At 53.7% G+C, this 68,678-nt stretch overlaps 4 protein-coding genes and 1 long non-coding RNA gene across 8 annotated transcripts; 1 reads left to right on the plus strand and 4 right to left on the minus strand.

Moving 5' to 3' along the window:
- Positions 1-1,968: 1,968 nt before the first annotated feature.
- LOC142825960 (uncharacterized) lies at positions 1,969-22,641 on the minus strand. 3 transcript variants are annotated; one of them, XM_075918284.2, is made up of 2 exons: positions 21,867-22,641; positions 1,969-6,550 (listed from the first exon to the last, which is right to left on the minus strand). In XM_075918284.2, the coding sequence occupies exon 2, from the start codon at positions 6,321-6,323 to the stop codon at positions 2,478-2,480; it is 3,846 nt and encodes a 1,281-aa protein (XP_075774399.2). In that variant the 5' UTR covers positions 6,324-6,550; positions 21,867-22,641; the 3' UTR covers positions 1,969-2,477. The 3 variants fall into 3 exon arrangements, with proteins under 3 accessions (XP_075774399.2, XP_089627831.1, XP_075774400.2); XM_089771705.1 differs by lacking the exon at positions 21,867-22,641 and adding an exon at positions 8,369-8,524; XM_075918285.2 differs by lacking the exon at positions 21,867-22,641 and adding an exon at positions 8,401-8,506.
- Positions 22,642-23,227: 586 nt separating this feature from the next.
- LOC112544940 (uncharacterized) lies at positions 23,228-33,732 on the minus strand. Of its 2 annotated transcripts, XM_075918288.2 has the most exons (3): positions 30,726-33,731; positions 29,045-29,243; positions 23,228-28,336 (listed from the first exon to the last, which is right to left on the minus strand). In XM_075918288.2, exons 2-3 carry the CDS (start codon positions 29,064-29,066, stop codon positions 26,973-26,975), a joined length of 1,386 nt encoding a protein of 461 aa, XP_075774403.2. In that variant the 5' UTR covers positions 29,067-29,243; positions 30,726-33,731; the 3' UTR covers positions 23,228-26,972. The 2 variants fall into 2 exon arrangements, with proteins under 2 accessions (XP_075774403.2, XP_075774402.2); XM_075918287.2 differs by lacking the exon at positions 29,045-29,243 and having other exon boundaries at positions 30,726-33,732.
- A 5,722-nt stretch (positions 33,733-39,454) lies between these two features.
- Positions 39,455-50,509, minus strand: LOC102451853 (butyrophilin subfamily 1 member A1-like). Its single transcript, XM_089771704.1, has 9 exons — positions 50,000-50,509; positions 49,276-49,381; positions 47,662-48,009; positions 45,748-46,032; positions 44,512-44,616; positions 43,125-43,145; positions 42,462-42,482; positions 41,964-41,990; positions 39,455-40,131 (listed from the first exon to the last, which is right to left on the minus strand). The coding sequence occupies exons 2-9, from the start codon at positions 49,373-49,375 to the stop codon at positions 39,617-39,619; spliced, it is 1,422 nt and encodes a 473-aa protein (XP_089627830.1). The 5' UTR covers positions 49,376-49,381; positions 50,000-50,509; the 3' UTR covers positions 39,455-39,616.
- Positions 50,510-52,003: 1,494 nt separating this feature from the next.
- On the plus strand, positions 52,004-61,355 carry LOC149522040 (uncharacterized). Its single transcript, XM_089771439.1, has 3 exons — positions 52,004-52,458; positions 54,004-57,029; positions 61,247-61,355. The coding sequence occupies exons 2-3, from the start codon at positions 55,369-55,371 to the stop codon at positions 61,353-61,355; spliced, it is 1,770 nt and encodes a 589-aa protein (XP_089627565.1). The 5' UTR covers positions 52,004-52,458; positions 54,004-55,368.
- A 652-nt stretch (positions 61,356-62,007) lies between these two features.
- LOC149522041 (uncharacterized) lies at positions 62,008-65,597 on the minus strand. The gene is made up of 2 exons (XR_016347430.1): positions 65,251-65,597; positions 62,008-62,768 (listed from the first exon to the last, which is right to left on the minus strand). It is a non-coding gene; the product is annotated as an uncharacterized LOC149522041 (long non-coding RNA).
- Between the last annotated feature and the right edge of the window lie 3,081 nt (positions 65,598-68,678).

A 68,678-nucleotide genomic window follows, 5' to 3' on the forward strand; every position in this document is an offset into this window, starting at 1 on the left:
AGCTATCATGAGACCTGCAATCCAAGAATGAGAGATGGCAACACCACAATGTCACCGCAGCTCTGTCCTGGCATCTCAGGTGTGTGGTGGTTTAGAGATGTCACCCCAGCCGGACACCGACTCTGCCTCTGCAGCATGGGGGGCGTAGGTCAGGGGTTGGCTGAAACCTCCATCCAATTTGCTCTGCTTTTTCTGCACCCTCCGCCCTTCTAAGGAGCGAGTCTCAGCTCCTTGTGGGGCAGAGGCACCTTGGGGACAAAATTTTACCTTCCACTATGGTCTGTCCCCACTAAATTCACACAGGGCCCCTGTTAGCCCATCTCAGCACTGGGGCAGAGGGGAGTCAAGTGCTGGCCTAGTACCACAACCTCATTGCAGGAGGAATACCAGCGAATTCGAGGTGGGGCTTTAAATCGGAATCGCCTTTTCCAGCTCTCCATTAGCCGGCTCCACTCCACACAGTCAAGTCGCCTTTTCCAGCTCTCCATTAGCTGGCTCCACTCCACCCCGTCAAGTCGCCTTTTCCAGCTCTCCATTAGCCGGCTCCACTCCACCCTGTCAAGTCGCCTTTTCCAGCTCTCCATTAGCCGGCTCCACTCCACCCTGTCAAGTCGCCTTTTCCAGCTCTCCATTAGCCGGCTCCACTCCACCCAGTCAAGTCGCCTTTTCCAGCTCTCCATTAGCCGGCTCCACTCCACCCCGTCAAGTCGCCTTTTCCAGCTCTCCATTAGCCGGCTCCACTCCACCCCGTCAAGTCGCCTTTTCCAACTCTCCATTAGCCGGCTCCACTCCACCCCGTCAAGTCGCCTTTTCCAGCTCTCCATTAGCCGGCTCCACTCCACCCAGTCAAGTCGCCTTTTCCAGCTCTCCATTAGCCGGCTCCACTCCACCCAGTCAAGTCGCCTTTTCCAACTCTCCATTAGCCGGCTCCACTCCACCCCGTCAAGTCGCCTTTTCCAGCTCTCCATTAGCCGGCTCCACTCCACCCCGTCAAGTCGCCTTTTCCAACTCTCCATTAGCCAGCTCCACTCCACCCAGTCAAGTCGCCTTTTCCAACTCTCCATTAGCCGGCTCCACTCCACCCTGTCAAGTCGCCTTTTCCAGCTCTCCATTAGCCGGCTCCACTCCACCCTGTCAAGTCGCCTTTTCCAGCTCTCCATTAGCCGGCTCCACTCCACCCTGTCAAGTCGCCTTTTCCAGCTCTCCATTAGCCGGCTCCACTCCACCCTGTCAAGTCGCCTTTTCCAGCTCTCCATTAGCCGGCTCCACACCACTCTGTCAATTTGCCTTTTCAACTCTCTCCCACCAGGCCTCACCTTGTACCTTGTACCCCGGGAACTTGAGAACACGGAGAAGGAAAATGTAGTGGATAAGTACTGTTACACCAAGCTGACAAGGATAACAACCGGGGATAAATGTCTCTGGTTTCCCTACCCAACACTAGCATCAAGTTCTTACAGCACAATGGCCTCCGTTACTTGCCTCAATTAGCTGAGGGGCAAGATCAGGGCGTGGATGGCATGACCTAGTGGTTGGAGCAGGAATCAAGAATGGGTCAGACACCAGGGTGTTTGAATCTGAGTCAGGACCAATCTGGAGGGATTCCAGGAGCAGATATTGCAGGGGAAACCAGTCAACAGCAGAAAGAAATAACTTCTTGTACCTTTGCTTGAGTTAAATAGACTTTGGGACCTGTCAGGACCCCTAGGTTTCCACCAATGAGAGGTCTGGACTGGAGTCCCCCTGTAGTGTTCATCTTCTAGTCTAGCTTCATTAGGACACTGAGTGGCCAGGTTATGGGCTATCCCCTCAGTGTGCGGTGGGCCAACCTTTGAGATCCAGGGGTCTAGATAGAGAGGGAAGGAAGAATCCAGGTGGGCCAGATTTGTCAAAGGTATTTATCCTGTACATCTCTGGTGCCGGGAGCTTTCTTAGCAGACGAGCAAACAGAGGAGCCAGTACAAACACTTCAGGTAAACTCTTGCTAACTTTATTGTGCACAGAATAGTAAAGGAAAGCAAGGCAAAGTAACACAGATCTATTTCAAAGCACAGGATAGTTAGCACAGACAATAATATAACACCGCCACCTAGGACAAGACACCAGATACTTCATTTTAAGGATGCAGCTATACATGCATAAATCTATAAATCGCACACTGCTCCACCGCTAATACCCTTACGATTGTCAGACCGGAGGCCGTGGTCTCGTTTCCCCATGTGCAGAGAAGTCCACCAAACATTGGTCCCCGCCACCCAAAAAGCTTCCCCAGCCCTGCTTTTACAGATTTATAGAACCCCTCTTTTCCCACCCCAGAAATACAGATTTCAAGTGACAGAACCCTCCTTCTCCCCCCAGAGAGAACCTGCAAATAACCCGCAGCCCCGTGTCTCACCGGGACCACGAGGGTCAGCCGGGGCGTAGCTTTCCGGCGGAGGCTGCCCACGTGCCCTCGGGGGAGGTATTGCCACTGCGCCCTAGTGCAGCCGAGGGAGCAGCCCCCCGTCAGCCCGTTGCGCTGTGTACTGGATCACCCCCTCCTCGTCCTCCCGCACTGTGATTCTGTTCTCCCCTTCCCCTGAGACGAACACCAGCTCCTCGTCGCCATCCCAGATGGCCAGCCTGGCGTTGCCCTGCACCCAACCGGGTTCCAGATTGAAACCCCTCAGGGCCTCATCGAAACAGGCCACCAGCGCCTTCTGCTGGCCATCCCTCGAGTTCAGTTTGCAGCGCACAAGCCACAGGGTGTCGGCGCTCAGTGGCGGTGGGTGGGAACGTAACCGGGCCCGGAACATGGGAGCTGGGAGCATCGTCACGTTGTACTGGGCTCTGCCATCGCGGTAGGACACGGAGATCTCACACACGCATTCACCCGAGAAGAAATTCAGGTGGCCCCCGTCCCAGGTCAGCCGCAGCTGGGCGTTCTCCTGCACGCAGGGGGGCTCCCGGCTGAACTGGGCGATGGCCTCCTCAAAGCAGCGGCCCAGCTCCTCACCCAGCACGCCCCAGCACCCCAGCCGGTCCCGCACCCTGGCCAGCTCAGCCACACTCAGTTGCTCAGAGCCGCCGTCGGACCACGGCACCGGCCTGTCCGCTCCCAGCGCCGTGATACAATACTGGGGCTCCCCGTCAGCGTGGAGCACCGAGATCTCACACAGCCCCTGGCCGGAGACGAACTCCAGCTCCTCCCCGCCCCAGCGGATCCGCAGCCGGGCGTTGGCCTGCACCCACCGGGGCTCCTGGCGGAAACCCTCCCAGGCACAGTCCAAGCAGGCCGTGAGGGCCGCCGTGTCCCCGACACAGGCCCGCAGCTTGTCCCGCATCCCCTCCAGGCTGTGCACGGAGAGGTATTCGGGGTCCGAGCGTAGGTGAGCCAGGTAGATGCCCAGGGGGAGCTGGAGGTGGTACTGGGGCTTGGGATCTCCCTCCCGCACCGTGAGCTCACATTCCCCGGCCCCGGAGGTGAACTCCAGCTCCCCCCTGGCCCAGTGGATGCGCAGCCGGGCGCTCGCCTGCACGCCCTGCGGCTCCCTGCTCAGGTAACTAGAGGCCCAACTAACGCAGACGCTCAGGGCTTTGGTGTCGCCTTGGCATACGTACAACTTGTCCCGCATGGCTGTCAGCATGGTGGGGCTCAGGGGTTCCCGGCGGGTGCGTATCTGCGCCAGGTACATGTCCAGGGGCAGCTTGGTTTCCAGCCACAGCGGGGTCCCTTGGAGAGACACCACGCTGACCTCGCACGCCCCGTCCCCCGAGAGGAACGCCAGGCTGCCCCTGTCCCAACTCAGCCGCAGCCGGGTGTTCTCCTGCAGGCAGGGGGGCTCCCGGCTGAACCGGGCCACGGCCTCCTCGAAGCAGCTGCTCAGCGCCTGGCCCAGAGCCCCCCAGTGCCCCAGCCGGTCCCGCACCCTCACCAGGTCAGCCACGCTCAGCGGCTCAGGGCCGCCGTCAGACCAAGGCACCTGAGTGTCTGCTCCCAGCTCTGTGACGTGATACTGGGGCTCCCCGTCGGCAAGGAGCACTGAGATCTCGCACAGCCCCTGGCCGGAGACGAACTCCAGCTCCTCCCCGCCGCAGCGGATCTGCAGCCGGGCGTTGGCCTGCACCCACCGGGGCTCCTGGCAGAATCCCTCCCAGGCACAGAGAAAACAGGCCCTTGCGGCATCTCTGTCGCCTTTACAAGACTCCAACTCCTGCCACACTCTCTGCAGGGCCTCGGGGCTCAGGGGCTGCGGGCGGGGGCGGAACCGTGCCAGGTACATGCCCACGGGCAGCTCCTCCACCTTGTAGCAGGGGCTCCCGTCCTCACAGCGCACGGAGATTTCACACGCGCCTGCCCCCGAGAGGAACACCAGGCTGCTCCCGTCCCCGCACAGCCGGAGCCGGGCGTTCGCCTGCAGGCAGAGGGGCTCCCGGCTGAACCGGTCGATGGCCTCCTCGAAGCAGCTGCTCAGCTCCTCGCGCACCACCCCCCAGCACTTCAGCCTGTCCCGCACCCTCGCTAGATTGGCCACGCTCAGCGGCTCCGGGTCGGCATCAGACCACGTCACTGGAGTCTCCCCTCCCAGAGTCGTGATGCGATACTGGGGGTCCCCGTCGGTGTGGAGCACCAAGATCCCGTACAGCCCCTGGCCGGAGACAAACTCCTGCCAAAAATCCCAGTTGAGCTGCAGCCGGGCGTGGGCCTGCACACACCGGGGCTCCTGGCGCAAACCCTGCCAGGCCCAGTCCAGACAGATTCTTAGTTTCTCCACCTCCCACTTGTAGGGGTCCAGCCTGTGCAGCACCCTCAGGAGCGTGTCGGGGCTCAGCGGCGGTGGGCGGGCACGTAACTGCTCCAGGTAGGTATAGAGGGGGAGCTGCTCCACCTGGTAGTGGGCGCTGCCGTCCCGATAGCACACGGAGAGCTCACATGCCCCCTCCAGCCCGGACTGGAAATGCAGCTCCCCCCCGCCCCAGCGGATCCGCAGCCGGGCGTCGTTCTGCAGAGTCGAGAGCTCCTGGCTGAACTCCTGCCGGGCCAGATCCAAGCAGCTGCTCAGCTCCTCGCCCAGCACCCCCCAGCACCCCAGCCGGTCCCGCACCCTGGCCAGGTCGGCCACGCTCAGCGGCTCCGGGCCGCCATCGGACCACGGCACCGGCATGTCCGCTCCCAGCGCCGTGATGCCATACTGGGGTCGCCCGTCGGCATGGAGCACCGAGATCTCGCACAGCCCCTGGCCGGAGACGAACTCCAGCTCCTCCCCGCCGCAGTGGATCCGCAGCCGGGCGTTGGCCTGCACCCACCGGGGCTCCCGGGAGAACCCGTTCAACGCGCACTGCAGACATGGCCTCAGGGGGCGATTTGGCTCTGTGTAGGACCAGCTTCTGCTCAGCAGCCTCGACAGAGATTCAGTGCTCAGGGGCTCTGTGCGGGCGCGTATCCGAGCAAGGTCCACATCCAGGGGGAGCTTCTTAACCTCGTAGGAGGGCCCCCTGTACCCAGAGCACACGGAGATCTCACACTGCCCCTGCCCCGCCAGGAAGGCCAGGTTCTGCCCACTCCAGCAGATCTGCAGCCGGGCGTTCGTCTGCACGCAGGGGAGCTCCCTGCTGAACTGGGCGATGGCCTCCTCAAAGCAGCTGCTCAGCTCCTTGCCCAGGGCCCCCCAGCGCCCCAGCCGGTCCCGCACTCTGGCCAGGGCGGCCACGCTCAGCGGCTCCGGGTGGGAGCGCAGTAAAGCCAGATACGCAGCCCTGGCTGGCTCTGTGATGTGATACCGGGGCTGCCCGTCGGCGTGGAGCACCAAGATCTTGCACTGCCCCTGGCCGGAGACGAACTCCAGCTCCTCCCCGCCCCAGCGGAGCCGCAGCCGGGTGTTCTCCTGCACACACCGGGGCTCCTGGCTGAACTCCTGCAGGGCGAGGGCAAAGCAGCTCCCCAGCTCCTCCTTCAGCACCCCCCAGCGCCGCAGCCGGTCCCGCACCCTGGCCAGCCCGGCCACGCTCAGCGGCTCCGGGTGGGAGCGCAGCCAAGCCAGATACACGGTCCCCGTCCCCCCCGCGACAGTGTACTGGGGCTCCCCGTCCCGGCAGGACACGCTGAGCTCACACTGGCCCTGCCCGGAGACGAACTCCAGCGCCCCGGCCTCCCACTGCACCCGCAGCCGGGCGTTCTCCTGCACGCACTGGGGCTCCTGGCAGAACCGCTCCAGGGCGAGGTCCAGGCAGGCGCCCAGCTCCATGCCAAGCTCCCCGCTTCGCTCCAGCCCGGCCCGCACGCCCTGCAGGGTCCCCAGGCTCAGCGGCAGGGGGTGGGCGCGTAAGCTGGCCAGATCCTCCATGGGCTCAGTGACGTGGCACCGGCACGCCCGCTCTGCTCCGATCTCCCACCAAAGGACTCCTGGCGGGAACAGACCCTCCGCTCCTCAGCTGGGTCCCCTGCAGGATCTAGCTTGCCCCCAGGCTCCTGGCGTGGGGCACCTCCCAGTCAGAAGGTCCCGGCCGCACGTTTCCGCTGGATGTTCCTGTGACCGCCCGTCTCTGCTCCGCTGCCCTGGACTCTCAGGACCTGGGAAACAACCAAGAGATACTCACTTGAAGAGAGGAGACTAAGGGGGGATAGGACAGAGCTCTATGAAATCGTGACGGGGGTGGAGAAAGTGACTAAGGAAAAGTTATTTCCTTGGTCCCATAACACAAGACCTAGACATCACCCAATGATATGAAGAGGTAGCAGGTTTAAAACCAAAGGAACAGCACAGTTAACCTGTGGAACTCCTTGCCAGAGGATGTGGTGAAGACCAGGTTCAGCAAAGAACTAGATACATTCATGTAGGTTAGATCTATCCTCAGTGGATTAGTTGCCTCATTAGCTCAGAGGCCAATTAAAAGGGGAAATGCAGGGGCAGGCTAGCTGAGCCCAGAGGAGTTAAAATCGATCTAGGGAGGCTAACGAGGGTGACCAAAATTGCAAATGAAGCGCAGGATTTAAATATCCCGGGCTTGATTTGCATGCTCCCGGCCGGTCACCATTTTAGAAATTGACTAGCCCGAAGGAAGTGCCCGCGTCTACACGTGGCAGTGAAACGGGAGTCCGAAATAAAGCCCGAACTCGAATTAGCTGGTAAACCTCATTGCAGGAGGAATACCAGCGAATTCGAGGTGGGGCTTTAAATCGGAATCCCGTTTCACTGCCGCGTCTCCACCTCCTGCCATCCCCGTGCAAGGCCGGGCCGGCTGAGCCCCCGCCCCCAGCCCATGTCTGGCCCCGCCCGGCCCCGTGGCGGCCTCCGAGCCGCGCCCCCACCTGGAATATTTCTGGCAACTGTGGCTCAGTGGCACGCAGTGTGGAGGGGCGGCAGCCCCGGGCAGGTCTCAGGGGCCCCGTGAGGATCGCCCCCCAAAGCCAATAAGTGGGTGATGGGCTCCTACCCCTCGGCCCCTCCCCTGATGGGAAAAGGCCAAGTCTGCCCCCCTGAAATCCAAAGGGGAGAGCCCCCTGGATTTCCCCCTCCCCCAGCCCAGCGAGATGGGGGGGCGGCGCTGGCTTTAGGGGAGGGGGGCGATCCGGGGGATGTGGCTGATTTTCCATATTAAACGCTTCCCCCCAGGATGTGGGGTGAGTCTCCGAGCCCGCGGGGCCCCTTATATTCCACCATCCCCCGTTCCTACTGGGCTCCCATTGCCGGCTCCCTCCTCTCCCTGCTCTAAACTCCAGGGTCTGCCTCCCCCATTTCTGTCCTCCCCTGCCCCTCGTGTTTGTACCCCCCCTTCTGCCCTTCCCAACCACAGCCTCCTGCCAACTCCCCCCCCCCCCGCTGTGCATATGCATCGTGGGGACCGACTGGCGTGTAAAAGGCTTTGGGAGAAGAGGGGGGATTTCAGGCTTTACATGAGTCAGCCGAGGCAGTTGGAGGGGGACAGGGATGGTTGGCGGAGGGGTTGCCCTGGGGAGGGGTGGGGAGGGGCAGAGTTAAGGCTGTTTGGGGGCAAATCGTTGGGGTTGCCACCTGAGCTCATGACGCCTGTAGCTGGGGGAGCGTTTTTCACGGGGGAGCGGGGATTCGCCTGGCCGCAGCCAGCGCTGTGGGTTGGGCAGCTTCCCACGTAACCACCAACCCCAGCCGTGCTCCAGGATCTCTGCCGGGAGGGGCGGGGCCGGGTGTCTCAGCCTCAGTGTTCCCAGCCCCGGATCCCAGGAGGAATTTCCCTTCTCCCCGTCCCGGGGGTCGCTCCCGCTCCGTCTGGCACCGGAAAGGCCGGGCTGTGCCGATCCCTCCGCCGCGTCTGCTCTGGGATGCCGGGGACAGACAGATCCCCTCCCCGGCCCGCCCAGATCGACCCCAGTGCGCGGCTGCATCTCAGCTCTGCCTCATTCGCTCCCCACCTGGCCGCCCTGCTCCAAACCGGCCTCCCCACCTCGCCGGGGGCCGGGCGCTCCTGGTCCAGCCCGGCAGCACCGCAGGAGGAGTCCGGCCGGCTCAGACGGGGCAGGAGGGAGGCACGGAGGCGGCAGCAGCGTCTGTGCCGGGCGGGAGGAGTTGTCGTTGCTGGACTTTGTCCTACCCACAGTGCACAGCAGGGCTCCCCTGGGCAGGGCCAGGGCCGTGGGGTGAGAATGCAGGGCTGGGCTGGGAGAGGCGGTTTCGGGGGCCCCTGCCACGGAGGCCAAGGGGGAGAGATTTGCCAGGCCCCCGGGCAAGCTGGGAGGGGGGCAGAGCCTGGAACCCCCTCATCCCACCACTCCTCAGCACTGCCCGGGGTGCGCCCTGCCTCTCCCCTGAGGCCGAGAGCTCTGGGGACCCCAGACTGCCCCCCCAAGCAGCCCCAATGTTCTCCCATTGAAACGGGCGTCTCCTGTTCTGTTCCCAGGCCCCGGGAGGAGCCGGCCGGGGGAGAAGCTGCGCCGAGGCCAGGGAGCGGGACTCCCCAGAAGGGCCAAGCTGCAGTGCCCTGGGAAGCTGGTGGCAGCTGCACCCCCGGGGATCTGCGGGCCGAGCCGGGAGCCCGTCTCCACCCTGCCCTGCAGGACTCCGACCCGGAGCCCCACAAGGTGCTGCACAAAGCCCAGCAGTGCCCGGCTCCGGAGCCCGGCCCAGCGTCTGGGAACAGGAGGCAGCCGCCCCGTGCCGGGGGAGCTGCTGGGAGTGTGCCCAGGGGGCCCTTGTGTGGGCTGGGCAGCGCCAGGATGGCTGACGGCTGTGGGGGAGAGGAGTGGCCGCGTCCCTCAGGGGGTGACACCGACGGGGGCCCCATCCCCGAGCCCCCAGGGGATGTGTCCGCCCCCCAGGTGCTGAGCGCGGAGGCCCTGCAGGGCGTGCGGGCTGAGCTGGCGCAACGAGGGGAGCCGGACGCCGAGCTGGAAGCCTGCCTGGCCCTGGCCCTGGAGCAGTTCTGCCGGGAGCCTCCCTGCGTGCAAGAGGACGCCCGGCTGGAGATCTGCTGGGGCGGAGGCAGCCTGGCCTTCCTGGCAGGGGCGGGCGCGTGCGAGCTCTCTGTGCGCTGCAGGGACGGGCGCCCCTGCTACGAGGTGGGGGAGCTGCCCCTGGCTGCGGAGCTGGCTCGGGTCTGCGCCGGCCTGGTGCCGCTGAGCGCCGACACGCTGCTGACGCTGCTGGAGAATCTGTGGGACAGCGAGCTGAGCGAGGACCCCCTCACGCTCTGCGTGTGCCACGCCTGGAACGAGTTCGCCCTGGAGCCCGAGTGCGTGTGGGCCAACGCCCGGCTGCGGATCCAGTGCGGCCCGGAGCTGCTGGAGTTCGTCTCCGGCCAGGGGCTGTACGAGGTCTCGGTGCCCATGGGCGAGGAGGCGCCGGATTATTGCATCACGGAGCTGGGCCCGGACCGGCCCGTGACCTGGTCCCACACCTGCCCGGAGCCGCTGAGCGTGGACCACCTGGAGATCGTGCGCTTCCGGCTGGGGCGCTGGGGGGTGGTGTGCGAGGAGCTGAGCGGCTGCTTCGAGGAGGCCATCGCCCGGTTCAGCCGGGAGCCCGTATGCCTGCAGGAGAACGCCCGGCTGCGGATGTGCGGGGACGGGAGCACCCTGGAGTTCCTCTCAGGGGAGGGGGCGTGTGAGATCAACGTGTCCTACAAGGAGGGGAGACCCCACTATGAGGTCGGGGAGCTGCCCCTGCATCTGTGCTTGGCTCAGTTGCACCCCTCGACAGATCCACCCAGCACCGGGCCCCGTGATGCTGTGTGATCAGAATAGGGCCATGTAGCGGGATTGTCCATAGACCCAGTGTTTCTTAAACTGTGCGGAGAACAACAGAATTCAAAATGGCCGTCCTTAAAGGGGCAAGCAACCTTTTTAATCTCAGTAACTTCTCCCCAACCCTTTTTTTTTTTTTTGTGCTCAACAAAAAGTCCTTGGTGTTCCTCGTAAAAAAAATTACTGTTTGATGTTCCTCAGTCTTAAAAAGTTTAAGAAACACCGCCATAGACCGAACAGCCCCCCCAATCTTTCTTTAGTGTCGTGGCTGCGGGGGGAGGAAATTTGTGCTCTGGAGTCTGGACCTTGACTAAATTGGTGATCCTGGCCGTTCCATTGCACCGAAACGTGCCCGCTGCCGTCGGGCAGGACATGGGCTTCCTGTTTCTACGCAGGTACCTGCTTTGTGCTTGACTCTGCCGGGGGGACACCCACAGGGCAAAGTGGAGACTGGAGCCAGCCTGGCCCACCGTGAATGGGGCCTTCGAGTTCATGGCCTAGTCCGGGGTGGCCAAACCATGCTGGGCAAAGAGCCAAGATAGCAGAGGTTCCAGGGCAAAGCTATTGAGCAAAAAAGAAAAGAAAATAGGACGGACCCTTTAAAAGGAGCCACTGGTTACATTTGGTTTAAAAAAAAAAAAAAGCTCTGCCCCTTTAAGAACCCGCAGTTAAGCACGTTCTGAGGCTTTTTGGCCACAGTACGCGCCCGCCGCCTGCTGCCATCTTTATTTCTGCAGCTTTCATGGCTGCGCCGGACAGCTCCCCTGCCCAGGTCTGCACAGGGAGCCGGGCGGAGAGGGCCGTTTTTGGAAGCATGGGGGTGGCTTTCGAGCCATGGTGGGGGGCTTCGTGAGCCACACCCGGGAAGGGGAAGAGCCACATTCGGCTTGCGAGCCTCAGAGTGGCCACCCCTGGCCTAGTCCAAGAGAATTCAACTCGCAATAGGCCGTGGAAAAAGTTCATCCGCACCCGATCGGCCTTCCTGTGGGCTCCTCGGTTACAGTGTGGGTAACAGTGACTTTGGACTCCATCTTGGGCCTGTCATTTTCCACATGCTAACCCAGCAGTAGCTCCGTGTAGGAGAACGTATAATCCCTCCATCCCCGAGAGGTTCTGAGTTTGGCCTTTTTCCTTCTCTGATCCCTGGGCTTGCACTCAGAAGTGCAGAAGGGCTTTTTTGGGTGTTACCTGAGACCCCGACTGTGAGACAATTGACTCTAAAACAGAGCGAACCAAACACCCAAACCTGTGGAACTCCTGGCCTCAAGATTTCACTGTGAGCAGTCGTTTAGCAGGATCTGAAACAGGCCGGGATATTTCTCTGGAGAAGCAGAACAGCCAATGTTAGAACAGTGAAGGTTCAAAATACAGAGATTCTGGTGCTAAAATCGTCTTGGTGTATATCGATAGCTGGCGATTTGGAAGCAATTTCCACCCATGGGGAAGCTGTCCCCAAACTGCCCACTAGGTGGCCTCTTCGACCAGCCAAAGTTGGCATCTAAATGAAACTCCCTTTGCATCTGGGATACATGAACAGGAGTGTTGTGAGCAAGACACGAGGAGTCGTTCTTCCGCTCTACTCTGCGCTGGTTAGGCCTCAGTTGGAGGATTGTGTCCAGTTCTGGGCACCGCATTTCAAGAAAGATGTGGAGAAATTGGAGAGGGTCCAGAGAAGAGCAACAAGAATGATGAAAGGTCGAGAGAACAGGAGCTAGGAGGGAAGGCTGAAGGAATTGGGTTTGTTTAGTTTGGAAAAGAGAAGATTGAGGGGGGACGTGAGAGCAGTTTTCAGGTATCTAAAAGGGTGTCACAAGGAGGAGGGAGAAAACTTGTTCTCCTTGGCCTCTGGGGATAGAACAAGAAGCAATGGGCTTAAACTGCAGCAAGGGAGGTTTAGGTTGGACATTAGGAAAAAGTTCCTCACTGTCAGGGTGGTCAAACACTGGAATAAATTGCCCAGGGAGGTTGTGGAATCCCCATCTCTGGAGATATTGAAGAGCAGGTTGGATAAATGTCTATCAGGGACGCTCTAGACAGTGCTGGGTCCTGCCATGAGGGCAGGGGACTGGACTCGATGACCTCTCGAGGTCCCTTCCAGTCCTAGTGTTCTGTGATTCTATGATCTCCACCCAACAAACCAGGGTCCTGTACGCTGAGGGTTTTCTCGCGGGTTCCCTTCCCTCTGTCACAATCTACCCAGCGTTCTGTCTGTTTTCGGGCAGGAAGCCTTTGTTCTAAGGTCCCTGCGAGAAGACGCACACCGGGAGACGTTGGTAGCACGCAAGAAGTTGATTTATTGGCCCTACAAGGCCCAGGCACCCAGCGAAAGTGCCAGTAAAGGCTGTGAACCTGGACAGACATCGCTCGTTTCCGGATCACACCCGTAGCTGCGTTGTTCCCCTGCCGTGACGCCACCCAGCCCAGTTCTTTGACCCCAGTAGACATAGAATTTTAAACCCGCCCTCTTCTCTGCCCCACCGCGACCCATCTGAGTTGTGGCCGTCCGTCAGTTGTGTTTTGGTCTCCTTAAATGCCGCTGGATCTCATTCCAGTCCTTGGAGTAACAGACGTTTCCATCTTTGAGCTGGAAGACGTGGATGGGGGTGTCCCCTTTCCCGGAGACGAACACCAGCATCAGCCTGTTGCTCCTCACCAGCATCCTGGCGTTGTTCTGGATGCGCCGGGGCTCTTTGGAGAACCTCTCCTTCGCCTTCTCCAAGCAGGATTTCAGCCCGTCGGTCCGTCCCTTCCAGGGGAACAACTTGGCCTTCACTTTGTCCAGGTTTTCCAGACTCAGCGCCAGCTTCCCGCTGGGCGACTTCTTGACGGAGCTGTCGAAAATGGGGAGCAGCACCTGGCGCCAGGGCAGCTCCTGGATGTAGGAGACCTCATTGGTGCTTTTCTGCTGGCCAGAGACGGGCTCTAGGTGCTGTTCCTCGCAGCAGATCACCAGCCGGGACTTCTCCTGGAGCCAGCCGGCCTCCTGGCTGCACCTCAGCAGCGCGCGGTCCAGACACTCCTCCGAGGGGCGACAGAGCCCGCCCAGGGACGCCAGCTCGCTCTGCACCTTGGCGATGCTCTCCATGCTCTGCGCCTCCGGGCGGGCGGGAGGGAATCCGGCCCTGGGGATCAGGCCGAGGTGCCACTGCACAACGGGGGCAGACGGAGACACGGTCACAAACTCAGCTCTGGGAGGGGGAGAGGAAACCAATCAAAAAGACAAGGCGGAGGGAGGCCGGAGGTTGTCCGGTCTCCCTTGCAGGCCTCGTGGGCTCTGATTTTACTCTCGCACCGGAGGACGTGACCTGGCTTCAGGATTTACACCGGGAACATCTGGCCCCGACCTTCATCCCTAGGTTCTGTCCCCACTCTGGGTAGGCAGTGAGGGCTAGTGGTTAGGGCCGGGAGCCAGGACTCCTGGGTCCTGTCTCTAGCTCTGGGGAGGTGCCCCTTCCCTTGGACTGGAGCCAATTCAGCTTTAGGGGCGACCGAGGGAGGCGGATTGGGGGGGATAGGCTGGGGCTCAGCTGCTCACTGCTGCAGGGCTGGATTAAGGGGGGGGCTAGCCAGGGAGCTGCCCGGGGCACCAACCTATGGGGGGCACCTGATTGAAGTGGTAAGGGGTGCTGTCCCCCACAAAGCCGCCCTCTCCCCCCCAGGTCACATAGCTGAGGGGCGGGGCAATGCGGGTGGGAGGGGGCGGAGCCGGGAGGAGAAGAGGCGGGACAGGGGCGGGGCCTGGGACAGGGGCGTCTGTCTCTCTGGTGGGAGGGGCCAGACTGGACCATTAACAAGCAGGGTCTCCTCTAGACCCGCTAAATCAAACCCTGCACGATGGATTGCAGCAGCCTCGATCTCCCTTTAGGGCGTAGATAAGGCTCACAGGGACGAGGCAGTACGAGTCCTCCGATCTTGGCGGGGGAAACTTCTCCAGGGTCCTGCCTGACTCACTCTCTCCTCCCACCCACGAGGTCCTGCCCCCCACGGCGTCCCCCCTAAAGCAAAGGACACGCCCCAGACATCCCAACCTTCAACACAGCGGCCATACAAATAGCTAAGCAATCCCTCTATTGAAACCCCCCAAAACTGCAGGTCAGAAGGCCGGCAGCCACAACCGTTACGTAATCGGCCAACACCAAACCTCCACCCAGACAAAACGCCCGACCGAGCAAACCCTCGGTAGCCTCTTACCGCGTCCTCTGCTCCCCAGCCCAAAGACGACGTATTCCCGGCTTACGCTAAGCCAGCAATGCAGCACCCAAGCACACCTTTTCTGAGAGGTGCGATGCACCTTGGACGGGACAAACAGCTGACTGGATGGGGAAAGAGGGGGGAGGGGACCCAGGAACCTTGTACGGAGTGTCAAGGTCTCCTCCCGGCAGATACGGACAGCTGTTGTCTCATTCCATTGCCCACGCCCCTGGCTCTCTGATTGGTCCGTTCGTTAGGGCTCGGCCTTTTTGATTGGCCCAAAGAGGGCGTGTCCCAGCTGTCTCGAGCCCACGGGTAAGGCCTGTGTGGTCAGCTGGGACGGGCGGTGGGGTAGGAGCACCGCTGGGGGGCAGCTATGGGACATGGGATTGTCAGTCCGGCTTGAGGGGTGTCCCAGGTGTGGTGTGTTTGAGGGGGAGGGGGTCACATCCGTCTCAACTTCCTCCCCCCCCTCGGGCTGGATCAGAGCTGGTGCCCCTAGAAGTGTCCCAGTCTGTACCCTGCCCCCTTGGAGGAAGACCCCAGCTGGGGCAGAGGGGCGGTTTAGTGGGGGCGTCTTTGTGTTGCTGGATTCTCTGATTTGGGTCGGTCTCCCCTGCCTGGGAGGGACTGCTCTGGGGTTTGCTCATTTATCAGGGTTACTCCTATGGGGCTGGGGAGAGGTTCATAATTTTGTCCTTGTGCTACTTGTGTTCCCCTATGGAGCTGGATTTTCCCTGCGGCCAATTCCCCCTCCCACTGGAGCTCTCCTGCAGGAACTGGGATCCTCAGGACAGGTTCTTCCCATCTCAGCAACACACGGACACTCACCCCCACCACCAGAGCGCGTCTGAGGGGACTGGGTCATCCGCACCCACACGCCGACCCCTCCTATGTCCCTGGACTCAGCAGGCTGGTTTAACAGCAATGCCACACTGCACCCTCGTGTGCCTTTGGGCGCCGTGGGCTGGATTTCACAGCACTTTAAGCTGCCTTCCTCCTATGCCCCCAAGTTCAGCACCTCCCTATCCCCACTCACCCCACAAGCATTCGCTGGTAAACCCCACGATGAGCAAACCCCATGGGATTTTGGGGCACCACAGGGATCTTTAGCGTGGGGACAGGAGGCGTTGGTGCAGAGCGAATGGGGAAGCCAAAACCACCCCCCTGAGGAAGAGTGAGCGAAGAGAAAGAAAAAAAGCGAGAAGCAACCAGCTTAACGATCAAAGTGATTTATTTCTGGGTAGTGACAATATATATATAGGGGGCCAAACACACAAAGCAGTTACAATATTAAATCCAACAGTCTAAAACTGATTGGCTGTGTCTAGACTGGCAAGCTTTTCCGCAAAATCATCTGCTTTTGCGGAAAAACTTGCCAGCTGTCTACACTGGCCGCTTGAATTTCCGCAAAAGCACTGACGATCTCATGTAAGATCATCAGTGCTTTTCTGGAAATACTATGTTGCTCCCGTTCGGGCAAAAGTCTTTTTCCGAAAAACTTTTGCGCAAAGGGCCAGTGCTGCTTTTTTCCGACTCGGGGCTTTGCCGGAGAAAAGCGCCAGTCTAGACGGGATCTTGCGGAAAAGAAACCCTTTTCCGGAAGATCTCTTATTCCTACATTTTACAGCAAAAACCTGAGCTGGAAAAAAGCGGCAGCCATGTTCATGCAAATGCCGCGGGGGATATTTAAATCCCCCGCGGATTTGCAATTCCGAAGTGTCTCATTAGCATCCCTTTTCCAGAAAAGGGTGCCAATGTAGACACGGCCGAGATGAAGACGTCTCAATGGAACTGATGCAGTTTAAATGCAGGTATCAGAACAGTGTTTCTTGGGCAAGGGGAGGAGTTTTTGTAGGGACAGGACACTAGTTGGAGGAGACACTGGATTTGTTTCTGGGTAAACAGAGGCGAGGCAACAGAGACTGATCACTCCTGGCTATGGGGGATGTTCTTTGAAGGAGTTTACAATGCAACTAGGCAGTTTCAGTATCTGGATATCAAAAGGCTCCATTACTAGAATTGGTCTGATAGAGATTTCCCATCAGGCCGTGCTTCTCTGCTTTCGGTATCCCATAGGTCAGTGCGGTTCCTGCCTAGGAAGAGCTGGTCTCCATGCTGTGTGCTAATGGAAAGGTCTTTTTGTTCTATCTTCAATGCAGCTGAGGCTGGGGTGTGTCCTTTACCTGTGTCTGGAGGGGTGTAGGTGGGTCTCCCCCGGCCTTTTCCTTGCTTTGTCCGTGATTCTAGCAGAGGCCTGGGAAGGGGGTTTGTTTTCCATGAGTATCACTCTCTGGGTTCTCAAAAACACAGGCCTGGCAAGTGGCCACGCTCTGGTTCCCCAAGAACACAGGGCTGGTAGGTGACACTACGGCCCAATGACCCAGCTGGGATCTGCCCCATTGGCTCCCCAATCCTGTCATTTTGATTCCGGTGGCTGCATTACTGGCACAAGTCAATTTGGGCAGGTTAGACAGACATCACTCCGGAATGGTCTAGACAGTACGGGGTCCTGCCGTGAGGTCAGGGGACTGGACTCGATGACTCTCGAGGTCCCTTCCAGTTCTCGTGTTCTATGATTCTATTATTTGAAAACCAGGCAACCCCACAACCCTGCACACTTGTAAATTCACGGATATTTCAGATTATGCCAGAGGGCAGACTTGGTCCCTTTCGGTTTGGTAGTTGCAGTTTCTGTTGGGAACTGTGCGCGAGACAGCTGTGGGGAGGGAGTCTCTGGAAATCCCCCTCCAGGAGTGACTCATTGTAACGAGGAACTTACAGAGTACAGCTTCCTGCAAGTATTAAAGTGCACCTCATGAGTGCAGCTTACCAGACGGTGTTTCTTTGTGAAACTTATAAATACGGTCACCTGGTAATATCAGACCTTTGTGCAGGAAGATTGCAATGAATTAACTGTGGTAACGGTCCATTAGTCTGCAGAAGAGAAGAGTGAGGGGGGATTTGAGAGCAGCCTTCAACTCCCTGAAGAGAGAGTCCAGAGAGGATGGAGAGAGGCTGTTTTCAGTGGGGGTAGATGCAGAACAAGGAGTAATGGTCTCCAGTTGCAGTGGGGGAGATCTAGGATGGAGATGAGTGTGAGGAGGGTCTGAATCACTGCTTCCATTGCAGCCAGGTGGAATGGGAAAGAAATCCTGCATGTGGTTCTGTAAATACAGTTCACTCTATTTACTCAGGCCTGCTAGCTATTCAATTCTTAGATGGTACGTTGCCCATTGTAACCAATTTGGCTGTTGTGGGGTCACAAACTGCATGAACCCTAAATGCAGAAATTGAAAGATAAAACCACCAGTGCGTGCAACTATTGTGCTGCGAGTGCGAGTCAGTCAGAGGTGTGCTGTGGAGAACAACAGAGTTCAAAATGGCTGCCCTTAAAGGGCCAGATGACTTTTTTTTTTTTTGCTCAATAACTTTTCTCCTTCTCCCTCACCCCGCTTTTTTTTTTTTTTTTTTGCTTGATGACAAAAAATTCTTGGTGTTCCTCATAAAAAAAATTATTGTTTGGTGTTTTTCAATATTAAAAAGTTTAAGAAACACTGTCCTAGATGGACAGTGCCCACGAGAGCGTTCACACTGCAATATAACACAAGCCATAACAAATATCATCTCACGCACTGCAGCCTGCCCCTATGTTCTAATTAGACGCAGCACGCCATAACAGCAGAAGAAATGTGTGAAAGGGCCATAGACAGAGGTCATGATTAAATTAAGGAGAGAAACATTTAAGAAAATTTCTCAATGGCTTAAATGACTGCTTCTTGGAGCAGCTGGTGCAGGAACCCACAAGGGGAGAGGCAATACTCGATTTAGTCCTGAGCAGAGCGAAGGATCAGGTCCAGGAAATAACCGTTACAGGACCGCTTGGGAATAGTGACCATAATATAATAACATTCAACATTCCTGTGGTGGGAAGAACACCTCAGCAGTCCAGCACCCTGGCATTTAATTTCAAAAAGGGGAATTACACAAAAATGAGGAGGTTAGTTAAACAGAAATTAAAAGGCACAGTGACTAGAGCCAAATCCCTGTAAGCTGCATGGAAACTTTTTAAAGACACCATAATAGAGGCCCAACTTAAATGTATACCCCAAATCAAAAAACATAGCAAGAGACCTAAAAAAGAGTCACCGTGGTTTAACCAGCATGTAAAAGAAACAGTGAGGGACAAAAAGGTATCTTTTAAAAAGTGGAAGTCCAATCCTAGTGAGATAAATAGAAAGGAACATAAACACTGTCAAATCAAGTATAAAAATGTAATTAGAAAAGCAAAAAAAGATTTTGAGGAACAGCTAGCCAAAAACTCAAACAGAAATAACAAAATGTTTTTTAAGTACATTAGAAGCAGGAAGCCTGCTAAAAACCAGTGGGTCCCCAAGATGATCGAGCTATAAAATGAGCAATCAAGGACGATAAAGCCATTGCGGAGAAACTAAATGATTTCTTTGCTTCAGTCTTCAAGGCTGAGAACGTTGGGGAGATTCCCAAATCTGCACCGTCCTTTGTGGGTGATGAATCTGAAGAACTGTCCCGGATTGAAGTGTCATTAGAGGAGGTTTTGGAACAAATAGAAAAACTTAATGTTAACAAATCTCCGGGAGCGGATGGCATTCATCCAAGGGTTCTAAAAGAACTCAAATGGGAAATTGCTGAGCTATTCTCTGTGGTTTGTAACCTATCCCTTAAATCGGCTTCCGTACCTAATGACTGGAAGGTAGCCAACGTGACACCAATATTTAAAAAGGGCTCTAGAGGCGATCCTGGCAATTACAGACCGGTAAGTCTAATTTCAGTACTGGGCAAATTAGTCGAAACAAGAGTAAAGAATAAAATTGTGAAGCATGTAGAAGAACATAATTTGTTGGACAAAAGTCAACATGGTTTCTGTAAAGGGAAATCATGTCTTACTAATCTATTAGGGTATGTCTACACTACAAAGTTAATTAGAACTAACAGACGTTAGTTCAAATTAATTTTAATAGGCGCTACACATACAAACCGCTAGTTTGAACTTAATTCAAACTAGGTAAACCTCATTCTACGAGGACTAACGCCTAGTTCGAATTAAGTAGTTTGAATTAAGGGCAGTGTAGCCACTTAATTCGAACTAGTGGGAGGCTAGCCCTCCCCAGCTTGCCCTGGTGGCCACTCTGGGCACCACCAGGGAAACTCTTCTGCCCCCCTCCTGGCCCCGGAGCCCTTAAAGGGGCACAGGCTGGCTATGGTGCCTGTGCCAGGTGCAAGCCTGCCAGCACCCTGCCAGCAGACCCTGCACCTGGTACGGCATGAGCCAGCAGACGAGTTTCCCTGGTGGTGCCCAGAATGGCCACCAGGGCAAGCTGGGGAGGGCTAGCCTCCCACTAGTTCAAATTAAGTGGCTACACAGCCCTTAATTCGAACTACTTAATTTGAACTAGGCGTTAGTCCTCGTAGAATGAGGTTTATCTGGTTTGAATTAAGCGCTCCGCTAGTTCGAATTAAGTTCGAACTAGCGGTTTGCCTGTGTAGCGCCTATCAAAGTTAATTCGAACTAACGGCTGTTCATTCGAATTAACTTTGTAGTGTAGACATACCTAGATCTCTGGGCTCGGCTCACAGTGTGGCTCCGATTCTGTCCTTTGGGACCTGAAGAGGACATACGGCAAAAAGGTCTCTGTTTGGGGCTGTCGGATATTACAGGTGATACTATGGCAGATTCAGGGGAGGGGGCCCAGCCTCAGTTTACCCTGCTCTGGCTGTCAAACGTCAGCCCCTTCCCAACATCTGTGGAAATTTCTGTCTCCATGAGAACATACAAAAGAACATAAGACCGGCCAGACTGGGTCAGACCAAAGGCCCGTCCAGCCCAATGTCCTGTCTGCCGACAGCAGCCAATACCAGGTGCCCCAGAGGGAGGGAACAGAATGCAGAATCAAGTGGTTCTCCTCTGTCATCCATTTCCAGCCCCTGACAAACAGAGGCAAGGGACACCAGCCCTACCCATCCTGGCTAATAGCCATTGATAGACCTACCCTCCATGAATTTTTCTGGCTCTCTTTTGAAACCTGTCTTCACCACATCCTCTGGCAAGGAGTTCCACAAGTTGATTGTGAGTTGTGAGAAGAAAAACTTCCTTTGGTTTGTTTTACACCTGCGACCATCCTTCCTTCCTTTCTCTATAAAAGAGACACTGCCCCAGCTAGCTGGCTGCTTCACATGAATGGCATTCTGGGATATGAGTTTGGGGCAATTTTCTTTTCCCGTGGTCTTTCCACGGGACTGAGAGACCTGGGTTCTTGTGCTAAGTCTGCTTTGCTACATGACCTCTTTGTGCAGGGTGGGGGTCCTAACCTCCTTTGTCAAGTGCATTCATGAAAATGGCTAGCTGGTGTTATTGTTCGTTAGTTGGATTTCTATCAATATTTACCCATTGAACTAATATTAATATTGTGGAATAAGTTAAAGGGTGTAATAATTGGGGGGTTTAAAAAAAATGTAATTTGAGGCCCTTGTTCAAATGTGCATGGTGATTCTCCATAACAAAGGTTGCCTCTGCAACAAAAAAATTAACTCTGTTTTGTATAAATGAAAAATGTGTTAAAAAATATCTCTAACTCCTCCATGAACCAACAAAAAACGCCAAAAATTACTGCATCAAAAAAAGCAAATTAATAACGCCAAACACTAAAAAAGCAAGCATTTACCTATTAAAATATTCATAATCCAAGCCAGTTTATCGTAGGGAAAAAAAATCACAAAAAACCACAACCAAAGCCAAACATTTGTCAAAAAACAATCTCGCCATGCAAAACTTTCTAATTCCAATTAAAGACTACCATAAAAACCTGCTTTGCTATCATTTTTAGAACATCCTGCCAAAACAAAAGCATTGGTCCCTTCTCTGCTCATAATCCCAATCTGGTTGACCACAAACTATAACCTAATAAATAGAACTTTGATTGGTACAATTGTAGCTATGTGTGTGTGTTGTGGAGGGGGAGCTATGTAGGCAGATGCTAAGTGCTTTGCTACTGTATTCTCAATAACTGGAGGATCTTGCCTTTCCCCCCTATAAAACTCAGGGGTGCTTCTGAGAGGATAGCACCTCACCTTGCTGTAGCCAGGACTCTGGGGGCGAGAACCGCTGAGCACTCTATCAGGAAAACATCTGGCCCATTACATCCTAAACCAAGAAGGTCCGTTGGCACCCTTAGCACCCCTCACAGCACCCTTGAGAGGTAAACATGGGGCCCTGCAGGCGGATAGAAAAGTTCATTGACTCTGCTCCAACCTGTTTAAAGGCGCATCCCACAGCCAGGCTGCATGCCAGGAGCCCTGGGGGTGGGTGTTACTAGACCTCAGCCCTGAAGAGACGTTCAGCAGAAGGGTCCCTTGCGGGTTCAATACCTGTGCGGCCCTGGGATAGCAGGGAACCAGCGCGAGGGCAAGGACAGAGAAATCTGAAAAACCGTCGGCAACTTACTGGGGGGTGGACAGGAGCGAAACTCCCCTGGTCTTCTATTTCACCCCGGCACACAGCTGACCGCGGGAAATCGGACACAGCTCAGAAGAGACACTGTTCTCTTTTACTTTCTGCACTGTTCACAGCTGATACTTGCAGAAGCTGGAGAAAAGCATAAATACACTTGCTGGAAGGATGCAGCATCATTGCCTGTTTTTATCACTGAACATTCACAGTTTCCTCTGGTTTTTTGGCGTTGTTCCCAGGAGTAGAGATTGAGGCTGACCCAGAATCAGAGCTAGCGATTGCAGCTCTCATGTCGCCACCATTCAAAAAAAAAATGGGTCAGGATCAGTGTCTCCAGATTGCAGGTGGGGAAACCGAGGCAGGCACACCCAGGCTGTCCCACGAGGTGCAGGCAGGAAGGGAACCATGTTCACCCGGGCTCAGCCCAGTGCTCTAGGTGCTCAGACGTGATAACCGCCCCCACCCCGTCTCCCGCTGGGACGGGATGTTTGTGTTCATTGTTGGAGACCAGCCCAGGGCGGGATACTTAGCTCAGAGCCCCAGTGGGAATCTCTGTTGGGAACTGTGTGAGAGACAGCTGTGGGGAGGGAGTCTCTGGAAATCCCCCTCCAGAAGTGACTCATCGTAACGAGGAACTTACAGAGTACAGCTTCCTGCAAGTATTAAAGTGCACCTCATGAGTGCAGCTTACCAGACGGTGTTTCTTTGTGAAACTTATAAATACGGTCACCTGGTAATATCAGACCTTTGTGCAGGAAGATTGCAATGAATGAACTGTGGTAACGGTCCATTAGTCTGCAGAAGAGAAGAGGGAGGGGGGATTTGAGAGCAGCCTTCAACTCCCTGAAGGGGGGTTCCAAAGAGGATGGAGAGAGGCTGTTTTCAGTGGGGGCAGATGCAGAACAGGGAGCAATGGGCTCAAGTTGCAGTGGGGGAGATCTAGGATGGAGATGAGTGTAAGGAGGGTCTGAATCACTGCTTCCAGTGCAGCCAGGTGGAATGGGAAAGAAATCCTGCATGTGGTTCTGTAAATACAGTTCACTCTATTTACTCAGGCCTGCTAGCTATTCAGCTCTTAGATGGTACGTTGCCCATTGTAACCAATTTGGCTGTTGTGGGGTCACAAACTGCATGAACCCTAAATGCAGAAATTGAAAGATAGGACCACCAGTGTGTGCAACTATTGTGCTGCGAGTGCGAGGCAGTCAGAGGTGTGCTGTGGAGAACAACAGAGTTCAAAATGGCCACCCTTAAAGGGCCAGGTGACTTTTTTTTTTTTTTTTTGCTCAATAACTTTTCTCCTTCCCCCCACCCCCGCCTTTTTTTTTTTTTTCTTTTGCTTGACAACAAAAAATTCTTGGTGTTCCTCATAAAAAAATTATTGTTTGGTGTTCCTCAATCTTAAAAAGTTTAAAAAACAGCGTCCTAGATGGAACCCAGCCCTGCCCTGTGAATGGGTTACAATGAAATCCTTACTCAGTGTTATATTTTTACTGTTTTCATTCTTTGCCCGTGTTTTCTTTGGTCTTGTCCACACATCTCAATTTAATTCCCAAACCGCTTTTTTTAGCAACAAGCCCCCGAGAGCGTTCACACTGCAATACAACACAAGCCATGACAAATATCATCTCATGCACTGCAGCCTGCCCCTATGTTCTAATTAGACGCAGCACGCCATAAGGGCAGAAGAAATGTGTGGAAAGGTCATAGACAGAGGTCACGATGAAAAATTAAGGAGAGAAACATTTAAGAAAATTTCTCAGTGGCTTAAATGACTGCTTCTTGGAGCAGCTGGTGCAGGAACCCACAAGGGGAGAGGCAATTCTCGATTTAGTCCTGAGTGGAGCGCAGGATCAGGTCCAGGATATAACCGTTACAGGACCGCTTGGGAATAGTGACCATAATATAATAACATTCAACATTCCTGTGGTGGGAAGAACACCTCAGCAGTCCAGCACCCTGGCATTTAATTTCAAAAAGGGGAATTACACAAAAATGAGGAGGTTAGTTAAACAGAAATTAAAAGGCACAGTGACTAGAGCCAAATCCCTGCAAGCTGCATGGAAAATTTTAAAGACACCATAATAGAGGCCCAACTTAAATGTATACCCCAAATTAAAAAACATAGCAAGAGACCTAAAAAAGAGTCACCGTGGCTTCACCACCATGTAAAAGAAGCAGTGAGGGACAAAAAGGCATCTTTTAAGAAGTGGAAGTCCAATCCTAGTGAGATAAATAAAAAGGAACATAAAAACTGTCAAATCAAGTGTAAACATGTAATAAGAAAAGCAAAAGAAGATTTTGAGGAACAGCTAGCCAAAAACTCAAAAAGAAATAACAAAATGTTTTTTAAGTACATTAGAAGCAGGAAGCCTGCTAAAAAGCCTGTGGGTCCCCTAGATGATCGAGATATAAAAGGAGCAATCAAGGACGATAAAGCCATTGCGGAGAAACTAAATGATTTCTTTGCTTCAGTCTTCACGGCTGAGGACATTGGGGAGATTCCCAAATCTCTAATGTCCTTTGTGGGTGATGAATCTGAGGAACTGTCCCGGATTGAAGTGTCATTAGAGGAGGTTTTGGAACAAATAGAAAAACTTAATGTTAACAAATCTCCAGGACCGGATGGCATTCATCCAAGGGTTCTAAAAGAACTCAAATGGGAAATTGCTGAGCTATTCTCTTTGGTTTGTAACCTATCCCTTAAATCGGCTTCCGTACCTAATGACTGGAAGGTAGCCAACGTGACACCGATATTTAGAAAGGGCTCTAGAGGCGATCCCGGCAATTACAGACCGGTAAGTCTAACTTCAGTACCGGGCAAATTAGTCGAAACAATAGTAAAGAATAAAATTGTGAAGCATGTAGAAGAACATAATTTGTTGGACAAAAGTCATCATGGTTTCTGTAAAGGGAAATCATGTCTTACTAATCTGTTAGAGTTCTTTGAAGGGGTTAACAAACATGCGGACAAGGGGGATCCAGTAGATATAGTATACTTGGATTTTCAGAAAGCCTTTGACAAGGTCCCTCACCAAAAACTCTTGTGTAAATTACATGGCCATGGGATAAGAGGGAAGCTGGACCTCCAGCTCTGCCCTCCACTCTTTGAGCTAGAGGAGAGATGTGGTCATTGCTAGCAGTAGTAGGTTGTTATCCTCCCACGGATGAGTCATGATGAGTTTTATTGGAGCTTTATCCACCACTGAAGTAAACTCCAAACAATTCCACCAGCAGATCCCAGCAGGAAACAGGTGAGATGGGGCAGGCGGGTATCTGAGGTGGATACCTCCAGCCTCATCCTGTAATCTCCTTCTCTGCTCAGAGATGGGAGAAAAGCCCATGGGACCTTTCCAAACCCCTGTGCAGACATATGGACAACTTAGAGCTGCCCTAGTTCTGTTCCCTCCAGACCACACCTGGGTTCCTGGATGATCCAGACAAAAGAACCCAACAACCTGGATTTGTTTTCCCAGTTTTCCATCCTCAAACCTCCTTTGGAGGGTAATCCCGTTTCAGGAGACGGATTCCCCCCCACCTCGTTTCTCCTCCTGAGAGAGATCTCCATTCTCAGAGCCTCTCCCTCTCATTCTCATCAGAGGTCTCTTAATCCCTGCCAGCCTCCGTAATCCCAAACCCCACCAGCACTCAGCGAGACCTCGCCGGCTGTGCAGCAGAGGCCAGAAACATCCCAAGGACTCAACGGCTGCAGTTTTCAGCAGCTTGCAGGTCTCCTGTGGCTTCCCCACACAGTGGAGAAGGGGGATGAATTTCTGAAGGACGTCCATCAGCTCATGACTCCATACCCAGGTGTTTGAAGCAGCATGAAAAGGAGCTCACAAAACGAGGTGATTGGGCATCAAAATGGCAGATGAATTTTAATGTTGAGAAATGCAAAGTTATGCTCATTGGAAAAAATAATCCCAACTATACATATAATATGATGGGGACTAAATAAACTACAACTACTCAAGAGAGATCTTGGCGCTTTTGTGGATCGTTCTCTGCAAACACCCACTCAGTGCGCAGTGGCAGTCAAAAAAGCAAACAGAATGTTAGGAACCATTAAAAAGGGATAGAGAATAAGACAGAGAATATTTTATTGCCTCTACATAAAACCATGGGACACCTGCATCTTGAATACTGTGTACAGATGTGGTCGCCTCATCTCCAAAAGGATATACTGGCATTGGGAAAGGTTCAGGAAAGAGGTTACTTTACCTCTGGATTTGGCCCTGGTGTGACCACTGGACCCAAAATCCAAGGAGGGTGTTAATGAACTGGAGAGGGGACAGAGAGGAGCCTCCAGGCCAATTACAACACTACATAATGCAGGGAGCAGAGATGGGGTTTGTTGGTACTGCTGTACAGCTGACAGGTGGAACCAAACTTGGGACCTCTGCAGCTTAGTGAATGGTTCTCCACCGCTTGAGCTAAGTAAGTGGTTTAAAGTGTGTTACAACCATGTGTGTTACACCGGGATCAATACAGAATTCAGGACCCTGGCCAGCGGCTTGGAAACTGGAAACTCCAACTACTGGTGATGGGGAGACCCAGCTCAGAGGGCACAGCCGGTTCTGGCCAATGGACTGCAGAGACAAGATGGGCAAACCAGGCCCTGTGACACTCAGCGGAATAATGGCAGAACATCCCTTTGGCTTGCTGGGGACTCTGGCTCAGCAAAGGCTGGACTCCCAGGCCAGGTCCAAGAGGCACCTCTGTACAGTTCCAGCTCCATCGGGAAGTCCAATGGGCGATGGCAACAGTAAATGATATTCAGTCTGTGCACAAAATTCTAGAAGCTACATCTCACTACGTGCAGAGGGAAAAAAACAAAACAAAAAACCACCGGCTTGTTTGAGGAGATTCCCACAGACCGGCTTGTTTCCCTTGGAGCTTATCTCAACTATGTGGTGAGCGCAGCCATGCCGGGCATGGCCTATCTCTCTAATGAGCGAGATTTCAGCTGGGAATTTTCCTTGCTACCAGCAGGCCGAAGCCTGTTTTCTAGTTGGCAGACATGAGAACTGGGCAGATTCACTAACTCCTTGAAATACAACAGTCTTCTGGTTTTCCAACCACAACACAGACTCAATGTGTTCATCTGGAGTGATTTCCTAGAGCTAAGAGATTGCTGTGTGGCTGCCTAGTTATCCGAAAGGGCACAATATTCAAAATGATAACTAAGAGTACCATGAAGCCTATAATCAGTATATTCCTGATGATCCAGGTCACCCATCCCGGCACTATCACCACGTACTGAAGGAGCCCCCAGTTGTCATGATAAACGTTGATTTCATTTTCCCCCCACCCAGAGACAAAGACCAGCTCCGTTCCCGCAGCACTGATCACCAGTCGGGTGTTATGCTGCAGGCACGACGGCTCCTTGGGAAATTTCTCCAGGGTGAGTTCGAAGCATCGTCTCAAAATCTCCGTCATCTTCCCCCCGGACTCCAGTTTGGCCTGGACTCTCAGCAGGTTCTCGACGCTCAGCTGCTCTGGGTGGGAGTGGAGCCGGGCCAGATACACCTCCACGGTTAGCTCTTTTACGTGATACTGGAGCTCCCTGTTTTGGTAGAACACGGAAATCTCGCACTCGCCTGTCCCGGAGAGGAACTCCAGGATTCTTCCGCTGCCGTGGATCAGCATCTTCGCGTTCTGCTGGACGTAGACAGGCTCCTGTTGGAACTTCTCCTGGGCATGGATGAAGCAGTCTCTCAACTCATTGGTCATCTTCCCCCAGGCCTCCAGTTTGGTCTGGACTCTCAGCAGGTTCTCAACACTCAGCTGCTCTGGATGGGAGCGCATCCGGGCCAGATACACCTCCATGGTCGGCTCTTTCATGTCATACTGGGGCTCCCCATTGTGGTAATGCACGTAGATCTCATTCTCCCCATCCCCGGATTTGAATTCCAGCATTGTCCCTTGGCACTGGATCAACATCTGGGCATTGTCCTGGACGCTTGGGGGTTCTCGCATGAATTCCTGCAGGGCGAGATCCATGCAGGCTCTCAGCTCATAGGTCATTTTCTCCTGAGCTTCCAATTGGCCCTGCACTCTCAGCAGGTCGGCAACGCTTAACGGTTCTGGGGCCTCCCCTTCCAATGTCACTAATCTATTGCAAAAAAAAAAGACCATCACCCCTACGGCTGTGATTCCTGCTGACACAGATAGCAGTGGGAGCCACGACCCCTGACAGAGCCGGCTCACACATGATCTGAAAACCCTCTTGACTCGATCTTGCAGAACCCAGGGGAGGGACAGGAACGTTCGCTGAAATTGGGAGTAAATCTGGATACAGAACATGAGTTCGTTCCACACTGCCCCCACGAGAGCAGCCATCAGCCCGTTGGCTTTCACCACCCAAAAGTTCATTCTGCTTTTCGTCGGAGAGGAGCAGAATTCCCCGGTCCTAGATTTCCGGGCTTGGCTCACAGTGCGGCTCCGATTCTTTCCTTCAGGACCTGAAGAGGATAAATGGCAAAAAGGTCTCAATTTGGGTAAGGCTGTTGAATATTACAGGTGATACTATGGCAGGTTCAGGGGAGGAGGCCCAGCCTCAGTTTACCCTGCGCTGGCTGTTAAACGTCAGCCCCTTCCCAACATCTGTGGAAATTTCTGCCTCCATAAAGACATACAAAAGAGCATAAAAACATCCAGACTGGGTCAGACCAAAGGTCCATCCAGCCCAGTGTCCTGTCTGCCCACAGTGGCCAATGCCAGGTGCCCCAGAGGGAGGGAACAGAATGTAGAATCAAGTGGTTCTCCTCTGTCATCCATTTCCAGCCCCTGACAAACAGAGGCAAGGGACACCAGCCCTACCCATTCTGGCCAATAGCCATTGATGGCCCTAACCTCCATGAATTTTTCTAGCTCTCTTTTGAAACCTGTCTTCACCAATCCTCTGGCAAGGAGTTCCACAGGTTGATTGTGTGTTGTGAGAAGAAAAACTTCCTTTGGTTTGTTTTATACTTGCTACCATCCATCCTTCCCTTCCCTATAAAAAAAATACTTCCCCCACTAGCAGGCTGCTTCACATGAATAGCATTCTGGGATATGAGTTTGGGGAAATTTTCTTTTCCCATGGTCTTTCCACGGGACTGAGAGACCTGGGTTCTTGTGCTAAGTCTGCTTTGCTACATGACCTCTCTGTGCAGAGTGAGGGTACTAACCTCCTTTGTCAAGTCGGTTCATGAAAACGGCTAGCTGGTGTTATTGTTCATCAGTTGGATTTCTATCAATATTTTCCCATTGGACCACAATATTGTGAAATAAGTTAAAGGGTGTAATAATTGTTGTTTTTTTAATTGTAATTTGAGGCCCTTGTTCAAATGTGCAGATCGATTCTCCGTAACAAAGGTTGTCGATTCTCTGCAACAAAAAAATGAACTGTAAATAAAAAATGTGTATGTTAAAAAATAACTTTAGCTCCCCAATAAACCAACAAAAACTGCCAAAAATTACTGCATCTAAAAAAAAATTAACAACCTGTGACGGCGCGTTGGGGGTCCCCCGTCTCCTGCACCCCGAAATGGCACAAACAGACTGCACCAGCCAGTGGAATAGAGGAAGTTTATTGCCTCTCCAGGATACAGCACAGCACAGATGTAGTCTGATCACAGAGCTGGGCTAGGATGCCTCAGGCCCCCTTGAGATGGGGGGAGACTGGGCCCCTAAACTCCAGCCCCTTTCCCTAGGCTGTCTCCTCCATGCTCCCAGACAGCAACTAACCCACTCTCTTCCAGCCCTGCCCCCCAGCCAGGGCAGCATTCCCCCTTCCTTTGTCCCTCTCCCTGGGGGGTGTCTGGCCATACCGGTTGAGAGATCCCTTTGCATAGCGACTCATCCTGTTTTGCTGGGTCGTGGTACCCACGGCAGCCAGTGGGGGTTACCCCAGAGCCAGCAGCATAGAAACCAGCCAGGTACCCCCACTACGTCACACAACCCCAAACACTAAAAAAGCAAGCATTTACCTATTAAAAGAAATTATTCAGAATCCAAGACAGTTTAGCATAGGGGAAAAACGACACAAGAACCCCACAACCAAAGCCAAACGTTTGTCAAAAAACAACCTAGCCATGCAAAACTTTCTCATTCCAATTAAAGACTACCATAAAAACCTGCTTTGCTATCATTTTTAAGAACATCCTGACAAAACAAAAGCATTGGTCCAAACCAATCCACATCCCTTCTTCTCCTCTCGTAATCCCAATCTGGTTGACCACAAACTGTAAACTACTAAATAAAACATCGATTGGTAAAATTGTAGCTATGTGGAGGAAGAGGGGGGGGAGCTAGGTACGCAGATGCTAAGCGCTTTGCTACTGTATTCTCAATACCCGGGGATCTTGCCTTTCCCCCCCTATAAAACTCAGGGGTGCTCCTTAGAGGATAACACTTCATCTTGCTGTAGCCTAGTGCTGCAGGTTGGACTCTGGGGGCGAGAACCGCTGAGCACACTATCAGGAAAAACCCTGTCCTGTTACATCCTGAACCTGGAAGGCCCGTTGGCACCCTTAGCGCTCCTATGGCATCCTTTAGAGGTAAACATGGCGTCCTGCGGGCGGGCCCTCTTCTGAAGGCAGACGGCCCGGAGGGAAGAGCCGTAGTTCGGAGCTGCAGCCCCCGCCACAGGAAACGGAGGAAGGGGCCCGTCGTCTCTGCTCCAGGCTGACTAAAGGTGCATCCCACAGCCATGCCACACGCCGGGAGCCCTGGGGGAGGGTGTTACTAGGCCTCGGCCCTGCAGAGAAGTCCAGCAGAAGGGCCTCTTGCGGGTTCAATACCTTGGGAAAGCAGGGAACCGGCACGAGGGCAAGACCAGAGAAATCTGGGAGACCGTCGGGTACTTACTGTGTGGGGGAGACAGCAGCGAGACTCCCCCGTACTTATATGCCCCCATGATGCAGCCGAGCGCGGAAATCAGACACAGCCCAGCAGAGACACTGTTCTCTTTTACTTTCTGTTCTGTTCACAGCTGATACTCAGAGAAGCTGGAGAAAAGCATAAATACACTTGCTGGAAGGATGCAGCATCTTTGCCTGGTTTTATCACTGAACATTCAGTTTCCTTTGTTTTTTTGGTGTTATTCCTGGTTGCAGAGATGGAGGCAGAGCCCAGACTCAGAGCTAGCGGTTGCAGCTCGCGTGTCACTGCCATTCAAAACCAGGCGGGCCAGGATCGGTGTCCCCACTTTGCAGGTGGGGAAACTGAGGCAGGCAAAGTGACGCACCCCCAGGCTGCCCCACAAGGCACAGGCAGGAAGGGAACCATGTTCACTTGGGCTCAGCCCAGCATTCCATGCACTCAGAAGCGATGACCTCTCCCATCCCCATTTCCCACTGGGATGGGATGTTCGTGTTCATTGCTGAAGACCAGCCCAGCACTGGATACTTAGCTCTGGTGTTGATCTGGTATCGGATCCAGGCCAGATTCTGATCTCATTGACCAGGGGACATTCCTCCTCTCCTCCCAGCATCTTCCCTCCAATGTAGGTCCCAGCGAATGACTATGAGCCTGTTTGTCCTGGACCTGCCGCACACGCACAAACAGCACAACTTGTGTAGTTTGATCTGATTTGATCAGTTCTCTTATCTTACCCTACCCTGGCGCCATAGTCCAGACTCTGGGGAGATGAGGGCGGGGCTCTGTCATGTGAAACATACACTTTCGGGGAGATCTTGGCGTCAGTGTGGATCGTTCTCTGAAAACATCCACTCAATGTGCAGCGGCCGTCAAAAAAGCAAACAGCGTCATTAAAAAGGGCTAGAGAATAAGACAGAAAAACTCTTATTGCCTCTGTAAAAAACCACGGGACTCCCACATCTCGAATCCTGCGCACAGATCTGGTTGCCTCGTCTCAAAACAGATCTCCTGGCATTGGAAAAAGTTCACAAAAGGGCAACCAAAAGGATGCAGGGTTTGGAAACACTCCCATCTGAAGAGAGATGAAAAAGACTGGGATGTTTCAGCTTATAAAAGAGGAGACTTCAGGGGTAGAGAGCTATAAAGTCATGACAGGTGAGGAGAAAGTGAATAAAGAAACTTTACTGACGTGGTCCCATAACACAAGAACAATGAAATGAAGAGGCAGCAGGTTTCAAACAAACCAAAGGGAAGGTTTCTTCAGTCAGTGCTCCGCCAACCTGTGGAACTCCTCGCTGGAGGATGTGGTGATGGCTCAGGCTTTTAACAGGGATCAAGAAAGAGCTAGAGAGATTCATGGAGGATAGGTCCATCAAGGGGCTATTAGCCAGGAGGGGCAGGGAGGGTGTCCCTAGCCTCTCTTTGGTCTGACCCTGTCTGGCTGTACTCATGAGTGAAAAGTGTGAATACGTTATAATGGAAACAAGCCTTATTCCAGACTAAGTAACCGCATATGGAGTTATTCTGGAGTAGGCTTCCCACTTTAATTTCATGCTCTAAAATAATTGTGCTGGGGAAAGACAACCAAACCCTCCACTCAGGTACCTAGCACCCATCTTCTGCAGGAACCCCAGGACTAGAACCCAGGTCCCACTAATCAGCAGTGGTTAATCATCTTGTAGCACCACTAGGAGGCTGGAAACAAGCAGCCACAGGAAGCACTGTGTAGATGCAACAGGAAGTACTGCCCACAAGACCCAGAGTGACAGCACCTTGCAGCCCTCTGATTGGCCGAGTGCCCCTATTTAACCCCAGGGGTCGGCCCAGGAAGTTAAATGAGCAACCACATGGGCTGAGGTCTGCTGGGTTCCGCCCCCTCTCCTGGTCTCGGACTTGGCACCTAATTCTTCCCCCTCAATTCTCACCCGGCCCCTGGTTTCCAGCCCGGTCGCTCGCCCTTCCTACCACTCCACCCCGGTGACTCCTGTCCCTTTCCTGGTAGGGAGACCTCAGCCCAGCTGTGACCACTAGGCCAGACCACCGACGCCCTGGTCTCTTGCACCTTCCTTCTATGTTCTTGCACCGCTTTGTCGCGCTCTTCTTGTCACTCTGTAAATCTAACTCGGTCTCTTCACTGGTCCCTCTCGGCATCCGCATCGAACCCCTCATCCTCCCTTGCTGTCCGTCTGGTGGGAAGATGCCCTGGGAGTCTGTCTGTGGTCGCCCTCTTCCTGTCTGCCTATCGCTGGCTTTTGCTCTCTCTCGATTGGTGGGTGGCCCTCTTTCCGTGTCCTTCGTGGGTCCTGGTGTCTCCATACCGATTTATCGACATCTCACGTTCTCTTCGTGTCAATCTACGCACTCATCCTGATGGCATCTATCCCGTCTTTTCTCTTCGGCACTTTCGGATTTCACAGTTCGGCCTGGTATGCGTTGGGCTTTGTTTCTTTTTAGCAAACTTTTGTTGTTGTTTTTACTCTTCGGTGCACATAGAAAGCACCTGGAACGGCAGGAAAGGGCGAGTAGGACACGTGTGTGACACCATGGCTTGCACGGAAACTAGGTAGGTACCGAACTCACCGCACGCCGCTTTATCAGTCCATAGTTACCCTGCGCAGAACGGAAGAGCGTGCAGTGGATTTGGGATGTACACCTGGCTGTGGCTTCAACGGGGATGAATTTTGTTGCATATTGGCAATGTATGATCGGTAATGCATGATTTGTCGTGTATTGGCAGCACATGATTGGCAACGCATGATTTGTCGCGTATTGGCAACGCATGATTGACAATGAATGATTTGTTGCATATTGGCAACACATGATTTGTCGTGTATTGGCAACACATAATTGGCAATGCATGATTTGTCGCATATTGGCAACACAAGATTGGCAACGCATGATTTGTCGCGTATTGGCAATGCATGATTTGTCATGTATTGACAAAACATAATTGGCAATGCATGATTATTCGCGTATTGGCAAAACATAATTGGCAACGCATAATTTGTTGTGTATTGGCAACACAAGATTGGCAACGCATGATTTGTTGTGTATTGGCAACACAAGATTGGCAACGCATGATTTGTTGTGTATTGGCAGCACATGATCGGCAATGCATGATTTGTCGCGTATTGGCAACACATGATTTGTTGCATGTTGGTAACACATACTTGGCAATGCATGACTTGTCACGTATTGGCAACATGTGATTTGTTGTGTATTGGCAACATATAATTGGCAACGCATGATTTGTCACGTATTGGCAACTCATGATTGACAATGCATGATTTGTCGCGTATTGGCAACACAAGATTGGCAACGCATGATTTGTCGTGTATTGGCAGCACATGATCGGCAACGCATAATTTGTCGCGTATTGGCAATGCATAATTTGTCATGTATTGGCAACATGTAATTGGCAATGCATGATTTGTTGTGTATTGGCAACACAAGATTGGCAACACATGATTTATTGTGTATTGACAACACATAATTGGCCATGCATGATTTGTCGCATATTGGCAACATATAATTGGCAACGCATGATTTGTCGCGTATTGGCAACATATAATTGGCAACGCATGATTTGTCGTGTATTGGCAACATATAATTGGCAACACATGATTTGTCACATATTGGCAGCTCATGACTGGCAACACATGATTTGTCGCGTATTGGCAACACATGATTTGTCGCATGTTGACAACACATAATTGGCAATGCATGACTTGTCACATGTTGGCAACACGTGATTTGTTGTGTATTGGCAACACATAACTGGCAACGCATGATTTGCTCTCAGGAATCACATGTATATAGCTTTGTGATACACACTTGACGGCTGCTTCCAATCCTGCTGGACTCAAGAGATATCTCAGTACTTGCCTCCCCCGCTCAGGTTTTCCAAATCTCCTGTATCACTTCCGTTGCTCTCCTCTGGATTCCGCCCAATTTATCCACGTCTGTCAAACGGGCGTGCCCACAACTGGACACAAGACACCAACCGAGAGTCAATGACTCCTTGTGTCCTACATATGATGCTTCATTTAGGTCATGTTGTTGACTCGTGTTCCATGGGTAATTCACAATAACTCGTGGATTCCTTGGGGGAGTATTTCCCTCTAGCCAGCTAGTCAAGTACCATAGGGTATGTCTACACTACCCCGCTAGTTTGAACTAGCAGGGTAATGTAGGCATACCCTAAGAGAGTGTTATAAGGAGGAGGGAGAAAACTTGTTCATCTTGGCCTCTGAGGACAGGACAAGCAGCAATGGGCTGAAATTGCAGCGAGAGAGGTTGAGGTTGGACATTAGGAAAAAGTTCCTAACTGTCAGGGTGGTTAAACACTGGAGCTATGTCTACACTGGCGGCTTCTTGCGCAAGAACAGCTGTCTACACCGCACACGCGTTCTTACGCAAGTAAATTTACTGTCTAGCGTCGGAAAACAGGGCTTCTTCCAGAAGAGTTATTCCTCTCCCCGTGAGGAATTAGCCCTCTTGTGTAAGAGCTCTTGCACAAGAGGGCAGTGTAGACAGACAACATGAATTTCTTGCGCAAGAAACCCCTATGGCTAAAATAGCCACCAGTGCTTTCTTGTGCAAGAGAGCATCCACACGGCCAGAGACGCTCTTGCGCAAAAGCACACGGCAGTGTAGACGCGCTCTTGTGGAAGACTTTTTGCGCAAGAACTCTTCCGCAAAACAGTTCTTGTGCAAGAAGCTGCCAGTGTAGACGTAGCCAGGAATAAATTGTCCAGGGGGGTTGTGGAGTTTCCATCCCTGGAGATATTTCAGAGCAGGTTGGACAGACATCTATCGGGGCAGGCTAGCCCTGTGATTCTCAACCAGGGGTACTCGGGTGCTCAAGAGAAGTTGGGGGGGATACGTCAACCCAACTGAAATTTGGAGAAAACTGAATTTTTGTTGAGTATCAGAGGGGTAGCCGTGTTAGTCTGAATCTGCAAAAGCGGAGAGGAGTCCTGTGGCACCTTATAGATTAACCAAAGTGTTAGAGCAGAAGCTTTCGGGGGCAAAGACCCACTTCGTCCGATGCATGTTGAATTTTTGTTGTACGTTTTACAGCGCTTTCTTATTTGTGTACTTTTTACACCCAAACATTTTATCATCTGCCCGGTGATGATGAAGTTGTGTAAACGGATGTGTTGCTATGGTAGAAAAAAATGTTGTGTGTCTGAAAGATTATAGGTATGGGGGTACTTCTCATTTTTTTTAAAGGGGTACTTTATTAAAAAAGGTTGAGAAACACTAATCTAGACAGGGCTTGGTCCTGCCGTGAGGGCCGGGAACAGGACTGGATGACCTCTCGAGATCCCTTCCAGTTCTAGTGTTCGATGATTCCATACGGCACAGCATGTTCGTTAATCGAATCGTCAGACAATAAATGGATGCGGTAAGGAATGAACTGGCTACAGATCGGAGGCCTTGCGGCGAATTCCACCGCACGAGGGGGAAGGAGGCGTGGGGAGGGTTAAGTGTCCTGCGAGCACCGTTTTGGAGTGACACGTAACCGTGCGAATTCTTGCTCATCCTATGGGTTGATACAGACCCGCAAAGGAGGGAAGTGACAAAAATTGCTCAGGCCAGGGAAAGAGCCGAGAACGGCTTCTTTCAGCCAGAGACACTGGGCCGAGTCCCACAAACTAACTTTCAGAGGGCCGGCCGTGTTCAGTCTGTAACTGCAAAACAATCAAAAAACCCAGCAAAGGACGTGGCCCGATTTCTGGAACATCACCGCCATCTCCTGGCCGGCTTCTGCAGCCCCTGAGAAACCAGAAATTGCACAATCGGCCTCCTTCAGCAAGTTGGATGCCATCGGGCGTAGCCTGAAAAAAGCCCCCGGCTGGTGGGGCTGGTCTATTCCACACCCACACAACATCAAACACTCAAGTGTAGAACACGTGCAGCCCATTCAGGGTCTGTCTACACTACCCCGCTAGTTCGAACTAGGAGGGTAATGTAGGCATACCGCACTTGCAAATGAAGCCCGGGATTTGAATTTCCCGGGCTTCATTTGCATAAGCGGGGAGCCGCCATTTTTAAAACCCCGCTGGTTCGAACCCCGTGCAGCGCGGCTACACGGGGCTTGAACTAGGTAGTTCGGACTAGGCTTCCAATTCCGAACTACTGGTATACCTCGTCAATGCCCGTGGGTAGTGAGTTGAGGCAGCAGCCCCACTAGCCAGAGTTGGACCTTGGTGTGGTCCAAGTCCTTAGGGCCCTGGGGTGGAGCCCGTGAGTGTGGGCGGGCCATCTGGGGCACGGATATTGCTGGGGTCTTGGAGGGGTTTTGCTTGTGAGGCTTCAGGCAGGCTGCTGAATCGCTCTGTGGGACTGGTTTGCGGCCTGTTTGGAGAGGTCCCCAGTCTGGTAGTCGGCAGGATACTGGACTACGCCACTGTGACAGACCGGGCCGTGTCTGGGCACAGCTGAGGGCGTCCGCTCAGGGCGAATTGCTCAACTTCGAGGCTCCTTACAGCCCCCAGACTGGTGACCTCTCCAAACAGGCCACACACCAGTCCCACAGAGCGCTGCAGCAGCCTGCCTGAAGCCTCCCGAGCAAAACCCCTCCAAGTTTTCCGTTAAAAGCATTTGCGGAAGAGAGCGTCTGGAGAGCGTCCGTGGCCAATCTAGACGCGCTTTTGCGCAAAAAAGCCCCGATCGCCATTTTCGCCATCGGGGCTTTTTTGCGCAAAACAAATCCGAGCTGTCTACACTGGCCCTTTTACGCAAAAGTTTTGTGCAAAAGGGGCTTTTGCCCGAACGGGAGCAGCATCGTATTTCCGCAAGCAGCTCTGATTTCAGACAGTAGCAAGTCAGTGGTCTTGTGGAAATTCAAGCGGCCAGTGTAGACAGCTGGCAAATTGCGGAAAAACATGCCAGTCTGGACACAGCCCTTATGGAAAAACTAACAACTAAACTATCTCTGACTACAAAAAGCCCCTGAGGAGAAGAGCTCGCTCTGTCTGCGACCGAGGGCGGTGAAGAGGGAACTGGCGGGAGGCAGACCGTGCGCGTGAGCAAAAGGGCATGAGCTGCACGAGGCAGCCACTGTACATGCACGGTCTGACCGACTGCTGCTAATGAAAACTCCCATCTGTGGCGCCGGGATGATCCGACATCACAGTGGCGCTCCCACAGGGACATCACTGGATGAACAGTTATTAAAGGAAACATTTCCGGTAAGGTTCCGGGTGCGCAGTTGGCAAAGGAAGGCTCCGTACATCTGTGGTCACCCCTGAGTTCTGGGAAGTTCCTAGGATCCGTTTAAACAGTTTGCAAGAGACACGGTATCGGTAACCGGCATTATCCCAGACTGAGAGGAGAGGGGCCTGGATTCCTCATTCGACTCCCCTCTGGCGAGCGCAATTCCCCTCCGGACAGAGATCACCTTGGCCTGGAGCTCTGGGAGACGGGGGGTCTCAGCATGTGGGACTCTGCAGGGTCAGCTCGGCACCGGGGGGCCAGGCAGGGGGTGACACACCTCAGGCAGGGCCTAGAGAGCCTCCCCCCAAGAATGTGCCCGGGGACCCCAAGATTGGGGCAGGGACCCGCCTCTGATTTGGCCCCATTGTTTGTCCTGATTTTACCCCTTCCCCTCTGGCTGCGCCAATGGACCCAGATCTCTGCAAATCGCCTCCTGCTGCTGCAGAGCCTCCAGCTTCCCCCAACCCTGCTGGGTTAATTCTGTGTCCTGGAACCCCCACCTCCGCCTGTCCCCAGCCCGGCCCCCGCCTCCACCTGTCCCCAGCCCAAACACCCACCTCCGCCTGTCCCCAGCCCGGCCCCCACCTCCGCCTGTCCCCAGCCCAAACACCCACCTCCGCCTGTCCCCAGCCCGGCCCCCACCTCCGCCTGTCCCCAGCCCGCCCCCCACCCCCGCCTGTCCCCAGCCCAAACACCCACCTCCGCCTGTCCCCAGCCCGGCCCCCGCCTCCGCCTGTCCCCTGCCCGGGCCCCGCCTCCGCCTGTCCCCTGCCCGGGCCCCACCTCCGCCTGTCCCCAGCCTGGCACCCACCTCCGCCTGTCCCCTGCCCGGGCCCCGCCTCCGCCTGTCCCCTGCCCGGGCCCCACCTCCGCCTGTCCCCAGCCCAGCCCCCATCTCCACCTGTCCCCAGCCCGGCCCCCACCTCCGCCTGGCCCCAGCCCAAACACCCACCTCCGCCTGTTCCCAGCCCAGCCCCCACCTCCGCCTGGCCCCAGCACGGCCCCCACCTCCGCCTGTCCCCAGCCCAAACACCCACCTCCGCCTGTCCCCAGCCCAGCCCCCACCTCCGCCTGTCCCCAGCGCAGCCCCCACCTCTGCCTGTCCTCAGCCCAAACACCCACCTCCGCCTGTCCCCAGCCCAGCCCCCACCTCTGCCTGTCCTCAGCCCAAACACCCACCTCCGCCTGTCCCCAGTGCAGCCCCCACCTCTGCCTGTCCTCAGCCCAAACACCCACCTCCGCCTGGCCCCAGCCCAGCCCCCATCTCTGCCCCCACCTCTGCCTGTCCCCAGCGCAGCCCCCACCTCCGCCTGTCCCCAGCCCAAACACCCACCTCCGCCTGTCCCCAGCCCAGCCCCCACCTCCGCCTGTCCTCAGCCCGGCCCCTACCTCCGCCTGTCCCCAGCCCAAACACCCATCTCCGTCTGTCCCCAGCCCGGCCCCCACCTCCGCCTGACCCCAGCCCAGCCCCCACCTCTGCCTGTCCTCAGCCCGACCCCCACCTCCGCCTGTCCCCAGCCCAGCCCCCAGATCTGCCCCGCAGGGAGGGAGGGAGAGGAGCTTCTGGGGTCACAGAGAGGAGGAGCCGGGGTGGGGTACAGGGGAGTCCTCCAGGGTCACAGAGTCTGGGGGGTGTGAGGGCAGAGGGGCTGTTGTCATGGAGACAGTCGGAGCAGGGTGTCTGTGTCCCACACCCAGATCCAGGGTCGGATTCTCTTCCCGGGGAGGGAGCCCGGCGGGAAAGTGAAGATCGGGGCCTCGGTTCCAGCATCGATAAATGTCACCTGCCCCCGGTCACAGTCCAGACAAACCCGGATCCTGCTGGGGGGGCTCAGGGTCAGGGGGGTCACAGGGTCAGAGAGAGCCTGGAACTCATCCCCCAGCCGCTGCACAGCCCAGATCCCGTCCTGGGGGCTCAGGCTGATCTGTCCCTTCCTGCTCACAGACTCTCTGGCCACCCCCACAGCCCAGAGTCCCCATCCCCCCACCTCCACCTCCCAGTAATGTCTCCCCGAGGTGTAGCCTTCACGGCCCAGCACACAGGGCTCAGAGTCAAATCTCTCCGGGGTGTCGGGCCGTGGCTGCCATGTCTCTGACTCTCTCACACGTTTCCCATCTCCCGACAGGACGAGCCAGGGATTTGCCGTGTCTGGATCCAGAGTCACGTTGGCTGGGGGGAGAATCAGAGCGTGAGGGGCAGAGCTCGGCCCTGGGGGGTCGATGGCGTCAGGGACAGAATCTGCCCCAGCTGGGCAGTGACTCAGGGACTCTCCTGCCTCCAGGGGCGCTCGGCTCTGAGTGGGGAGCAGCCCTGAGGTCTCAGCCCAGCCCAAGGGGCAGCTCGCTCCCCGGCAGGGAGGGGCCGTGGCAGAGCAGAGAGATTTACTGACCCAGTCCCGAGACTTAATATTTCCCCTGTTCCCATCGCTCCCGAGTGGGACTAGGGGGCCTGCAGAGGTGGCTGGTGCGGGGGGGGGGGGGGGGCTGAGAGACCACAGGTCATGTGACAGCCCCCCAAGTGGGACAGCCCCCCTCTATGCCAAGCCCCTACTCTGCCTGCACCTCTCTGCCCTCGCTCCTCCCTCTCCCTGCTCCGCCCCTGCCCTGCCTCTTTCCCCAGCTGAGCCTGCCCCGGGGAACAGCTGTGCTGGGGAGACCAGACCAGCGGGGGGGGGGTGTCTGCCCCCCTCCCATTGCACTGCTCCCAGTGCCCAGAGCAAGTGACCCCCGCTCAGTCCGCTCCCCCAGCCACATCCTCCTCTTCCCCCACCACAGCTGGTTAATGCGGGGGAGCAGCCCCCCACTGATCCCACAGCCCGCCATGCAGTGCCCCCCGTGGCTTCCGGACAGCCCCTCCTCTCCTCTCCACAGCATAGGGGGCATGTGACTCCTCAGGCCCCTTTCCATTCCGCCCTTGCCCTGGACTCTCGGGGCGACCCAGGGGATTTCCCTCACGTCAGTGTTATGAAAAAATAATGAGGCCCCTGCATAGCTGAAGAGACGGACAGATTTATTGGGGCACGAACAGTTGTGGGGAAAACAGAAGCAGGGGTGTGTATGGACAGCAAAAGAAAGACGGTGCTTGGACCCACTTTCTTTTGTTGTCTCTCTCTAAACACACACACACACACACACACACACACACACACACACACACACACCCTTGCTTAAACTCCACTCCAATCCATCTGATGAAGTGGGTGTTACCCACAAAAGCTGACGCCCTAATAAATCTGTTAGCTGAAAGGTGCCCAGGACTCCTCATTGTCTTTGCAGACAGACTAACACAGCTTCCCATCTGAGACTTTTCAGTCACATGGTCCCAACTAGCTCTCCCTGATGCGTCCTTTCTCCCTTGTATTTAAAGTGCTGGAGCCTGGACGGCTCTTGCTGACACCAGACTGATTTATGCTCCATCCTGCCACAGGTCTGAGATCCGAAGATAACGACGTGAGTCGATAGATCCCTAATTAAATGTCTTCGGCTAGTCATCGGGGCAGACAGAGAATTGCGGGATTCTACAAGAGGAGGTATTTAGTGGTGGAGACAGGAGAAAGAGGGTGTCATTGGTAGAAATGAAGGAAAACATGGATGAGAGGGTTAAAACCAGCAGAAATTCGGGATCTGATGGAGAGCAGAGAAACGGGCGATCTCTGTGGACAGAGAGAAGAGAAAACAGGCGCCAGCTGAACACGGATCAGGGGGATTCTGGATTTGAACTCTTGTGTCTGGTCCCTGCTCTCGTTCCTCTCCCTGACTCTAGGGCTGGGATCCTAAGGAGGAATATTCACTCAGCCAAACAGACCCAGGATTGTCTCCAGAGGTAGGGGAGCAATTTGTAACCAGGACATGATAGGCTGTTCCCTGCCTCTTCCTCTTTTGAACCTCAACACCTGAGCTTTTCGCACCAGGAAAACATTCTGTTCTGTTTATTATATTTTTCACCTTTTTACACGGTGACAGAGCAGGATCACCCTTTGATTAAACATTTGTCGTAATTACCTGCATCACGTAGGGCTCTCCTCCATGCTGAAAGTCAACACACAGATGGGGATGAGAATTAAGCAAGACAAACGTAGAATCAATCAGCTTCACTATCAGAAAAGAAAGCACTAGAGCCGTGGTCACCAACCAGTAGATCGCGATCAACCGGTAGATCTCGGAGGCTCTAAGAGTAGCTCTTGAGCCCTCTCTGAACTGCGCGCCTGTGCAGTACATTTACATTAGATTTCCTCATTTGAGGAGCAGCTACTCACTGAGCAACAACACAGGTGAGTAGCTGCGAGGAATGGTGGGAATTTTTTTTTTAAAGTAGCAGTATAAGGATTGGGGATAGCAAGTGATGGAGAGGAGGAGAATAGAGAGGGCGGGGCTTCAAGGAAGGGGCGGGGCGGTAGATCTTGGCTTGGTCTGTCATTTAAAAAGTGATCTTGGGTGTAAAAAGGTTGGAGACCACTGCACTAGAGAAAGAAATAAAACAAACAACAAAAAGGTCCTTACCGAGCTCCGTGCGACATTTACCTAAATAATAAAGAGAAAGAGGCCAGGCTGAAAAATCTCTGGTGTGAAATTAACGACCGCAGGCCCCCAGCTACTGATCACTGAGGCTGATCTCCTGGGCATTGTTTTGCGTCAATACAGCCTAGGACTGGACACAGGATAAGCCACCCCGGTGCAAGTCACTTTTCACACTGGTGCAGCTGTGTGAGGGGTGTGAGCTGTGTCAGCTCGACAAGGAAAGGCAGAAGGAGCCCCAAAGTCTCCCCCTAGCCAGCGCTCCAGCCTGGAGTCCGGCAAAAAGTCTGGAAATTCTAACTCATGAAGTGCCAACATGCCGAGGTTGTGGGCACTGACTGTACATGATGCTGACCCCGATGGCCACATCTTTACATCTCTCCTGAGCTGCACCAGCCCCTCTCTGACAGTCTTTGTATGGAGGCATTTTTGCTGTGAGCATCCAGTGCACAAACCACACTGGCTCCATTTGCTCCCCCCCCCCTAGACACTAGCACAGCGCTGGCTTCCTACCCTATTACTGCAGTGACTAGTTACGCGATTAGCATGGGCAGCCTTGCTTAGGGTTGTCACATTGTCATGATCACATTTGTGTCAAAATCCTCCATAACATAAAACTGGTTCTCCCAGGAGAAGGAGGGAACTTACTGAGGGTGTCGAGATGTTTCCCTACAACAGAAAACAAACACAATTATTTGGAGATTTTCAGTTGATCTCGATTTAAAGAAATCTCTTCATTATAAGTTCTCAAATAACGACCAGGCTGCCCCTCTACCAAGCTGTTGCAGCTCTGCAGTGACTTGCAGGTTGGTTCCCAGAAGACAAAAAAAAATTCAGTCCCAGAATCTGGTTACATTTAAGTGTACTAATGATTAGATTACGAACAGCACATGGACAGACCTTTCTTACAGGAGCTACAGTTCACACCCAGGCTTGGTCCGCAGGGAATGCCAAGGGCAGATGCCATGTAACAATATGGTTTTCCTGTGACCACGTTGGAAGGCCTATAGCCAAAACTGCCTTCTGCCTCCAGAGTGGAGAGCAGGAGCAATTAGCTGTAAGATCTGGAGTCACATACTCACATTCCCTCTACATTGTATTAAAATAATGTCATACCAGGTTGTGAGAAGGGAATTTTCTCCGGATGGCCCTCCCCTCCTCCCCCCGCCACTGTCACCAGATAAATAAACAGATCTCAAGACGGGTAAAGAAAACTTAAGTCGCACCGTTCTGATGGCACGAAACTGCTTCTCAATAGCTGAGGCCGTGCAATCCTCACTCTGCGATGAAGCTTTTCAAAACCCACAACGCAACCTGTCTGTCTGTCTGTCTGCCTCTATCTGTGTGTGTGTCTGCCCCAAGCCTGGACATTCGCTCTCATGTGAGTCTGAATCCCGAAGCACCTCACAGAGCTCCCACAGCAGCAGGACTAAGCCGTCCGTTCATGTTGCAATAATCTGAACACGGTGGAACTGAACATCTGAAACTCCCCAGGGCCGGTATTTCTGTGGAGCTGGGGGGGGGGAGGGGTCCAGCGCCAAGCACATTGAACGTCAGTGGGAGCTGAGACTCAGGCCTGGTCTGCCCTGGGGGTTTGGGTCGGACTGAGCCCCATGAGGTTGATTTTCCACCTGAAACTAAAGGGGCTGAGCCAGGCGGATCAAAAGACAAAGGAGGCAAAGGGACGGTCGGAACAGCCCTGCCAACATGCTGCTTCTGTGAGCAGCCACATGGGACCCTTGGGGGGGCCCAACCAGCTTCCCCAGCCAGTGCCTGGATTCCTCCCACGACACTTGGGCAGCCTTGGGCAGTGGTTGTAGCACAGTGAGGGGGAGGAGGGGCGAATTATCAGCAGGCGAATGAGTCACCAAGAGCCAAGAACTTTTTGTAACTTTAGAGGCCAATCCCCTCCTCCCAGGATGGATTCCAGGGTGCAACGTGAGCTGAGATAACTCTCTCAGGTGTCACATCTAACCTATTTGTGAGGAGAAAATCCCATTCCCGTTACTTTGTGTTTTCCCCCTTTGAGCTTTACCTCTTACTCTGAACAGAAAACAAGCCAGGCAGACGAACGGCAACAAAATCACCAGGGTCACGCTCCAGCCCACCATCCAGGGAGAGGCTCGTGGGAAAAAGGAGTCTGAAACACAAAGCCCCACGAGCTTGGACACAGGCAGCCTTGTAGGAAAATGCTTCACATCAGACTGTGTGTGAAATACACGTGGGAAACATTGTTCCCTGCAATATAAAAACTGGAGGAAAGCAATCGTAAAATCAGTTTCTGCTCATCCACTTTTGATAGAACAGGGTCCTGAATACTATCACCTGCTAGCAGTCTCAGCTCCCTCCCCCACCCGCCCCCCCATCGCCTTCTCTCTCCGTCTCCCTCTCATCACATCACCTATATGAACGTTGCTTGGTGCTTCCCCTGGCAGCGCCTCCTTTTCATTGGCTCACTAATTTGACAAATTCAAACCCTCTGGGCAGAAGGGTCCTGTGGGGTGTCTGTCTCAGACTGAGCGCTTTGGAAAAGTGTCAGTCAGAATGGGCCAACTGTTGCTGAGACAGGGGTAAGGGAGGGTGCGTGAGAAGGGTCATGGCTGGGGCAGGAGGTTGGGGTGCAAGGCACTAACCAAGAGCCGCTCTTTGGGGTGGGTGTGAGAAGCAGGTGGCTCAGCAGAGGCCACACTGCCCTGCACTTGCTTGTGGGCACCACCTCTTGCAGCTCCCATTGGCCAAGATTCCAGGCCAATGGGAGCTGCAGGAGCAGATCCTGCAGGCGAGGGCAGTGCAGGGAAGCAGTTTCCCTTGGCACATGCGGCAACATGGCTTCAGCCCAGTGGAGGGGACTGCAACTGGCAGAGCTACACATGCCCCCTGCACCTCACCAGTCAGGGCGAGATAACACACAGAGGCTTTGGTGGCTGTAGCCCAGGGACCCAGAATAAGGCTGTGTCTAGACTACATGGCTCCCTCGAGGGAGCCATGTAGGTTAGGGTTGTAGGCAAAGGGCACTTTCATGCATTAACATATTTGGATTGCCTGTAAATGTAATGGTAACCCTGAATTTTCTGGGTTTAAAACGCTTTTTTCTGGGATCACTACGGAATCCCTGGGGTACATTTTATCCAACATTGCGCCCTCCACCTTCACTTCATCTGAAATACAGTTGTTGTGAGGGGGTTCGCACACTGGGATTTTGTATGATTTAGCAACCTGATTTTTTCTTCTTGCTGGTAGGACAAAGAGTGGGGTGTTGGCAGTAACTGACCTGATATATAGAAAGTCACTGATTGCCTTTCTGCGTCCATGTGCGTGTTCCTTATAGAACAGGACAAATTCTTGTTTGAGTTTTCCGTTATAACGATAGAATCTTTTATTTCCAAGAAGCCACCTTCCTTTTCGGACTTTGTTTCAGTCGAAGAGGATAAAGGCTGCCCGTTGGAATCTCTCCACAGCACCTGGGCCTGTGGGTACCATCCGGCCGACTGACACACCACTCGGATCCCTCCGTCCTGGTGACCCTCGACAGAGATGCGAGGTGCAGAGCCTAAAGCTGGAATGAATCAGTGTTCAATGAAATGAGCCTACAGCCGAGCGAATAAACATTCACATTTCCAGTCAAATCATTGAATGCACTTTACTGCTGATGTTCACGGAAAGAGGAAACTTGACAATGAAATTGTTACGGCCCAGAGGCGGTGGCTGTACGAAAAGCCCCGAGCGGCCACATCTGAGAAATGCTGCACTAAACAAAGTTTTTTGGTTGCTTTAAATGCACTTGAGTTGAGGAAACATTCTCTCTTCACTGCTGTCCCAGCCCAGCAGAGTCAGTAGCACGCAGGTTACTGGGATGAGGTTTACCTGGAAGGTCGACAAATGCCTTTGATGTCGACCCTCGTGTGTCCAGACTACCGCACTGTGCTGACAAACAGCTGATTGGCTCAGTGCGGCAGCCATTTAAACTTAAATGAAGCGGCGATTATTTATTTTCCTATGCCTGGTAGCCTAATCGACATGCCTCTGGCGACAGGCATGTAGTCTAGACGTACCCTTGGTGCATCTCAACCCAACGACACGGGCCCACACACAGGGAGTGTGTGAAGGGTGCAATTCCCCCCTCCCTCATGCTCCTTAATGGTTCACCATGGGACTGATTGTGGCTGACCTAGGTAAGGCAAGGGCAGCAAATTGCCTCATTTTCCCTCCCCCATGCTCCGGCTGGCCAGGACGGACTGGGGCTGATTCCCCCATTCCTCACCCAAAAACAAGGCCAGAGGTGGGACTGGGACACAGGCGGTGAGAGGGGAAGCCACCAGCCCCTCCAACAGCTCACCCCCTGCCCCACAGAAATTCCTGCGTACCGGCCTGCAACATGAACTAACTGAAAATGTCATAGTGTGACCATATAACGTTAAGGGTGATAACCTAGAAAATTCCCGCCTCTCTTTCTCTCTGGCCCGATGACTATTCTGCTGTTTATGAATATGTAAATAGTCATCGGGCCAGAGAGAGAGGGAGAGCGTGTAGCACGGGGCAGGGCCAGATTATCTATTCGGCACAACAGGCTCAGTGCTTAGGGCTTGCGAAAAAGTTTGGGGCCTACAAAAAAATTAAACCCTGAAAAAATGAATAATTGACTTGAAACTAAGAAAAGAAAACTGCTGAATCCAAATTAATAATTTTCTCTCTTTAGTCAACAAACACCACACAGGTAACCACATACAATGAACTCTTAGGCTTACAGGAGATGGGGCATTTCTCCCTTAGATATTTATATAGAGTCTAATTTAAAGATCTATGATTATGAGCGTACCTAGGGCCTACAAAGACCTTAATCTGGGCCTGGCGCAGTGTTTCGGGTACACCCATGGGAGGTGGGAAAACTCATGCCAGTCCTGCTGTTTCTTTAGCTATTTAATTACTTGGCAGATTGGATAAATAATTAACGATTAATTAGAATGGGAGATAGTCCTTGGGCATCCCACCTCTGGTGCTGTTAACCCCAGGACTACAGAGCCTCCCTTTCTCTCTCTGGCATAAAAAGTAACTAATGTAATGGCTGTTTTGAGGACCCCACGGGCTCCTAAGTTTTGGACTGAGGTGTGGAGTTAGGTGCCTAGCTACTTTTGTGGTCTGGGTACAAGAGCTTTCTAAAAAGAGACGACAGACCCGAGTTACTGACCTGCGACCTTCAGTTCCAGTACAGCTTCTTCCTGAAAGTCACCATCCTGAACAGAGCAGTGGTACTGGCCTTCGTCGGAGGGCCTGACATTGATAATTTCCAAGTCAACATTCCCATCCATGATGCCGTCTTTCAAAAGCTCCGTCCTGCCGTCATACTCGGGCATCTGCTGCCCAAACTCCTCCTCCCCGTGCCGGTACAGGTGCACAAAGGGAGTGAACTGGTGTCGGAACCATCTCACCTCCATGTTCTCCGCGCTCATGTTGGGGGACAGGTAACAGGGTAACACGATGTGCCCCCCCAAAATGGCCATGACAGGGTGGCCAGGCCCAACCACTGTGAACTGGGCTGCAAAATGCACCAGGGCGCAGAAAAGACAAAACAAACAAACAAAAGGGGATTAAATAGACAGTTAATGAGTCAGTCACCCAAGGCTCTAAGGTGCATCTCTCACACTGGCATGTTTCCTTAGCGTTGCTCGGGGCCTTAAAGAGCGACTCAAGTCTGGGGGCTGGAGGTGTCAGGGGGATTCAGGAGTCAGGATTGGTGGAAGTGAGGAGCGGCTCTGGGCAGGGGACTGTGTGTGGGGGTGGGTGGGGAGGGAGGGAGGGCAAAGGGCTGAACCTTCCTCCCTGGAGATTTGTACCAGGGCTGCTGGACTTTCCCCCTCCTGTCCCTTCCAGGGAGCGATGCCAAAGTGCGCAGCTCGTCTGCCCCCTGCTCCCCAGCCAGAGTGAGGGATGCAGCCAACTGGGCACTTTCCTCTCGCTCCCTGACGAAGGGGAACAGCCGGCAAAGTCCCTGTTAAATCTGAATTGGGGGGGGGGGAGCTTCAGTCTCCTCTGCCCCCCCTTTAGGGCACCTGCAGGGTGGAGGCTCAGGGCTGGGACCATCACAGATGGGGCCCCCAGCCAGCCCCTGTCACCAGCCTGGCAATTCCCTCTCTCTCCTGTGCGGCTCTGTGAGGCTCAGTCCCATTCCAGGCACGTCCCATGGTGCTGCCACAGCGGCCCCAGCCCTGCTGCCAGTGCGACCGGAGGGGGCTGGGAGGCGCTGAGGGGAAGGCACTTCGCCCGGCCTGCTTGGGGTGGGACCGTCACTCGTGGTTTGTATTTAAGAGCCTGTCTGTGGTGTTTTCCCCCACGTCACTTCCCGCCCTTCTATGGAAAGTGTCTTTTCCGCACTCAGACTCAGTGCCTGCAAGGGGGGAGTGTGGCTCCCAGAGGCACCCGGGACTTGCACGTGAATTTCCCCAGGTTATGAGGAGAGGCTGGAGCCAGTTCTGTATTGAAGGATGGAGCGGAGCCTCTAGACACTGAAGCCCACCCTGGCTGCTACTGGCGCTCCCAGGCAGAGGGGTCACACTTACACATGGGCTAAGGGAAAGTCGACATTCCCACGGCAGTGTGACTGAGACCTGAAATTCAACCCGTAACCAAGTTTTACCCCGTTCGTAACAAAGATTGTTTGCTCGGACTGGAGTTCACACCCTGAGCCGTTGGTGCTGTTTTTGTTCCAGTTTGTGTCAAATAGTGACTCAGGGAGATTGAATAGATCAAAGCAAATCAATCAATCAATCCTGTAAGAAGCAGAAGCAGCCACAGACATTCCTACCTGATTCCAGCTTGTGCACGTAACACGTGAGGGAGAAAATGATGAAATGAGCTAGACAGGATCTCGCTCTGGAGCTCTCATAGCTGGAAAGAATTTTCATCTCACCCTGAGACGATCCAGAGGACGGGAGAGGAGAGAGAAAACAACAACAACAAAAATGTGTTGAATGTAACAGTCACGGTGATTTCAGACAATACAGACAGTTCTGAGCGGGATATATTTCTGGCCACGCAGAAGAAGGCCTGACATGCAGCTTCAGAGCATTTCCCTGCTTCTGCATAACACAATCACTTTGGATGTTGCATTTCATGGAAATGCAACTGAGTCCCAACTCCCGATGTCCGTGGCTAGGAAAGCGATGGGAACCGCACCGGCGTATAAAGCATTTTCAGTGTCCCTGGGACGTGGGGGTCACAGAAAGAGTAAAACAAGTCTCAGGGGATTATCGAACCTTTGGTTCAATCATCTGATGAAGCCACACGCAGCGTATGTGAGGGGCTAGAACAGGGTTTCCCAGCCTATGGGTCAGGACCCACATATGGGTCGCCGTTACATTTCAAAAGGGTGGCCAAGAACGCCCCAGGTGGCTCTGCCCCTCCCCCCCCCCCCATATTTGAATTCCCCTGGGTCACCAAGTCTTCCTGAATAGTTAACAGGGGTCCCCATCCGGAAAAGGTTGGGAGCCGCTGGCTAGAGGGGGCTTTGTGCAGCAAAATGAACCCACCTGATGGATCCTTCGGAGAACCGGCCCCGTCTGCAGGGTGGGATCAAACTGCCCTGGTTCTGCTGCAGCGACTGACACTCCAAGTCATTATTTCAGTGCGTCCCCGGCACAGCCAGGCCCCTGGCTACAGACCAGCGGCAGAGTTCTCCGATCTCACGGCTTTTCCTCGCCCTTTTCACGCGCCATTTCCATCCCTTCCAAAGGGATTTCTGGGCCTGCCGCCTGCAGCCCGGACGAGAGGGAAAGAGAAAGTGCAGTGGCACAGGCAGGCTGTGCAAAGGGGAAGTTATCTCACTTTAAGAGGCGTCTCTTAAAGACACAGCCACGGCCCTGCTGTGCTAAGGCTCCATGCCAGGCCCGCAGGCTCCGGCCTTCCAGCCCAGGAATAATGGGGAAGATTTTTCTGCCGTCCGTTCTGTGGGGGACAAGTGGCGGCTTTGAGCGTGTCCTGGAGTCCCTGTGGCCGGCAGAGACCTACGTGGCCTGTTCTGCTTCAGATCCAGACCGTGGGGCTGGGGCTGTCAGCCAGCAGGGACCCCAGAGCTTTCAAGGCCAGGCGGCAGGGCCTCCACAGCTCCTAGCCACCGACCCTGGAGCTCCAACCCACAGCGGGCAGGGCGGGGGGGATCCGAGCTCCCAGCTGCTGTGGGCGAAGGTCCGAGGATTGGTAGGGAAGTCCCACAGGCAGCTCCCAGCCACCAGCCTTGGCAGGGACCCCAGAGCCCTCACTCCCCATTTTGTCCATATTTTAGTGAAAGTCACAGAGAAGATCACGGGCTTCGCGGGTTCCGTTCGCTTTTCTCACGGCCCGTGGCCTGTCTGAGACCGTCTCTCAAAATAAGTTGTGACAAAATCTGAGCCTTGCTAAGGAGACCCCTGGATGTGTGAGCAGGGGAGTCGGCCTTGCTGAGCCTGGTAGTAGGATACTGGGTACAGGGGCTTAGCAGGCTCAGACCTTTGCCGGTCAGTGTCTTTCTCCGCACAGACGGGCACAGTGAGGAAGACGTCGCTTGAGAACTTATTAGGGGGTTGTTTAAGAATATTCACTTTGTGTATGTTGGCTTGTGAGCTTCTATTTTGTTTTTTTAGCATTCATAACTTTTTTGAGTTTCAACATTTACTATCATCTGATCCCCCCTTCAAAAAAAAATTCCTGAAATTATGAACATTTAAAATCATGAAAAAAAATATTTCAACACATAATTGTTCACAACTCTGAAAATTGAAATAGATAAAAATGGGAGTAGAGTGCAGTGGAACATGGACAAATGAACACCAATATTGTCCACTGAAGTTTTTCTGTATATACAAATGTTATATACAGGCAGTTCCCGGGTTACATGGATCCGACTTACATCGGATCCCTACTTACAAACAGGGTGAGGCAACCCGCACTAGCTGCTTCCCCCCAGCAGACCAGGAAGACGCGGAGTGGCTTTTCTCAGCAGACACCTCAGCTTGAGAATAAAGGACTGAGGGAAGTGAGGTGTGGGAGAATAAAACTGAACTCTGGAGAAATGTTTGGCTAGAGTTTCCCCTACAATATGTACCCGCTCCAACTCACATACAAATTCAACTTAAGAACAAACCTACGGTCCCTATCTTGTATGTAACCCGGGGACTGCCTGTATATAATATTATGTCAAGCCTATGTATAAAGTTCTGGAGTTCACAAGCCTTACAGCGAGAGGTGAGTTAACCTTCATTAAGAACAAATATGGATTCCTAAAGGGCTATTTAGTCTGTACGTGAAAACCAGCATAAGAAGCATTGGAGGCAAACTGAGGCAGACAAGCGAGCATTAGAAACCAGGCTCACAGTTTTACAGCCCAGCCCCATTAAGTTCTGCAAGAAGCCGACAAGGGACGTGGTGGATTCTCCATTTCTAGAGCTTTTCACAGTAAGGTTGGTGGCATTTCGGGGATACAGGCTTTATCCAAGCACAAGTTATTGGCTTCAATACCAGGGTAAACAGGTGAAATATTACAGAGGCCAACAGCAGCTGGGCTGTCTCTGCCTTAGTTAGTTAGTTAATTTTGGCCATTCAATTTACTTTAGTCCACTGTGCAGCAAGAGGAAGACTCTTCGATACCATCACCAGATTCAGCTCACTTGAGACACCTGGATACCTGAGTCTGCTGGGACAGACACTCCCAGCCCAGCAGGCCTGTTGCTGCTGCTTTAAGAGAAGATTCATCTCCCTACACACGTGGTGACTCCCCCTTTGCAGCTTTTTGCCAAGAAGGAAGCACATTCACCTGTCGGGAACACACAAAGATTCCCTTTCCAAAGTGCAAGGAAAGCTCTGGGGGAAAAGCTGCTGCTATTTCATAGCTAGAACCAGCCCTTTGCAACTTGGAAATTGACATTTTAAGTGACTATTTCAGTTCATTGCCACAAACCACAGGAGGTCTGATCACACCTGAAGAGTGTGAAAGTGTCTCAGAAGGATCCATCAGGTAGGTTATTTTGGCTTCAAAGTGTCTCCTTAGTTCCCCTCCTGTATAGTGCTTTTTGCTTGGAAATATTCTAGCAACAAAGATTGAATAACCCTGTGATCATTTTGTCTTGCTCTTTCTGTAAACAGCACTTCAGCAGAGCATTCAAAGTGATCTACATTCCAGGGCTTTTCAGGTTATGTTCCTAGAAATAGAATTCCAGATCTCTGCAGCATGTTGATTTAGTAATTTGTTTCGTTTACAGCTGTGTTTTATTCAAGAACCCTGGCCTGATCCAATTCTCAGGGATGCCTGAAGGAGATTTATAACAAATTAATTTCTTATATTTAGGATGCAGAAGATTGTATCAAATTCAATCATCATTAGTCTAGTTTTCTGCCTGTTGACATTGGTTTTCTCCCTCTGATAGTTAATCAAACATTATTAAAACAATGTTTTGTCTTTTTTTTCAGATTTCATTGTTTTCTTTTCTCTTTTTCCTTTTTAGCAAGAATGGGGGGGGGAGTTAAAATATTTTCATTTCAATTTTATTAGAAATCTCATTTAGCATAACTTTAGTGAAAAATTGAAACATTTAAATGGTAGGAAAATGAATTTCTAATACTTTTAACATTCATTTTCTAGTGAAAAGGCATTTGTGGTCAAACATTTTGATGAGTTACAATGTTGTCAGGTCACACGTTGCTATTGTGCGCTTTGGTATTTTATTGTAAATCTCACTTTATTTGCTAATTTTCCAAAAACTCCAGCTCTCTTGTTTTAAGAGCAGGTGAGAACCTCAGATGTCATTGAAGACAAAGTAAATGTTTAGCCCTTACATTTGCAGAGAAAAGTTTAGGAATCTGACCTCAGGGCACTGTCAGGGGTCAGAAATCAAAAGGCAAAACATGAAAATCTAAAATCTATTATTAGTATTATAATTGTAAAGCTAATGACTTTTAAGTCAATTTCATATCTGTTTTTTAACCTGAATTATGATTATTTTTATTGATTTTTTTCATCAAAAAGAAACTGAAAAAATCTTAAAGAACATGGTAATCAGAATGATTCAGTTCAACTCACTAATACAAATAAGAAGCAAATTGGTTTTAAATACAAAGCAAGTTTCTAACTTTTCCCCTTAATTATCCAGAACAGTGATAGTAGGTTTTTTTATTTTAATTATAAAAGTATTAATTTTTTACAAAGAATTCCAATTTCCATCCAAACACAGCTTGAGGTAAACTTAAAAAAACCCTCTGGGTAATAATGGAGAATGACATTTCTTAGTCACATAATACAAAATATTAAAATTAAGATTCTGAATAAATGATACAACATGTGTGTATCTTCCTGGTTAGAAAGGATGACCAAATTTAGTGTAAAATCTTCATTCAATTGTAAATCAACCTATTTTAATGATTAACAACCAATGAGAATCCTTGTTTCTTTAGGAAAATAATTAAAAACTCCAGCTATTAAAACTGCTTTATTTAAATCAATGTTTCCTGCTTGCTGGTTTCAGTCATGATTAGAATTGCTGATTTAATTCACCTTGATTTACAGGACAGCTGCCCCGAACCATCCTATGGACGGAATTGAACCTGCGACTCCCTCATCCCTGGCACTGCTCTGCCCAGCCAGCTCCAGTCTCAAATTTGGCTCCACCGAAAGCCACAAAATTCCTTCCAAATCCAGGGGCACCTCACTTCCCTTGGTGCCGGCAGCTGGGCTTTTCAGTGCAGAATCTCCCATTGGCTCCTGTGTCTGCGTCCGGGCAGGTAACGCTGCTGCCTCCCTCCTGAACAAGTCACAGGCTGGGAGGAGAGAGGTCGAGGCCTGGCCTGGCCTGGCCTGAGTGTGGACCCAGCCAAGAGGCCTGCTCAGAGACGGCCACCCAGCTCAGGTCTCTTTTGGACTCCAAGCAAAGGAGAAAGTGCCTGACGTATGGGGCTGGGCAGAGCCTTGCCAGGGATGGGGGGGGAGTCTCGGGTTCAATTCCCCTGCTCTCTGGCCGAGGGGTGACAGAATTTCAACTGGGGTCTTCCACCAATCGGCTGTGTGCTCTGGCCTCTCAGCTGCGGGGCTCTCCTGAGCCGTTCCATCCATAGGACGGTTCGGGGCAGCTGTCCAGGGCTCTGTGCTTTGGGGGCCCCTCAGGGACCAGGGTAGCCTGGGGCGCTACTGGGGCGCTGGCATCAGGGCTCATGCCCACCCAGCCTGCTCCGCTCGGCCATCTCCCAGCCGTCCTCAGCTATGGGTGAGCTGCGCCTGGGTTTTACAGGCATTTCTGGATTCTTGTCAGCCCCTGTGACGTAGTGGGGGAACCTGGCTGGTTTCTATGCTGCTGGCTCTGGGGTAACCCCCACTGCTGCCGTGGGTACCACGACCCAGCAAAACAGGATGAGTCACTATGCAAACCGGTATGGCCAGACACCCCCCATGGAGAGGAACAAAGGAAGGGGGATGCTGCCCTGGCTGGGGGGCAGGGCTGGAAGAGTGTTGGTTAGTTGCTGGCTGGGAGCATGGAGGAGACAGCCTAGGGAAAGGGGCTGGAATTTAGGGGCCCAGTCTCCCCCATCTCAAGGGGGCCTGAGGCATCCTAGCCCAGCTCTGTGACCAGATTACATCTGTGCTGTGCTGTATCCTGGAGAGGCAATAAACCACCCTCAATTCCACCGGCTGGTGCAGTCTGTTTGTGCCATTTCGGGGTGCAGGAGACGGGGGACCCCCAACGCGCCGTCACACTGGTGTCAGGGGTGGGATCCACTGCACCCCGTGGATGGAGCTTCCAGCGGCGAGCGACAAGGCGCCGTAGAAGCAAGAGCCCTGGAGCCAGGCGTGCTGGAGACAGAGCGAAGCGGTTCCTGGGAATCGTGGGGCGCTGCAGCACTAAACTGGTGAGTCTGCACCGAGGGGACCAGCGGGCAGATGGCCTACGCCCGACTCTTGAAGGCAGAACTGGTGGGGCTGTGCAGAGAGAGGGGCTTGCCTGTGCGGAAAGCAACCAAGGCCCAGCTGATTGCCCAGCTGGAAGATAATGACCAGCCACAGGGCCAGGATCTTGTCCCCAGGGGAAGCAGCCAGACCCCCCCTGAGAGTGTGTCAGGCTCAGAGAGGGGGAGGAGCGCTGGAACCCACCGGAGAGATGAGACAGCGTCTCCCGGGAGGCCTGCAAGCCGTAGCCCATCTAGGGCAGGGGCCAGCCCAGCAGAGCTGCGGCGGCTGGAGATCCAGCTGCGGATCAAGGAATTGGAAGTAGAGGACCGAGAGAGGGACCGCCAGGACCGAGAGAGGGAGCGCCAGGACCGAGAGAAGGAGCGACAGCATGAGCTGGCCATGGCAGAGCGGAGAACCGGCGGGGCACCGGCTGCGCCAAGTGCGGATGGGCCCCAGGGTCCCGGGACTGCCAGACGCTTGGAGAGGCTCGTGGTGGCCCAAGTGAAGGACATGGGTGACATAGACGGGTTCCTCAGCTCCTTTGAGAGGGCCTGTGGACTGCAGCGGGTCCCCCCAGCTGACTGGCTGCAGGAGCTCATCCCCGCACTGAACCAGGAGGCGGCCGGAGTGCTCAGTCAGCTGGAGGACCTACAGCCAGGGGATTACAGCCGAGTCAAGGAGGCCCTGCTGCACAAGTTCGGGCTGACCCCCGAGATGTACAGGAAGAAGTTCCGGGGGGTACAGAAAGGGCCACGGGAGACCTATGCGGATCTGGCCTCCCGCCTGGCGCAATACTGCCGCAAGTGGGTGTCTGGAGTCGGAGCCCAGACTGCAGAGGAGCTGCTCAAGCTGGTCATGATGGAGCAGTTCTATGCAGCGTGCCCACCCAAACTGAGGCTGTGGCTCAAGGACCGAAGACCAGAGAACCCCCAGGAGGCCGGGAGGCTGGCGGATGAGTTCACGGAGAGCCGGTCCGGGTGTGAACGGGAGTCCCAGAGAGAAAGGGAACCGCGCAGAGACCGGATCTCGGCTGAGCGACGGAGGGAGTCAACTATGAGGCGAGCCCAAGGAACAGGTCGTCTGTGCCCCAGAGAACCAGCCAGGGCCTGGACAGAGACAGCCCAAAGCCTAACTTGCCATCGCTGTGGGCAAAAAGGCCACAAGAGGGCTCAGTGCACCAGGTCCCAGGACCGGGGACTTTCCAGGGTTAACTGGCTGGGGCGGGAGGAAGGGCAGGCTGCCCCAGAGGCAGGGGCTGGCTGGCAAACCTCAGCTCAGAGAGAGGGGAAGGATGCTCAGTGCACCTCCCCTGGGAGGTCTGACCCTCGGGAGGCGGATTTCTCCGTGTACCGGGTGGGGGCAGGACGGCCCCTGCGGAGCGAGTGCCTCATACCCCTGGAGGTGGATGGTAGGAAGGTGACGGGCTTCTGGGACACGGGGGCGGAGGTGACTCTGGCCCGATCCGACATAGTGGCCCCGGAGCGGATACTACCCCACGCGCAGCTGACCCTGAAGGGCATAGACAGGTCCCCGTTTAAGGTGCCTGTAGCCCGGGTGCATCTGAAATGGGGGGCCAAGGAGGGCCTCAAGGAAGTGGGGGTGCACCCGCACTTGCCCACCGCGGTGCTGATGGGGAATGACCTAGAGGAGTGGCCCCATGAATCCCAGCGGGCTCTAGTCACTACCCGGAGCCAGAGCCAGCGGGGGGCTGACAACGTGGGTCCAGGGAAGGACTCCGGGCAGCGTCCTCAGGGTCCCATCCCAGTGGACACGGGGTCCAGCCAGGCTGGGACTCCGGACCTAGGCAGAGGTGGGGGACAGGTCCCGATCCCTGCCTCAGCAGCTAAATTCCAGGCTGAGGTGCAGGCAGACCCCTCCTTGCAGAGGCTGAGGGACCAGGCTGGCCTCCGTGCAGCTCAGCCCCGGGGGAGAGGTGGCCAGGAGAGATTCCTGTGCTTTTGCGCAAAAGCATCCATGGCCAGTCTAGATGGATTTTGCGGCAGAAAGCGCCGATCGCTATTTTAGCCATCGGGGATTTATTGCACAAAACAGTTCTTCCCTGTCTACACTGGCCCTCTTGCACAAGTATTCTTGCACAAGAGGGCTTTTTCCTGAGCGGGAGCGTGAAAGTATTTGTACAAAATCAGTGCTTCTTGTGCATTGCACAGTCAGGGTATGTCTACACTACCCCGCTAGTTCGAACTAGGAGGGTAATGTAGGCATACCGCACTTGCAAATGAAGTCCGGGATTTGAATTTCCGGGGCTTCATTTGCATAAGCAGGGAGCCGCCATTTTTAAAACCCCGCTGGTTCGAACCCCGTGCAGCCTCGTTCCACGAGAAGTAATGGTAGTTCGGAGTAGGAAGCCTAGTCCGAACTACCTAGTTCGTGCCCCGTGTAGCCGCGCTGCACGAGGTTCGAACCAGCGGGGTTTTAAAAATGGCGGCTCCCCGCTTATGCAAATGAAGCCCCGGAAATTCAAATCCCGGGCTTCATTTGCAAGTGCGGTATGCCTACATTACCCTCCTAGTTCGAACTAGCGGGGTAGTGTAGACATACCCATAATTAACCTCATTAGCACCAGCATTACTACTGAGTGTGAGTTTTTCTTCCTCCTCCTCGCCCTTCTTTTTTTGTTATAAATTGGGAAGTTCTCCCTCTTTCCTCCGCTGTCATCTGAGGAAGTGGGTTGTGCCCACGGCGGCTCGTGATCCTAAATATTTGTGTTAGTCACTAAGGGGCCACGGGACCACGCGTTGGTTTTGTAAAGTTACAGATGAACGCGGTGACCCCTCTGAGACAGGGAACCCAGAAAGCATCTCCAGCCGGGTGGTCCATGAGGCCGTAACACCCCCAAGGAGAACCCCAGAGGATGCTGAGCACAGACCAGCGACCAGATCTGAGTGCGGTTTCTTCCTTACAGCCAAATGTTATCGGGCACACAGAGCCACACGACTTCCATTCGGAGTTTATTTCTCCTTGGTCCATATTAACTCTTTGCATATCCTCTGGGAGGCTACCACCAGTGTCCCCTGAAAAATGAGCACGGGAGAGATTCAGATGCTGCCCAATGGATTAGCAGAGCGCCCAAAGCTCAGTTTTTTCGTTTCTACCGGTGGAGTACATTCCCATGCGCCTCGGTGCACATAAAAAATTTATTCTGCACATGGATGGAAATGATTAGAAGGAACATTGCCCTGAGCAACCCACAATAGCCTTGTGCCCCCCTTAAAACCTCCTTTTGGGTCAGAACCCCCAACGGTTCCTAGATATCAGTAGCTGACCCCGTGAAATATACAAGTTTGAAAATCCCATGTCTGTGAAATTGACTTTGAATGTGATGGAATCTTCATAGAGTTTCAGGCTGATTTTATCTCCTATGTAACATGGGCCACTAAATTTTACCCGGCTACCCTAGTCTTGAGACCAAAAACTAGTGACTAACGCATCATGCATTTCCCCAGAAAAGATCCAGTCTGGTTTTTAAAGCCTCGCTTTGGACGGTAGCGTGCCCTGCCGGCTAATCACGCTGAGTGTTTAAAAACTTGGGCCGTATTTCTCCTTGGGGTTTCTCTGGCTTTAAGCATCTCGTTTGTTGGCTGCTTCTCTTCGCTGCATTAAAAAACCACAACACGTCCTGTGGCTTCCTGAAAAAAGGAGGTTTACAGGGTCCTTTCACAAAAGGGTTTTTTTTCCGAAAGAACCCCCGTCTGGACTGCTTATTTTTTTAAATCTTTTCCGAAAAAGCGTTTGGAAGAGATTACGCAAATGAAGCGTGAGATTTGCAAATCTGCGCTTCATTTGCATTTTTGATTGCCCTCATTTGCATTCCGCTTTCGAAAGAGGAATGTAGGCTAAACCAGTATTTCTCGACCAGTGGTATGAATACCCTTCGGGGTACTCATAAGAACATAAGAACGGCCGTACTGGGTCAGACCAAAGATCCTTCTAGCCCAGTATCCTGTCTGCCGACAGTGGCCAGCACCAGGTGCCCCAGAGAGGGTGGACCGAAGACAATGATCAAGCGATTTGTCTCCTGCCATCCCTCTCCAGCCTCTGACAAACAGAGGAAGGACACCATTCCTACCCTCTGGCTAATAGCCTTTTATGGACCTAACCTCCACGAATTCATCTAGCTCTTTTTTAAATTCTGTTCTAGCCCTAGCCTTCACAGCCTCCTCTGGCGAGGAGTTCCACAGGTTGACTCGAGAGAAGTCTGAGGGGTACGTCAATACCACTGAAATATGGAGAAAACGGAATTTTTGTTTCAAGTTTTACAGCGCTTTATTCATTTTATACTTTTTACACCCAAAAATTGCATCCGGCTACGATTAAGTTGTTTAAACAACTGTGTTGCCACGGTAGAAAAATTTTGTGTGTGGCTGAAAACTGTAGGTACTGGGGGTACTTTTTTTTTTTTTTTTTTTTTTGAAAAAGGGGTACTTTATAAAAAAAAAAGTTGAGGTGTGTAACTTAGGGTGTGTCTAGACTAGAGTGTTTTTTCAAAAAAAGTGGTCTTTTTTTCAAAAACACTGTACCTGCATCCAGACTACTGCCACGATCTGTCGACAGTAAATCGACAGAACGCAGCCGTTCTGCCTACTGCGGTAAGCCTCCTTTTACGAGGAATAACGCCTTTTTCCGAAAGTACTCTTTCGAAAAAAGGCGCTATTGCATGCAAACTGTGCTTTTTCGAAAGAGAGTGTCTAGACGCCCTTTCGAAAAAGCGGCTTGCTTTTTCGACCGTCCTGGTTGTTCTCTAGACACTCTTTTTCGACAGAGGCTTTGTCGAAAGATACTTTCGAAAAAGCCTCTGTCAAAAAAGGCATTAGAGAGTGACAAAAATAGATGGGATCGTGCACGTTCGTCGGTAAATCCCACTTCCTCTGATATTAAAGACGTTTTTCGTCCCGGGTCTCTCCTTCCCAGGAAAGTTACTTATTCCTAAATCAAGTCACCTCTTAATTTATGCTCAGAAGGAAAATTAAACCTCCAATTTGGTGGGGTAAGGTGTTTGCCTGGCCTGGTTAGTAACCTGGCACTGGGCGACAGCGTAAGTTACAGGGAACCCTGAGGCGGGTACGCAAGAAGGCCTTGGGTGTAAACCAAATTAGTTTGACAGGACCAAGACTTTGTTTAAGAGGCGGGAGTGACCATCGGTGGGAAGTGAGCCAGGAACGGAGCAGTAAAGGCGAAGAGAGCAAAGAAACCCTGCTGGGATTTCGGGGAAAGCCAGGAAGTTGTTGAGCCTTGGCAGCCAATTAACCCACAGGCTAACGAGTAGGCGGCAGATAATTAACATCTGGAAATTGGGAACCAGCCAGTGTCATATTGACACATGGAAGTAGGAATAAGGCGGAGAGGAACCAAACCAGCACTGATTAAGAATAAGGTACGGTGGACGGTAGCGGGCGCCCATCTAAAAGTCGCTAACCAGCCCCGGGGATTTTTTCACCCACGGTTGGCTCGGCCTGTCGGCGTCCCCGGCATGGGTTGGCGTCAGTAACGCAAGCACCAGACGCCATTGATGGACCTGACCTCCATGAATCAATCTCGCTCTTTTTTGAAGCCTGTTCACGTCCTGGCCTTTACCACATCCTCTGGCGAGGAGTTCCACAGGTTGGCTGTGCGCTGCGTGAAGAAAAACTGCCTTTGGTTTGTTTTAAACCTGCTGCCTCTTCATTTCATTGGGTGATCCCTCGTTCTTGTGTTACGGGAACAAGTAAATAACTTTTCCTTATTCACTTTCTCCACACCAGTTGTGATTTTATAGACCTCTCTCCTATCCCCCCTTAATCTCCTCTTTTCTATGCTGAAAAGTCCAAGTCTTTTGAATCTCTCTTCATATGGGAGCCGTTCTACTCTACAGGTGGCGAAGCCCGATCCGATCACCTCCCGCTAACCAAACCCAATTCTCCCCGCCCAATCCAGCCGACGTCCAAGGTCGGTTTCCGTTCACTGCCGCCCCGGAAGCCTGACCACTTGGCGCCTGCCATGAGGTGGGTTTGGTTTTTATAGCCCTGTGCCTTGGATCGCGCCCCCGGGGAGGGAAAACGAAAATGTCAACACCGTGGCTTGTTGGGTCGGTTTACGTTCCGATTCCCCGGTCGAAACGCTGCCGTGGGGGGCTGGGAGACTTTTGCAGCTTGTGATGTCTGATTCTGCCAGCCAGTCGTGTTTCCGGGAGGTGAAATTTGCGGGCCCGACAGGAAGGGATTAGGGGAGGGGGGAGAAAGCGAAGCGAGGGCGGAGCCTCGGAGGAGTGGGAGGAGCCTCCAGGGAGGGGGCGGAGCAGAGGCAGGAAGAGGCAGGCAGAGGGCGTGACATCCCCCCATCTCCAGGCTGGTGCCCAGGGTCCTAACTGCTGGGTGAAGTCACAGCCTGTCTCCTGCACCCACAGCCTCCTTTCCCCGGCCTTGTTGCACAGAGGGAAACTGAGGCACGCCCCTGCTGTCGCGCCACCCCCCTGCGGCGTGGGCACCCAGTCCGGCTGTCAGCACGGGCTGCTTCATTGCACAATGCTAGGGCCCTGGGTTAAGCCTGGCACCGCCCTCGGCAGGCAGACTTTCCCTTTGCCTGGCATGGCCGAGTCCCCTCCCCCCGCGTCACCCTGTTACCACTCCAGCCGTAGTGGGTGAAACCCGGTTTTATTAGAGTCAGGCTGTGAACACTAACACAGACGCCGCATCCCTCATCTTGCTGGCGCAGAGTCGAAAGTCTTTGGGTACAAACTGAGCAAGGAGCTGCCTCCTGAGGTGGTGCGCCGTATAGGGCTTATGACACACAGCGCAGCAGGCTTCATTCGAGCCGGCGAGAAAAAAACCCCAGTTTCACACACAGCAGGCGGGAGGGAGTTTCAGCTACCCGCTGTCAATCCGGAGTGACGCCACGGACGCTGCTCCACACTGTTTACACTGAAGTGGAAGAAAGGAAATCCCCCCACACACACCCTTTTCGAAACAGAACCCCCCCCCCCTCCACTTGTGGACTTTTCCCTCCTCCTGTCCCTGGGTGATAACATTTGAAGATGACCCCCCCTGAAACACATCAAGCAATCAAATTTAGACACTGCCTCCCAACCTCCCCTTTAAGAAGCAAGGGGGCGGAGCTATTTAAAGGCAAGGTCAGGCTGGGTTTTTTTTGCCCTCCTACCAAAATTTTTCCTCTCCCTCCTGGCAGGTGGAGCAGGGATTACAGGCCCTGGGTGAGCCAGGGAGCCAGCATGGCCAGCTCGGCAGCCAGGGAGAGCCATGTCCCAGTCCCGACAGGCAAGTTGCCATGATCGTAAGACGAGTCGTAGGTGGTGACGTCGGTGGCCAAGGTCACGGTGTCGTTGGTGTTGCATTTCGCCTTCTCCGCGTAGCTGTTCCTCGTGATCCGGTTGTGGCTGGCTGGGGTGAGAAAGAGGGAATGAAAGAGACATGAGAACAGCCAGAGTGGGTCAGACCAAAGGTCTATCCATCCCAGTGTCCTGTCTGCCCCACGGTGCCCTAGAGGGGGGAAACACAACAGGGAACCCGCACATGATCCCACCGCTGGGGCAAACAGAGGCTAGGGACACCAATAAAAAACTATCTAGCTCTTTTCTGAAACCTGTTCAAATCTGGGTCTTCACCACATCCTGTGGCGAGGAGTTCCACAGGTTGACTGTGTGCTGTGTGAAGAAAAACGTCCTTGGGTTTGTTTTAAGCCTGCTGCCTATTGATTTCATTTGGGTTTCCCCTACTTCTCATATTGTGGGAACAAGTAAATAACTTTTCCTTCTTCACTTTTTCCATGCCAGTCATGATTTCATACACCACCATCCTACCCCCCTGAGTCTCCTCTTTTCTAAGCGGAAAAGTCCCAGTCTTTTTAATCTCTCTTCACATGGCATCTGCTCCAACCTTTGCTCATCTTTCTTGCTTCACCACCAGTAGAGAGCAGAACGGGGCCCATCTGAAGAGAGATGAAAAAGCCGGGGACTTTTCAGCTTAGAAAAGAGGAAACTAAGGGGCAATAGGACAGAGGTCTATAAAATCATGACTGGTGTGGAAAAAGTGAATGGGGAAAAATGATATATTTGTTCCCATTGCACAAGAACTAGGGGTCACCCAATAAAATGAACAGGCAGCAGGTAGAAAGCAAACAGACGGACGTTTTTCTTCACGCAGTGCGCCGGTAACCTATGGAACTCCTCGCCAGAGGATGCAGTGAGGAATAGGTCTTGACCAGGGCCATTTTTCTGGGTGCTTGGTGTGGGAACCCTGCTGGCTTAGGAACGGCCGATAAACAGAGAGCGAGGCAAAGATCCTGCAGACCGGCTCGGAGCTACGTCCCCCGGCTGGGGGATGGGGGTTGCCATTCACTGGGTGACAGCTGGCGCCCGAGGGGCTGGGCGAAGGGGAGGACCCAGGAAGAGGGGGCTGGCGAGGAGGGGCTGTACCTGTGCCCCCGGCGCGGGCGGGGCAGGGGAGGCCGAATAGGGTGACGTCGCATTGCAGGCAGCTCACGGCCACTCCAGGGAGCAGAGAGCAGGGGTGAGACTGGCCTCCCCCTGACCCAGCAGGGCAATTAGGGGCTCCCGGTGGGACCCTGGGGGCAGCTAGGTTAGGTGGGGGGCAGGGATTATGGGGATAGACGAGGGGCGGGACAGTTGAGGAGAAAGGAATCAGGTGAATATGGGGGGGGAAGTAGGCCCCTGCCCCCAGGCCTGCCCCCCCCAGCCAGGCTTGTGCCCCTCTCTCCCACCCCACAGCCCCTGCCCCCCAGCCCTGCCAGTGCTCCTCACACCCAACCCCTGCCCCCAGCCTTGCTGGTGCCCCTCACTCCCACCCCCCTGCTCCCCAGCCCTGCCAGTGTCCCTCACTCCCGCCCCGCAGCCCCTGCCCCACCCCAGCCCTGTCGGTGCCCCTTACTCCTGCTCCACAGCCCCTGCCCCACAGCCCTGCTGGTGCCCCACAGCCCCTGCCCCACAGCCCTGCTGGTGCCCCTCACTCCCGCCCCCAGCCCTGCCGGTGCCCCAGTAGCTACTCAGTTTCCAAACTGCCCCCCCCCAACTCCTTCCCCCACCTCTGCCTCCCCAACCTGCCCCTGCCGATAAGGGACGTCTGGCGACCGATAAGGGACGTCTGGCGACCGATAAGGGACGTCTGGCGACCGATAAGGAATGTCTGGCGACCGATAAGGGACGTCTGGCGACCGATAAGGGACGTCTGGCGTCTTTCAGCAACAGCCTCTCTCTCATTACAAGAGGGGCCGGTAAACAAGGCCGGAAAAATAATCCCCCGATATCTTCCCAGCCCGCCGCTTCCTCACCGCCCCCCAGTTCCCCTTCAAAAGCCATCTCCCCCCCCCCCAACGCCCCCTGGCTCCCTCATCCCCTGTTAAAAAAGCCCCACAGAAGACATCACGCTTGTGACATTTCTTTTCCTTTTTTTAAACTGTCCCTTTCCCTCATGCCTCCGGCCCTGACTTCCCTCCTAGGACAATCCCCCGCCCCTCCAAACAGCCTGACCCAGGAGTTAAGGTTGCAAAAAGGGCAGAGTTAAGGGGAAATTTCTCATCTCATCTTAGCTCTGATCCCCCCGCAGGGAGACGGTCATAGACAAGGAGAACGAGGGAGTGTCGTAACCAGCTCCCACAAGCCGGGTTCCCCACGCAACTTGTGCTCACAACTTGGGATCCTTGAGAGTGGTCTGGGAGTACCACTGATCCAAGGGAGGGCAGAGTTAAGGGTATCTTCATTCTGACTGCTCTTCAGCCAATAGTCTGCGTTTGGGGAAATACACGCTTCTGTTCAGGAAGCCTTAATCCTCCGTAATGAAGTGGCTCGGGGGAAGGAAGAGCTGAGAGCCGGGGCGGGGAGAAGGCTCCCTGGGTTTCGTGACTTACTGAGCCTGGCGCAGGTCAGGACGGCCAGACACAGGAGGAGGATTTTGCCCATGGCTGTCTCCCGGCGAGGCGGACGACGGAGCCGATTTAGCGAGCCGAGCGGGCCCGTCCCGGGGCTTGGGGACTGGCGGCGGGCTGCGTGTGAGCTGCTTGATAACAACACGGGGGCCAGGGCGGGGCCGGAAGGAGGGTGCAGCCAGAGAGCCACATAAGAAGGCAGGGGCCCAAATTGACCTATAGGCACAAGCTGGGGGCACCCAGGGGCGCGGGGCCGACACGGACCCAGGGATCAGGTGGAGACATATTTGTGCAGGGGCCCCTACACACACACACACACACACACACACACACACACTGACTTACTTACATACTGACATGCACTCGCACACACACTGACACACTGACTGACACACTTGCATACATACACTCACACTGACTGACACACACTGACACACACTTGCATACATACACTCACACTGACTGACACACACTTGCATACATACATACACAGACTTGCACAGACATGCACACTTGCGCGCACACTGACACACACTCACTGACACACACTGACATACACACTTGCATACATACACACACACTGACTTACATACTGACACGCACTCGCACACACACACTGACACACACTTGCATACATACACACACACTGATTTGCATACATACTGACATGCACACTCGCGCGCACACACACTGACACACACTTGCATACATACATACACAGACTTGCACACACACTGACACACACACTTGCGCACACACTGACACACACACTCGCATACATACTCACACTGACTTGCATACATACTGACACACGCACACTCACACACACATACTGACACACATACACACTGACTGACAAACACACTGACACACACACACTCGCATACATACACACACACTGACTTGCATACATACTGATACACACACTCGCATATTCAGTAACACACACAAAGACACACTGACACACAAATATACACACTCACATACACGCTGACACACACATTTACACACTGGTATGCACACTGACACACACACTTACTGATGCATACACGCACACAGTGACACACACACACACTCACACTCTTTAGCACCCATTTGCACACCTACACACTCTCGCAGACACAAACCCACACACCCACAGTACACACTCACAGCCACGCTGACACACACCATCCACCCCTTCCCCCACACACCAACCCAGGGGGTAAGGACCCTAGTAGATAACACACACACACACACACACACACCCCTCTTGTGGCTTCCCCCCATGCAACCCAAGCACCCCCCTCCCGTAGCTCTTTGCCCCTCCCAGCCCCGCCCCAGCTGGGACGTTTTCATCCCCAGAGGAGCAGGGTGCTGGGCGAGGCCGGAATTTCCCGCAGCCTGGGCGGGACCCCCAGCACAGAGCGACCGTGGCTCCCTTAAGTGAGCCACAGAACGCTGGCCAATCAGGAGCAAGCTTTTAAGCAGCCAATGGAAGGGTGGCTTGCTGGGGCGGCCCTGTATAAAAGGAGCTGCCCAGCAGCGACTCCTCAGTTGTGCCCTGGCCAGGGAAGGGGCTAGGCCTGGTTCCCAAGGAAGGGTGGGGTGGGGCTCAGGGGGCTGGAGAGGGGGCCGGGCCAGGCTGCCTCCTTGCTCCCAGGAGGGTGCAAAGGTCCCAGGGGAAGTGGCCCGGACAGCAAGAGGCAGGGCAGGGGAGCAGAGGTCCCCCACTTGCCCCACATCCTGCCACCATCACTGTGTGGGCCCCCCAAGTGAGGGGCTGGATTGGGGCAGTGGTGGGCTAGTCCCCCTGTGAGCTGGGTGCTTGGGTGGCTGCCCAGGAGACACTGGGGGGGGAGGGTGTTTCCATGGGTGGTGCACGTCAACCCGCGCCTTGGTGCACGCAACAAAATTTATTCTGCACTAGGAGGGAAAAATGTAGCAGGACCGTTGGTGGCAGGCCACGGAGGCGGGTGTGGGAAGCAGGAGGGCAGATCACCTGACCGCGGGGGGAGGGCGCTGCTGGGGCCAGAACGAGGCGCGTGGTGCAGGGTTGGAGGAGGGGCCAGCGTGCAAGAGGGGGCCCTGTGGGAGAAGGACTCATTCCCCAGGGCAGCCCAGGTGAGCCCGCCCTGGGACACCCCCCCCCCCACCGCCACCCACTGGGTGCTATAGAAATGCCAGGGAAAAGGGGCCGTGGAGGGGGGCGGGGTTTCAGGCGGAGGGGTATGATTTCTCTTGGGGGGGCGGGGCTCAAACCAGCTCCATAGGGCAGGTCCAAGGGAGGCCGCATCACCCCCTTCCAGACTCGCCCCAGAAGCCGCCTGGCCTGGCTTGGGTGGGGGTGGGGGAGGGGCTGAAATAAAAAAGTTTACAAGCAGCAAAGGGGAAGCGAAGGGTGTGGAAAGAGGAGTAGCAAGGGGCTGTGTTCAAGTAGGGGGTAGCTCTGTGTGCAGGGAAGGGGTAGCTACAGGCTGTGTGGGGTTGGGTGTAGTTCTGTGTGCAGGGAAGGGGTAGCTACAGGCTGTGTGGGGTTGGGTGTAGTTCTGTGTGCAGGGAAGGGGTAGCTACAGGCTGTGTGGTTGGGTGTAGTTCTGTGTGCAGGGAAGGGGTAGCTACAGGCTGGGTGGTTGGGTGTAGTTCTGAGTGCAGGGAAGGGGTAGCTACAGGCTGGGTGGTTGGGTGTAGTTCTGTGTGCAGGGTAGGGGTAGCTACAGGCTGGGTGGTTGGGTGTAGTTCTGTGTGCAGGGAAGGGGTAGCTACAGGCTGTGTGGTTGGGTGTAGTTCTGTGTGCAGGGAAGGGGTAGCTACAGGCTGGGTGGTTGGGTGTAGTTCTGTGTGCAAGGGGTAGCTACAGGCTGGGTGGTTGGGTGTAGTTCTGTGTGCAGGGAAGGGGTAGCTACAGGCTGGGTGGTTGGGTGTAGTTCTGAGTGCAGGGAAGGGGTAGCTACAGGCTGGGTGGTTGGGTGTAGTTCTGTGTGCAGGGTAGGGGTAGCTACAGGCTGGGTGGTTGGGTGTAGTTCTGTGTGCAGGGTAGGTGTAGCTACAGGCTGGGTGGTTGGGTGTAGTTCTGTGTGCAGGGAAGGGGTAGCTACAGGCTGTGTGGCCAGGTGTAGCTCCGTGTGCAGGGAAGGGGTAGCTACAGGCTGGGTGTGGTTGGGTGTAATTCTGTGTGCAGGGAAGGGGTAGCTACAGGCTGTGTGTGGCCAGGTGTAGCTCTTTGTGCAGGGTAGGGGTAGCTACAGGCTGTGTGGCCAGGTGTAGCGCCGTGTGCAGGGAAGGGGTAGCTACAGGCTGGGTGTGGTTGGGTGTACTTCTGTGTGGAGGGAAGGGGTAGCTACAGGCTGAGTGTGGCCAGATGTAGTTCTGTGTGCAGGGAAGAGGTAGCTATAGACTGTGTGGCAGGGTCTAGTTCTGTGTGCAGGGAA

This window comes from Pelodiscus sinensis, chromosome 19 (assembly GCF_052426305.1).
Source record: "Pelodiscus sinensis isolate ZL-2025 chromosome 19, ASM5242630v1, whole genome shotgun sequence".
Classification (NCBI taxonomy): domain Eukaryota; kingdom Metazoa; phylum Chordata; order Testudines; family Trionychidae; genus Pelodiscus; species Pelodiscus sinensis.

Coding starts and splice junctions, on each gene's coding strand:
- LOC142825960 (XM_075918284.2), bottom strand. CDS start 6,323: ATGGAGGATCTGGCCAGCTTACGCGCCCACCCCCTGCCGCTGAGCCTG.
- LOC112544940 (XM_075918287.2), bottom strand. CDS start 30,774: ATGGGGGCATATAAGTACGGGGGAGTCTCGCTGCTGTCTCCCCCACAC. Junction 28,337..30,725: donor GCTGCTGTCTCCCCCACACA/GTAAGTACCCGA, acceptor TATCCTCTTCAG/GTCCTGAAGGAAAGAATCGG.
- LOC102451853 (XM_089771704.1), bottom strand. CDS start 49,375: ATGAAAATTCTTTCCAGCTATGAGAGCTCCAGAGCGAGATCCTGTCTA. Junction 44,617..45,747: donor AGTGACTTTCTATATATCAG/GTCAGTTACTGC, acceptor TTTGTGTTTCAG/ACTCCTTTTTCCCACGAGCC. Junction 43,146..44,511: donor TTTTCTGTTCAGAGTAAGAG/GTAAAGCTCAAA, acceptor TTTCTGTTGTAG/GGAAACATCTCGACACCCTC.
- LOC149522040 (XM_089771439.1), top strand. CDS start 55,369: ATGGCCTACGCCCGACTCTTGAAGGCAGAACTGGTGGGGCTGTGCAGA. Junction 57,030..61,246: donor GGGAATGACCTAGAGGAGTG/GCCCCATGAATC, acceptor TCTACTCTACAG/GTGGCGAAGCCCGATCCGAT.